This window comes from Enoplosus armatus, chromosome 15 (assembly GCF_043641665.1).
Source record: "Enoplosus armatus isolate fEnoArm2 chromosome 15, fEnoArm2.hap1, whole genome shotgun sequence".
In the NCBI taxonomy this organism is placed as follows: Eukaryota; Metazoa; Chordata; class Actinopteri; order Centrarchiformes; family Enoplosidae; genus Enoplosus; species Enoplosus armatus.
The window spans coordinates 15076256-15136603 of NC_092194.1; the positions used below are offsets into that span (position 1 = coordinate 15076256).

At 41.8% G+C, this 60348-nt stretch overlaps 5 protein-coding genes across 6 annotated transcripts; 2 read left to right on the plus strand and 3 right to left on the minus strand.

Moving 5' to 3' along the window:
* Positions 1–2104: 2104 nt before the first annotated feature.
* otomp (otolith matrix protein) lies at positions 2105–22741 on the minus strand. The gene is made up of 9 exons (XM_070920729.1): positions 22651–22741; positions 22312–22448; positions 21976–22078; positions 21554–21739; positions 20228–20402; positions 19460–19527; positions 18452–18636; positions 17907–18078; positions 2105–2247 (listed from the first exon to the last, which is right to left on the minus strand). Exons 1-9 carry the CDS (start codon positions 22739–22741, stop codon positions 2105–2107), a joined length of 1260 nt encoding a protein of 419 aa, XP_070776830.1.
* A 2648-nt stretch (positions 22742–25389) lies between these two features.
* On the plus strand, positions 25390–34150 carry acvr1l (activin A receptor, type 1 like). Its single transcript, XM_070919775.1, has 10 exons — positions 25390–25507; positions 26244–26327; positions 27676–27930; positions 28083–28294; positions 28941–29040; positions 30014–30160; positions 30721–30996; positions 31533–31730; positions 31879–32009; positions 32725–34150. The coding sequence occupies exons 2-10, from the start codon at positions 26255–26257 to the stop codon at positions 32854–32856; spliced, it is 1524 nt and encodes a 507-aa protein (XP_070775876.1). The 5' UTR covers positions 25390–25507; positions 26244–26254; the 3' UTR covers positions 32857–34150.
* A 421-nt stretch (positions 34151–34571) lies between these two features.
* On the minus strand, positions 34572–39583 carry d2hgdh (D-2-hydroxyglutarate dehydrogenase). Of its 2 annotated transcripts, none has more exons than XM_070920532.1 (10): positions 39451–39583; positions 37878–38254; positions 37728–37785; positions 37501–37640; positions 37198–37391; positions 36895–37063; positions 36518–36661; positions 36291–36433; positions 35673–35838; positions 34572–35476 (listed from the first exon to the last, which is right to left on the minus strand). In XM_070920532.1, exons 2-10 carry the CDS (start codon positions 38218–38220, stop codon positions 35214–35216), a joined length of 1620 nt encoding a protein of 539 aa, XP_070776633.1. In that variant the 5' UTR covers positions 38221–38254; positions 39451–39583; the 3' UTR covers positions 34572–35213. The 2 variants fall into 2 exon arrangements, with proteins under 2 accessions (XP_070776633.1, XP_070776634.1); XM_070920533.1 differs by having other exon boundaries at positions 35409–35476; positions 35677–35838.
* A 1023-nt stretch (positions 39584–40606) lies between these two features.
* LOC139297421 (RNA polymerase II elongation factor ELL-like) lies at positions 40607–50266 on the minus strand. Its single transcript, XM_070920076.1, has 12 exons — positions 50027–50266; positions 47312–47356; positions 47072–47193; positions 46258–46418; positions 44962–45260; positions 44705–44829; positions 43097–43565; positions 42917–43004; positions 42770–42833; positions 42373–42544; positions 41777–41821; positions 40607–41666 (listed from the first exon to the last, which is right to left on the minus strand). The coding sequence occupies exons 1-12, from the start codon at positions 50159–50161 to the stop codon at positions 41538–41540; spliced, it is 1854 nt and encodes a 617-aa protein (XP_070776177.1). The 5' UTR covers positions 50162–50266; the 3' UTR covers positions 40607–41537.
* Positions 50267–53075: 2809 nt separating this feature from the next.
* Positions 53076–57981, plus strand: LOC139297171 (ankyrin repeat domain-containing protein 34B). The gene is made up of 5 exons (XM_070919721.1): positions 53076–53099; positions 53628–53843; positions 54361–54543; positions 55155–55371; positions 57104–57981. Exons 1-5 carry the CDS (start codon positions 53076–53078, stop codon positions 57979–57981), a joined length of 1518 nt encoding a protein of 505 aa, XP_070775822.1.
* Positions 57982–60348: the final 2367 nt, after the last annotated feature.

Genomic DNA, 60348 nt, shown 5'->3' on the forward strand with positions numbered 1-60348 from the left:
AGATTTATAAAGCCCCAAGATAAGCACAGAGTTTTCGCTCATGTTGAAACATTTTCAACATGTCATGTCAATATGAAGCAAATTGGCGTCTAATTGTGTCTTCACATTGACTTTGTGTGCAATTGTGCCGCCTCTAAAATTCACTCCACGCTCTGTCTGAACACACAATTAGGTTTATAGTTAAACTCAGATTTAGTAATGGATCATTCCAGTTTATTACAACTTGGGTGTCATTTTCAGAGCTGCGTCTATCATTTCTATTTGCTATGATAACATTAAACAAAATAATATGTCAGATCGGGGAAACATCGCTGGGTAACCAAACCAACAGTTTAGCCACATTGTTTGGAGGTGAAACCAAAACTGAGTTTGCACAAATTGTCTGTAATTATACCTCATTGCACAGGAAAACTGTGTGCGTCCAAACTATGGAAAGAACAGCACGTCAAAGGCAGGAAGTCAGTCTGTACATTGTAGTGGATGTTAACAACGGACAGTTTGAGTAATTTTACCGTTTGCATTCATTTTCTTTTCCAAATGCGATAAACTAACCTAACCTGGAGGTTTGTTTGTACCCCAGCAGTTACCATTGTAATTACATTATTATTATTATTACCGATAGGAAGGAAAACAAGTTGTGATAAACCAGAATTATCCTTTCAGGTTAGGGTTAGGGAATGCAGCGTCCTCACAAGTATAGACGTACAGATATGTGTGTGTGTGTGTTTTTGCAGCAATGTGTTTTTGTTTCAGTGTACCTGTGTACAGTATGTGCCATGTACTGGTGTATTATCCTCCAGTGTGTGTGTGTGTGTGTGTGTGCAGGAATGTGCCTTGTTTGTCAATGTGTGTGTGTGTGTGTGTGTGTGTGTGTGTGTGTGTGTGAGCCTTGCTGGTGTGCATGTGTGCAGTGTATAGGTTTGTATGTGTGTGCACCCATGAATCTGTCTGTCTGTGTAGCTGTGCTTGCACTATACGACAGAGTGTGAATCATCAGAAGCAGCAGAGCCATAAAGCCCAGAGCTGTTAGGCAGGATGGCTCCTGGAATGATCACAGGGAGGCTGTACTTCTATTTCCCAGGCAGCCATCACTGTGGGAGGCTGAGGAGCTGCTGTCGCTTGTGTTTGCAGGGACCCGAGGGTTAGCCAGTATATACTGTAGTCACGCCTGACAGCACAGCCAATGGCCATAACGTCAGCGACAATGATTGAACACATGAAATATGTGCTCTTTGTCCGTGGTATTGGACAGGGTGGAGGTTAGCAGTAGGGTCAGGGTAAGGGTTAAGGCAAGAGAAAATTGCCTGTTTGGAAAGAAAGCCTGCCTCTGCCTCCATCTTTTATGCGTCAGTGTTGAGAGCTTGCCTCAGTGACAAACAAGATATTTGTCAGATTTGATTTCCTCTCTGCTGCAGAACTTCTGCTGGTTACTCCAACAGAACACTGTAATATGGAGATATTAATAATGCATATGCGCCCACTGCCAGGGCGGATCTATATAATTGCACCAGACAAAACATTCTTCTGATACTCACTAACGCAGCATAATTTTGAATAATAAGATACACTCATTTGGTGTAGTTGGGATCAAAACACCCAGATGGCTTTGCTGGGAACAGATACGCTGGGTACTGGTGAGGTAAAGAAACTTTTCCTTCGTGTTAACCCACAAATTTATTAATTTTTAATATTGTGCATGCTGATTAATGCAAAGAAAGCCTAGATAGAAAATAAAAACACAAAGTAGATGGATTTAGCTCATTTGGATGGATCAAAGGGGAGAAAAAAAGACAAATTAGACATCACATTCTGTATTTTGCCCTTCAGCTCTTTTCTGTGTTTATGCTTCTCCTTTTCACCCATTCTTCAGTTTTACTCTCCATATCTAATCATTCAACAGTGCCAATGTTTACATTGCACCAATGGCACCCACAGCTGCTATTAGAATATTGTTTTGCATGTTTCCACCATTTATATTAGTTATATGACATTTGGTGACAAGTGTGGGTTTTTGTCATTTACCTTCTGCTTCAGCTGGAGAGACTAAATGGAAGCTCGGCGGAATAGTGAATGAGAAATAACAACATTATTATTGTTAAGTGTTTCATAAGTAGTTTTGCAGGAAAGCACATCCATCTGAGCTCCGGGGGAGGGTGGGTGGAGGCGGGAGGGGCTGCAGGAATCCTGGTATGAGGGGGCTGCACGGTGGTTTGGTGGTTGTTACTGCCTTTATCTGACTGTCGATGACTGGAGATAGCGGGGCAGGACACAGAAGCTCAATAGTGCCATCAACAGGTGCAGGGGGGCAGTGCTGCTCACCAACCGGCTCTAAACATTCATCCGGGCGATATTCAGTGAGCTCTTTTGGGGTGTAATGGTGAAGATTTATCAGAAATATGATCAGGTCATAAAGTGAAATATGCCATCGTCTCTACAGGGTCTGGTGAAGGATATATGAGGCTCGGGGATTAAGGGGAAGATGAGGCTGGCTGGAGTCCAACCTATTCTCTGCCAAGGTTAGACTATCCTCTGGCCTTTAAAACCCTGTCAGCTATGCTCCCTCTCTCTCTCACACATCCACACACACACACATATATATATATACACGCACACATATTTTGGCCTTATCATGCCCAGAAGCGAGGTCAAGGTTAGAGTACACTTCAAAATCACCAACCGACTTCTTCCCCCCTTCACCTTACACATTATCTTTTTACCTGCATCTTACTCTCTCTCTCTCACACACACACACACACACACTTACACTCATACATACTGGACACACAGCGAACCAAATGCACCACACAGCTTATGGAGTTTTTCCTCCATAAATAAGCGAGGTCCATCCATCACAGGGCCTCAACGGGCCTTTAGTGCCCTCTGGCTAGTTCAGCCCAGCAGCAGCAGCACTCTGCGGGAGGGACAAAGAAGGTCATCCCAAACCTCCACAAGGAGAGGGGTAATAATAATCATCATCCCTTTGAGTGTATGTGTGTGTGTGTGTGTGTGTGTGTGTGTGTGTGTGTGTGTGTGTGTGGATTCCTTGCTGGAGACGGCGTAAACAAATCAAACGGCCTACAGTGCGTTTAAGGCCGTTCTTTTTCCTCTTCCTCACATCTTCGTATAGATTTTCCGTCTGTCCAAGGCTTCTGTGTGTGTTGCATGTTACAGGCCAGTCAATGCAGGCAAGGAGATGGAGCTCATGTAGCGCTGCAGGGAACAGATACAGGTTCACCCCTCTGATAGCGCCACCAGGGAGACGGAGGAAATGTAGGAGAGTGAAAACAAAAGTGTGCACGTGTGGTATGGAGATACAGAGAGAGTTTGTGTGTTTTGTCTTGGTGAGTCTGTCTGAAAATTCATTTTAATAACAAAATGGAGATGCAAATTATATCTCAATTCATCTGTGATATGGTGTGTGTTTAAATCTGAACCAAGACACTGTACTCAGAGCAACATTTAGGAGAGGTGCATCTCTAAAGAATTCAAGGCTAATATGACAAAGCAAAGGCACAACACTACACTAAATGTATTCAAAGTACAAACACTTACATCTCCGTACAGTGTTATCAGATATTATCTGATGAAGGTCACAACATCGAAACATCATGCATTTTTACTTTGATTAAATTCAATCTCGAGAGAGTGTTGCACCTGCAAGTGAGCAGATCTGAAATGTTTGTTATAATACCTTGCTGCTCAGAAAAACTGTGGTAACTAGACAATCGTCGCTCGTGGTGATGAACCCACAAAACCCAGAGCTGAGGGGATTATCACAGACTCTGCAGAAAGACAAAGTCAGCGACGAGTGGTGCGTTTAGCAACTAAAGAGCCAGATACTGTATGTCCACAGTAGCAGATGACAATAAGCAATTGTTCACTAACAAGTTCGTCCTATCAGCTTAAAAGGTGACAATATGTCAGTGTCCTGTTCATTTAGCTGCCCAACTTTTAGCAGATCAGAAAACAGTCATAAGAATTATTATTTTAATAGCTATTGTATTGTAAAGGTTTTGGAGGACGCTGACAAATGATTAGAAAACTCTCATATAACAAATCTGTTCTTTGGGTTGGAGGACTTGGTGAACAGCTTGGGTTATATTTCTTAAATTTGCCTTCATTTTCTCTCCCAAATAAAACAGATGGCTTGTTTATCATCCACTTGTGTCCCTTACCCTGTTGAGCAATACTGCCTCGTCCCAGCAGTGAGGTTGTTTTGTAAAATGTTAATGTAACCGACAGCCAATGGCCAAAACAACAAAAATAAGACCTGCAATAAACACAATTTGGAAATTTCTGACTTTGGCACCACATGTGGTTATACCAGAAAGGACACTGTGGCACTGTAATGAACGCTGGTACCCACCTGAGGACGGTGAGATGAATGGGCTGAAAGCACCAATTTTCTCTGAAACACCTTTGCTTTCAGAATCATTTGAGAGATGCAATGGTCAAATACAAACTTCAACACACACATACACACACACACACACACACACACACACACACACACACACACACACGGCTTTAGGAAGCAAAAATGTGTAATTGTTCCCAGTTTTGCATAGTTTCCATGCATTCACTGCAAAACAAATGGTTCACTCTCTGACACAAGTAGGTTGCACCTCGGAGCATCACGACGCCACCGCTGTGTTAAAACTGACAGAAATGGTTCACCCTCATCACGCCTCTTTTGTCTCTGCAGACTAATTAGGGAGTAATCGCTGTCAATTAAGTCAGGGAATTTATGCAACATGACACATTCCAACAGCGCTCAAGGGTCTCATGTATCCTCGTCTTGATCAGAAACTTAATGTAGTGTCCTGCTTATTTATAGGGGGCTCTTAACCTTTAAAACTGCAGGGAATGAGTCCAGGATCGGCAGGAGACCTCTGGGATTTATGTTCCCCAGTAAAATAAGATTAGTCTCAACCTCTCTGAAGCACTCTCCCCTTTAATTCAATACGATGTTGTAATTTGTTCAGCTGATAGAGAAGATTTAGGAGAAACTAATGTCTGATACCACCATTTAAATGAGAATTTATATTGATCATCGTACCATGGACACGGTGTGTTTCATTTCAATATGGACTTGTGTGAATGACTTTATTAAAAATCACACAGGTAGATGTATTCTGACTGTTTAACTGTTGTTCAAGGACACAGTAGCCTACTGTTCTTGCGATATAACATTTCTATTAAATTTACCCTTTTAAAATGTTAAACAGGCTGTGTGCCAAGACTTGTGAGGTTCCACTTTTGTTAATTTCGAAACAGAGGGTGTTCTTTTCTTTTTCATTTGGCAAAGCTGACATAATGTTCTTAAATACATATCCAGCCCTTCTACCTCCCGTGAACACCTGTTTGTAAAAATGTGTCCTTCCAACCGCTGGGAACCTCTTATTAGCGAGTAGCACTTAACAGATGTTTGGAAAAGCTGCTTGCGGCTCTCGCTGTTGCGTTATGACTACTAACAACCTAAATGTGATGAGTCTGTGTGATGTTTTTCTAAATTGAAATTTGTGGGAACACTTATTACATAATATATTATAACTGCTATTGCTGTAGGTTCTCTCTCTCTTTCTTTTCCTAGTTAATGAAAAGAACTTGCACATTTTGATTCTTTAGCTTTTAAACCTCCCAAGGAGAGTTTTTCATTCCTGTTTGTTGGTTGATTTATTGTCTCAAAACCGAGGCATAGCTACCACTGAGGACGCTGAGGTTATTGTCTTTTTTTATTTTATCTTTTCGTGAGAATTTGAGGTTTTAGCAACCTAGGGGATTCAGTTTACATTCTATTCATGGCTAAAAATGTACATATGGTGGGTATTTTATAGACTGATTCCAGTATTTCTAGAATGAGTACTTAACAATAAATCAATTTCCTGACTAGAATTTTACAGTAGGCAGTATGGACCTCAAATAGAGCCTTTTTTGGTTTGGTGTCTGGCTATAACCCTGCTTAATGGTATGGCCATTGTGCAAGGAACAAGTGAATGATGTTTGATACGAATCCTGGATTTTTTAAATGGTCTCTTAACATTGCAGGAGAGAGAAAAAAAATGTTCTAACATTTTTGCCATTTTCTCATGAATAGAATCCCACGTGTATTTTGATGCAGATCCAGATCCATATGGAGAATATTTATTTTATCAAGATGTAAAGGATTGTGCAGCCTCAGCAACGGTATGTCCTCTTTGAATGCTTTCTAGTTTTATTTCCCTTTTAACTGTTATCTTTTTTCACTAATTAATGATTGTAATTCCATTACATTTCACCATTTCACACCTCATGACTTCACAGTAGCACATGTTGCATGAATGCGTGCCTCCAACAACACATCGTGAACACATGCTGTGATGGAAAGCATGCAGCACGTGACGTGGGTTTTTCCAAACCAGACTTTTACTTGCTTTGAAGATGACTCATCCTTTAATCCTTGTGTATTTTCACTTCACTGCAGACAATGTATAATCTGACCAATATACTATAGAATTCCTCTTAATGTGCCATATGTTACTTCTTTTTATATTCCTTCCATAGCCCCACAATGAAAATGACACATTCTTTTGTTGGGTTATACATTCTGCTGAAGGGATTTATGGGGTGTAACAAAAAATAGATTTAACGCTGGTGCAAGCATTATTGTGGACTACTAAAAGAAACATACTTGTAATGAAATAAGACTAGAAAGGCTAATGGAGTTTAAGGATCTATGAAAAACAAAAAAGAAATATTATTCTGAAGGCTATTTTTTGTCTGTTGTTTAAAATCTATAATGGTGCTAGTGTTTTAATTTTACTGTTCAAATTAGCTATTATTTGGTTGTGAGAGTCAATTCAACTGTACGTTACATTTTTTTGTGTCTTTAAAGAGTACCTTTGGGTTAATAAAGAGCCAAAAGTCGTTTATGTTCACATTTTCCTTCAGTGAGCTGAGCTGCTGGATATATGCACAGGAAGCACTAAAACGGCACTTTATAATGGTTCAAGGATACTCAGCCTTGAAGAACCTAATATATGCCTAGCTGCCAGTGCAGAGAGGACGGCGGGTCGAAGCACTCAAGGAGAGAAGAGCACAGTGTGAACATACAGAGTGTATTTACAGTGGAATAGATGGCAGATGAGATGAGGTCTGGTTTTAATAGAGCAGAGACCTGCTCTCACTGCCAGCTGCCTTCAGAGGCCTCAGAGGAGAGGTGCCAAGGAGAGGTGAGGAGCAGAGAGAGAGAGGGAGAGTGTGTGTGTGACTAAAGAGTGTTTTTTACAGGCATGTGGGGACATTTGGACCTTCAAGAATAGAAAACTTGGATGAATAGTCACCTGTGAGGACTGTGTTCAAGACCTCATTAGTAAAAAGCTGATTTTAAGGCCAAAAAGGTAAGTGGTTGGGGTGATAGCTGTGTGTGTGTGTGTGTGTGTGTGTGTGTGTGTGTGTGCAAACGTTGTGTCCTAGAAATTACATTTATATATTGCTTATACATTATGAAAGAAATGTAATGTTTTCTATCACCGCAGTCAGGGGTCAATCTCTTTTCTATATTCATCCTTGCAAGCACAAGAGCTGGGTGCTGAAATCCCTGACAATACATGGAAGGCAGTTCTTCAGGCTAGCTGTGTCCCCCCATTTATCCAGTCTTTATGCTATTCTAAGTTAGCCGGCTGCTAAGGTGGCTTCATATTTACCGTAGAGGAATCAATCTTCTCATCTAACTCTCGGCAATGAAGTGAATACGCATATTTGCCATAATAACTATTCCCTTTGACCACCTCCCTGAGATTTGCGTGCTGTACATTAATGTGGTGTTTCCTACGCTACAAAAAAATGCTGCGGGGGGAAAATAATCAAGGACAAAAAGCTTCCTTTCAAAAGCTAATAGGGAAAATAAATTAGCAGTATATAGATGCAATTTCTTGCACAGGATGACTGCTTGCTCCATTTGTAATCCTACCAAACATACAGCTGACATGCTTTTTGCACACATCTGAAAAAAACATCTGCAAACATCGTCTATATGGGACAGACCAATGACTTAATAATCACACATGTTCATGAATATCTCACACGGAAAGCACGTGAGATACTCATGACCATCGTAAGATGGCTTCTCTGTTTCTGTTGCACACACACACACACACACACACACACACACACACACTCAGCAGGATACTCTTCCTCTGAAGCTCTCTCTGGTCAAACTGGTCCCTTACAGCTGTGTGATGATGACAAGAAACCACCCCCACCCCTCTATCATCTCACACACACACACACACGGTCGTTCACGGTTACACCCTGTACCTCCTAACTCTCTCTCTCACTCTCCAACACCGGTCTGACAGCTGTGGAGCAGCTTGCCAGCGATGTCACGCAGATAGAAAGCTTTTAACACAGAGAGGTGTGTAATATTCATAAGGAGTGCTCCACTTACTGTGTAATAGACGTTGGCGAGTGTGAGTGTGAGCAACACTGATCTGGTCCTTTGGTGATGTGGTATAATATAATATTAATGCCAGTTGTGTGAGATAGCTTCTACCCTGTTGTTCGTTCTGCCCCATTTCTCACATGCAACACACTCCCATGTTGCAGCAGAGACGTTCGACGGGAGCTTGTTTAGCGTCATATCCCGCAGCAGGGTGCTGCAATGCTATAAGGGAGAGCAGAAGTTTTTTGGGTGCACTTCTTTTGGGCTTTCTTCCTGCTGAGCGACATTCTTGTTCTTGCATACACACACACACACACACACACACACACACACACACACACACACACACACACACACACACACTTTCCACTGTGTAGATGTAGGGCAGTGGTAGATTGGCTTGGCAGGAAAACAAAGACCACTATCGCTTTTGCAAACCAATATGGCAGTGATTATCTAAGGGCACAGACGCACTAAAGGTTTGTCTTCTTTGCTTCAGACTGTAGTCTAAAAGTTCACTTTGTTGCATTTTTTTTTGCGATTGGTCCCTTTATGCTCACACTGCCCAATTACAAGTGAACCATGGCTTGTAAACTGGGAGTCACAAATAATTCAGCTGTATTGAGCAGTTTTGCTAATCTGCCATCCTGCAAGGTTGTAGATTTAGGCGATGCAAGGGAGTCCAAACAAGTCCAAGTTCTTGAAACTTAAGCAAAGCATGAAGGACTTTTTGCTATAATTTACCTTTTCTGGTGCTCAGATCAACGAAGAGCACATGAAGGAATAGCTGAATATGCACATTAATATGTCCTTGATTCATTTTGTTATGCTAGACCTTCGTGGCATGAGTAAATGCTGACTGTCACATGTACAGTGTCCTTGTGTGTGACCTTTTGGTGATTTGTCTCCCCCAAAACAAGCTGCACCTTGTTCTTGTTCACTTGAAAGACGACCGACACCTGCATTTTCAGGTGTCTCGTTGTTGCTGTAATTTGGAGCCACCTGAGTTTGGATCTCATTATTCTCAACTGCTCCAATGAACCACATTAAAGCAGTAAACACTGAATCCAAACATGCTTGTGAATGCAGCGTAAATTTGTTTTCCGCCTGTCACCGTCTTTCATCGCCTCCACCCTCTCTTTCTCATTTTTTTCCACGTTCCCCTTCCTTCTTTGCTTCCCTTCTTCTGTCACTTCCTCCTCCACCATTTCCATCGCTCTCCACTTCCTTCCCGACCTCTTTTCCTTCCTTCCCTGCCATGTCTCTGTAACTAATGGTCCTTAAACGCAACTCCAGCTGTCGTGGTGTTGGGACTAAATCACAACAATCATGAGTTATTATCAGCGGCGTGCTGACTGATTGTGTTAATGTCCACACTGATCGTATTAATGCCGGAGTTGATTGGAACACATCCATCATAATAATCCTGGCAATGAAGAGGTAATAACCGGCATTATCCTGATAATGAAAAAGACTGCTAGGCTGAAGATTAAAACTAAACAGTGATAACAAGGGACTTCATCTTTGGGAATTACTGAAAGCAGAAGGAGAAATCGCTGCTCTTCTCCTCCCTCCCTCACGGTTTCTTCTTTCTGATGATGTCCTTGCCTTATCTCCTTTACCTCCCAGTTCATCCCATTTACTAATCGCCAACTAAACGCCTCATTTTGCTCCATACATAATTTCTTTATATCTTCTTCCTTAACCCCATCACTTAATTATTCGCCATCCTGTCCTTTTCTTCTTCCTCATCTTCTCTTACTTCATCTTTTCCCCCTTTTTCCTGCATATTCTTCTCATCCTTTTTCTCCTCTTTTAGCAGACAATCCACCCTCTTTTTCTCCCTGTTTTGTCCTTGTCTTTTATTTTTCGCTTTCCTCTTTAACCCTCCTAATTCCTCCTCTCCATTCCCTCTATTTCTGTTCCCTTCTTATTTAACACCCCAACTGCTTATCCTCCCTATTCCCGACTGTTTGTCCTTTCCCCCATCTGCTCATTCTTCATCCTATTTGTAGAAATCCTCCCTGCTCTTTCCTCATTTTGTCTGTGTATTCTCTGACAATCCACCTGTTTTTTTCCCCATTTTCCTCTTCCCTTGTTTGACAGCCCACCTGCTTTACCTCCTTATCCTTCCTGGCTCTCCTTTTTATTTATTTTTTTTCTCACTCTATATCCCCCACCTCTGTAGCAGCAAGGAGCCCTGTCCGTTTATGAGAAAGAGAGACGGGTGGGGAGGTGTGGGAGGGAGTTTGAAGAGTTTTAATGAGCCAGTGCTCACACTTATGACAGGACGGGTAACTGATGGAAAATTAATCTATTTGAGAGAGAGTGTGTGTGTGTGAATGTGGATTTACATATGGGAATTTGTGTGTGTGTGTTGTTATCCTGTGAGAATTGACTGGCTCACCAAGCAGAGACATTTTTAACTTGTGCGATCAATATGAGTGGTTGCGTGTATATGTAGTGTGTGTGTGTTGTGTTGTGTGTTTGTGTGTGTTATACTGATGAATGGCCCAGCTCTTAATGTTCTCAACCACTCTGTGGACTAACTAGACTATTTAATCACCCTCTCTCATCCCCCTCCTCCTCCTCCTCCTCCTCCTCCTCCTCCTCCTCCTCCTCTCTGTTTCTGCCTCTCTGCCAAAGCTGAGTGTACTGCTGAGGTTAGGCAACACTTATTGTACAATACATTACCCCTGTGTGTGTGTGTGTGTGTGTGTGTGTGTGTGGGAGAAAGAGAGTGTGTGAGCATCAGCACTGCATCAGTCAGTGTCCAGCCTGCTGGCTCGCACACCTGTCTGCTCGTTATGGAGCACAGGAACAGATAGAGGTGGCACACAGAGCATAAATCTAACACACACACACATAGTGCACACAAACACACAACCTTGTTATACTTGTGTTCGCTCACTCTCTAACTTCCCTTAACCCCCCCGCCCGTCACCACTAATTGCCTCACTGCCGCCATTACCTTAACTTTCACGTTTAACCGTGACACTTAAAATAACCCTTTTCCTAATGAGGTTCAGAAAAGGCAGCACACAAATTACTCTTTTACCGAGACCTTATAAGACAGTGGACATAGATAGCTCACACACACACACACACACACACACACACACACACACACACACACACACCTTGAGGACTGGACCTGCAATCTACCTGTAACTGGAGGTGGGTGTGGGCACGCAAGACGTTTTGTGGCATGTGTGGTGTGACTTTGTGTGTGAATGGGTGTCTGTGCAGGTGTGTGTTTGAGTGTGTGAGTGTGCCTACAGCAGTAATGAGCACTGGGCCATGGGATGCCCAAAGGCAAGGTTCCCTAACAGGGTCAGGCTCAAGGACGTCTGGCACTGATCCACGCGCCCACCTACAGTACACACACATAAAACATATTGGACCAGCAGACTGCAAGCTGATCCAGCACCATTAAACAATGTGAGGAAACACATGCTTTTTGTACATTACACCCACCCATCGTGTTTTCTCTCATTCTGTCTGTATTCTCTCTCTCTTTTGTGCGCACACACACACACACACACACACACACACACACACACACACAGTGAAACACCCTCTATTCGTCCCCAAACGAACGAGAGATTCACGCTTCACTAGCAAAGACTCTCAGAGTGTAGGTTATTAATGAGAGCATGTCCTAACAACATTACAGAGCTACTGCCCCATGGAGGAGAGAGGGAGGAGAGGAGAAAAGTAACAGGAGAAGAGGAGAGAAGAAGAAATACGAAAAGGGAAGAGTGGAAAGAGAAGGGAGAAAGAGGGGGAAATGAGATGTGGAAGAGAGACGGGGAAGAAGGGGACAGGAGGAAAAAGAGGTAAAAGAAATGAGAGGGGAGGGGAGGAGGAAAAAGAAAATGAGAATAATTGAGAAAATAGGAGGTGGAGACAAGGAGAGGACAGGAGAGGAGAAAGAGACTGGACAGAAGAGAAGAAAACATAAGTAAAGGAGAGGAGAAAAAGAGAAGATGAGGGGAGGAGAAGGTGCCAGGAAAGAGGAGAGGAGGAGAGTAGAGAGGTGGAGGAGAGGAAAATAAATGAGAGGAGAGGAGGACATGAGTAGAGGAAAAGGAGACAGGGAGAAGAGGAGGGAAGAAGGAAAAAATAAAAGAGGAGAATTGAGTGGAAAAAGGAGGAAAAGGGGATGGGGGTGGAGAATACCAAGAAAGGTGACTGAAAAGAAGACAGGAGAGAGATGGAAGAGAGGAGAAAAAAGAAGAGAGGACAGGAGGTGGAGACAAAGAAACAACAGATGTAGAGGAGAGGGGAAGAAATACAAAAACCTAAGCTCAAAAAATAAAAGAGGAGAGAGAAAAGGAGACGAAAATAAATAAGGGGAGAGCAGGAAATGAGAGATGAGAGTGGGAAGGAAAAGGAGAGGAGAGGAGAAAGGTGGATTAAAGAGGATAAAGGAGAAGGGAGAGAATAAAATAAGAGAAGAAAGGTGAGTTGAGGACAGCAGAAATGAGAGAGAGGAGAGGGGGAGATTGGGGGGGGGTTAGGTGAGGGGGAGAAGAAATTAGAAAATAGGAGGAGAGGAGGATGCAGAAACACATCACAAGAGTTGGGATGAGAAGAGAGGAGCCTCAGTAAGTGTGCAGTTTGGATCCCCCCGTGGCATTACAACAGTTATATTGGAAAAGTCATGATAGATGGGCTGCGCACCGCTGGGGAGACAGTGCCATCTAGTGATTGGTGCCTAAAACGCTCACATCCACTGAAAACCACTGAGCCCTGCACCCTCATGTCACACCCACTCTCACCTACACAAACTACTATGCCTTAACATCCTCCTCTCCGCTGCTTCACACTTAAACAATCTGCTGCTCGCGGTCATTTTTCACCCAGCTCGTGTGTCATTATGGAGGCAACATGCGCCGTCACACAAACTGAGCGCAAAAACATATTTAGAATTGATGGCCAGTCTTGTGAGCCTTGCTGTGTGTGTGTGTGTGTGTGTTTGTGTTGCTTGGTTTTTATTGTGCAAGTGATCGGGGGAGCGTTATGGGAGCAGAGCGATAAGCCTGGTGTCACTGGCGTCTAATCATGCTCCATGTTCCTTATCGGCTCCGGGCTCAGGAGATGGAATGAACTGTGGAGAGGGAGAAGAGGAGGAGGAGGAGGAGGAGATGGGGAAAGGGGAAAACGGTGGGAACTAGAGATGGAGGGAGAAGGGGAGAGCAGGAGGGCTGGGTTTGGTGGAGAGAAAAGGGAGAAGAGAGATGAGGAGGAGGAGGAAAAGTGAAGGATGAGAGAGGTGAGGGGGGAGTAAAGGACATGAGAGAGGAAGGGGTGGAGATTTAAGGGTCTGCTGCACTAAAAGCATATAAAGAACCAGTGCCAAGCCCCGTGTCCCGACTCAGCTCACCTCCCACACAGAGAGAACCCACCTTTTGTAAGAAGATCCACTTCAATGCAACTTCCCACTGAGTGCGTGCATGTGTGGCTATGTAGCCTATGTGTGTGTTGGGGTTATCAGGAGTGCTAAGGATGGGTGGTAATTGAATAATGACAGTAACGCCTCTGATGGATTACCTGTCACTCTCCCCTCTTCTCTCCCTCCATCACTGTCATCCCTCTCTTCTCTGCCGCTCTCGCCTCACAACCTTCGGTCAAATTGTCTCCTGTCCGTGCCGTCACCCGTGCCGGCTGAGATAAAGACAACCACAAAATACACGAAATGACACGCCTGCACAGATTCACACACACACACACACACGTCCACACCGTAAACATGCATCCTTACCTCACACACTTTTAGAGGCATATTGGCATTCACAAGGAGTGGAAGAAGCATTCAGAGCCTTTACTTGAAGGTACTGTGTGGAGTTTTTTCTTACGATTGCTTTTTACTAGTCAAGAGAGAGGCAAGGCAGGGGCGGCCAACCTAAGCTAAGCTAAGGTTAGCCAGCTAGCTGTAACCTAGCTTCGCGTCCAAATAAATATCAGTTGGCATTCTCCTCCCCTTATGATATATGCATGTTACTGTTTTGCAAGGGCACCATCATCGCTGCACCCTGGGCTTAGCACCACCCAAGACGAATGTGATTGGTTTAAAGAAATGCAAGCAAGTGTTTTTCTCCCCTATACCAGAATGATAATGTGTTCAGCCAGACCTTTCTCCAGCGCTTAAACGAAGTGTGCAGACAGGTCTGGCTGTGTAAGACTAGACTACTACTGATGCATTAAGAAGTAAGCAAAATTGTATTCAGCGGTGAAACAAGTATTTGGATCCTTTGTTTAAGTAAAAGAAGCAATACTAGACTATAAAAATGCTCCATTAAAAGAAAAGCATGAAAGAAATTTACTAGTATCAAAGTAAAGTAAGTAAGTTAAAGTATTATGCAGAGTGGTAAAAGAATGGAAGGAAATATCTTAATACTTCCTCCACCACCGCTCACTCCTCTGTATTACATTTGTATTTATATGTATTTTTATTTGACCGATTCAAGTTTTGGATATTTGTTTATCACTGTCGATTTGGGGGAGGTCTACTGAATAACTCGATGGTTTCTCGATCTCTCTTTCTTCATATTTTTCCACTTCTGTTATCTGTTTTTATGCAGTTTTGTAGAAGTGCAAAAATAAAATATTTTTTTTCCACCTCTGACATTGACACACTTTCCTCACTTTCACACCCACACCTCAAGGTTGGCTTTCTTGATGCCTTGTTAGTTGTTTTTATTTGTGCATTACAGCAAATGCTGCAATGCAGTTCAATCTACAGTATCTGCTAGCTGCTAATTGGTACTCCTCCATCATTGACACAGAAACGATTAATCTTGTAAATCAGGTGAAGCAGAGCCAGCAGGGGCGTTGGGTCCATGCTGAGTCGAGGTCTGTCTCTACATGGGGACCACCCATGATGACAGTGTGTTCCTGATTCACCTGTCTACCTGGGAAGTGCTTCTCTCCACCTGAGTGAGCACCTGAGTCTGTATGCAGGTCTTTGTGTGTGTGAGCTCCCTTTTTTTCCCAACTTTTTTTTATTTCTTCTTCTCTTCTTCCTAATTCCTCCCCTCGCTCCTTCCTTCCTCTCCCAAACGACTAAGAGGGAGCAAACGGCCTATTTCTGAGTGAATGTGTGAGCGAGAGGCAAAAAAAGCGAGAGGAGGGAGTATGAGATGGAGCAAGAGAGATGATATCAAGCATAATTCATTTCCACACAGATGTCATATAGCAGTTTCAGGATAATTAGAAGTCAGCTGGAAAGAACTTGAGAGGATTATTTTCTTTATCATCATTCATTTAATTGGTTGAAAAAAAAAAGAAGGTTTGCAGCACTACACATTCAGGAGGAGTATTTACATCAGGCCTCTTTGAAGACTGTCAGACAACTGCATAAACGAACAGCACCAATGTTACAAACCAGAGTAGAATTAGTACAACAGATATGCCTTCACCCTTCACAAATGAGGTGCAAAATATCGCTTCTCTCAAGAATTGTGGCGTCTTTCATCTTGCACAATCACACTTTGCCATCAAGAGCCAAAACAAAACACATACGGTCGGCTACAGGAGATGAAACGTGACAGTACTCTATTTCAAAAAGAAGGCATTTCTTTCAAAGCAAGAAAACCTGCTGTTTCCTCAGCAAATTACTGTAAATACATTCCTGTATTAGTATCTGTTGTATTAGTTCTAACTCGTTGGATGCCTTCCAGCATGAGGAGGTCAAAAACCATGAGGTCTGACGAGGAGAACTTCATCCGGTTTATCAGTTTATTGCCGAGAAGATAGAGACGACGACTAAAGCCCAGAATTACAGTCTGTTACACATTTCACAGTACATGAGTCTGTAGGTCAAGTAAGGTTTTAAACTGGCTGGTGATTTAATTGTGATTCTTCCTTTACAGTGCCTTAAACATGTCAGAGAAAAATAAATGATCTCGTGGATTTTTTGACGATCACATCATTTCTTCAAAGCACATTAACTCAGTAATACTCTTCGTCATGACAATTCTTTGATAATATTACTCACTAATATTACTTGACTAATTTCTGCTTGTAACACCAGCCTCCAGCATTCCCCTGTTAATAGCTTTTACTTTCTATCATTATCAACGTTTCGCTATTGGCAGCAATCTTAAAGTGTAAATGATAAATTGTAGAAAAACACAGCAGGGGTCCGTTACGTGTTGAGGCAGGACAGATACAGCAGGTTTCGGAGAGCACATTTTGGGAGTTTTGGGTGATTCAAATGCTGTCACAGATGAGAAAATGATCAAAGCTTTTCAAAAAAATAAAGACTCACTCAGGGGTCACTGGAGGCAACCCAAGCCCTAATCCAGTTTCTCCTAACTGTATAGTGTAACAGTACACTGTGAGCTGGCATAGTCCGGTCCACCATACCAGACGTGGGAAAGCAGTGATCCAAAGTCGTGAGCTATACAAGGCATGGGAAAGCAGCAATCCTACCAACTGACACATAGGCACATAAACGTACAGAAACACACACACACACACACACTTTCTCTCACTCACACACAAACAGTATGATATGCCAGACTTCCAATTAGGGCAATAATGGCTGTGGGAAAAAGCGTACACTCTCACACACACACACACACACACACACTCACACACACACATACACATACAGTAACTGAGACTTCTAAGCTCAAAGTTAATAGCACCCAGTTGTTCAGTGCCAGAGACAGACCCTGTGGGAGGAGGGAGGGCATGGGTGGTACTGAAGCTTTAGACTAATGCACCAACAAGGACATAATTTCCCAACAAACATACAGGGTAGGAACATATAACAGGATTTTCTTCTTTTTTGTGTGTATAAATCAATGCTGGGAGGAGACGATTCATGTTGACGGGATAATTCCACTAAAATCTTTATCAAAATCCTCTTTTTGAAATGCTTTAAGAAGAGACATAATCTGTCAATAACATACGAACTACAACACTCATTAACCTGCACTTCTGTTCTATTTTATTGTTTTTTTATTTCTATCCTATTCTCCTATTTCATACCCTTTCTCCCCAATATCCTTTTTTAAACCTAAGCTCAATTTCAGGGAGTTTTTCTTAGCTGATTACCCCCTCTTAGCGATGTCCTACCCTGCCAGCCGGCATACTAGACGAAGCATTGGGTTGGAGGAGGACGAGGACGTAATAGAGAATGAGTGGAGAAAGGCAGGGAGAAAACAAACACAAAGCAGAGAGGATGAGAGATGGCGAGACGGAGTGGCAGAGGGACACAGATGGCAGGGAGGGAAGGCAGAACGGAAGGACGGGGACGGAGGGATGGGGTGGAAGTTGATGCGCTGGATGTCTTCCTCCTGTTCCATCAGCAGAAGCCTGTTGGAGGGAAATCGCATTAATGAGAACAGCTGCAGTGGACACACACACACACACACACACAAACACACAAAGGCGAACACACTCCTCCAGCCACTTCATCAGCAGACCCACATAAATACACTTTTACACACAGGCACACCATCAGCCTTACCCTCACACTCGAAGGCTTGCAGCTTGGTGGTGTAAGTGGGGCCCAGCCAAGAGGTGTAGCTACCCAGAACCCTCTGCAGGTGGTGGGTGGCATCGCTGAAGAGCAGATCGGATTCTCCATAGCCTGCTGAGCTGAACAGGCTGAAGCCCTCGGTGGCGTTGCCAAACACATTCTGCAGGAGAGAGAAAGCGTGTGACAGGACTTAATGCATGAGGGCATGCATGGATGTGCGTTGGCGTGCTCTGCGTACATGTGTGTTTCTTTGTGTGTGTGTGTGTGTGTGTGTGTGTGTGTGTGTGCGTGTGTGTGTGCGTGAGTGTGTGTAGCCAGGGGATCAGCACAGGATGTATCAGTCATCCTGGCGTCTCCCACACACGCACATTCACTGAGGAAGGATGACAGTTCAGCAGAAACCTGCTGATCGATAACACAGACTCCACAGAGATATGAGACAGACATAAACACACATATCTGGAGAATAACACACACAAACACACACACACACACACACACACACAGCAGATGCAATTTCTGTCCAAACCCACCTGTAAACGCTCCAGGTACTTCCAGACGCGACACTTGTTCTCCACGCGCACCACCACAGCGTTAGCGGGGACGGCTGCCAGGTGGCATCGCTCATGCTCATCCAGACCCGCCTCAGTTCCATCTGGGCACAGCAGCTTCAGGTCCTCCAGCTCCAGATCCAGGGCCCAGGACTCCTGGTTCTTACCTGGGCAGGAGAGCAGTGGAGGTGAGTCAGATTTTAATTCAAGCCCATTTAGAACACCCACTCAAAGAAGCACTATGTGACTTCTCAAAGAAATACATTTTAATTTTGAGAGGTTTGGTTGGCCACCTAAGAATTTTAAAAGCAAACAAAACGCCTGTTTAGCCAAACAAATACTTAGAGGAGGAAGACAGACCACCTTGAAGCTACTCCCACCCTCCCTAGACGACAGCACAGACCCTCTGTGTTTTCTTGACCCCCGTTAATTGGTCAGACTCCGGACATTTCTGAACCATATGAGAAAGCATGCTTCGTTAAACAGCTACAGTGTTTGTGGAGCTGGCGTCAAACTGCTGCTTCTCAGCTGTACCAGCAGAGTCAGTGTAGCGTGACTGCGATAATGATCACCATTAATTTTGGATGTTGCCCAAAGCGGAGGAGAGCAGATGCAGCAAACAGCGAATTAGGGCATTTCTGAACCACTGTCCGTCCCTCCCTTTCTGTATGATTTCTGTTTCTATCCCTTTCTCACTTGTGTTCTCTTTTAATCTCATAATCTGTCTGTCTCTTTGTCTATCTCTGTCTCACAAACACACACATATCACATATCATATAATTTCAGTGTAATCTGTTCATTGTGTTCTGGATTTCACACACTGTAACACACTCAAATGAGAAACACTGTGAAACACTGACATCCTGTGTCTTGACATGGACTAGCACTCTCTGCTGGCCCCGAGTAACCTCATCATAAATCATTTAAATTATGAAATTACATCATTATATAACCAGTGGTGCAGTCTATAAAATGCACAATAACACTAACCATCCAAATTGTCAAACACCGTTGTGTGTTTGACAAAGGCCACGTCGCCGAGGTTCTCTGCCACACACCTGAAAGAAAAGCATAAAACACATGAATAATCAGACACATTTGATCTATGAATAGATCAAAACATGAACAAAAGGGAAATGAGCACACTTGGGAATGTGTTATCGTAGCAGCATGACTCTGGAGACCATAATTAAACTCCCTTTGACGCCTATTGTTTGTCAAGAATTAAAAGCCGCTCCTGTAGCCCTTTTATTCACAACTCAAACACACTTACTACTATGCCAAAGGCCATTTTACTGAGCGCTACTGCAGTGTAACACACATTAATATGTATGTGAATGAAATCATGTCGTTGTCTACAATTATAACACACAGGCAATGAGTGAAACTGACATTAAAAAGGAACTGCAGCGCACAGGAATTCATCCAAGATGTTTGTTCTCTGTTATTTTGATCTGTGTGCAGTTTGTTTTAATGAATTGAGTTTTTCTCTATTCTCCATTTTATACCTTAAAAAAAGACTAACTGGGGTCTCTCTCGTTCATCACTGTATGATTACTATCATCACTGTATCATTACTATCATTACAGTATTAGCTTCTTTTCAGAGCAGCTCTAATTACTCACTATTTTTCCTTTATGGAGACACAAGGCTGAAACAGTTATAAAATCAGACACAGAGGCAGAGGTCAAGACAGCTACTCCACCTCTGGGTGCCATTAACGTATTATTTCCCATGTTATTAGTGTCAGTGTTGTACCTCAGCGCCCCTGCCTCCCCGTAGTGCCTCTCTCTGTGGTTGTTGACACAGATGTGTCTGTCGTTCTCGTCTCCTATACAGGCCTCGCACAGGTTCTTGGGGTTGTTGCCTCTGGGGTCGTGCTGGGGGTCCTTAATGCCCGGCACACAGCTGTAGCCAAAGAAGTTGCCAACAGCTGGTGAAAAACACAAAGAATGAGTTAGAGGATAGAATAGAAAAGGCTAAAGGCGGATAATTAACTTTTAATTAAAAAGTCGTCCAATTAGCCAACTTCTCTTGCACTCCCCTAGAATTATACTAAATGAAGTCTATTCAAGAGAAGTGTGGTGTCAAAAAAAGCATCAAACTATGGTTAACCCTTCGAACTGTAACCCTTTGAATCTATTAATCAGTTAGCAATTAATTAATCAGGAACTATTTTGATGATCGATCAAAAATTACATGTTTTAGTTTGAGCTTCTAACTTGTGTTGATTTGCTGCTTTCTTTTGTTCCATGTGATAGTAAAGTAAGTATCTTTATCTCTTTTGATTGTTCGTTGGAAAAAAAAGCTATTTGAAGACATCGCCTTGGCTTTAGGAAACTGTAATGACCATTTTCCACTTTTTTCTAACATTTTATACCAAACAATTAATCGATTAATTGAAAGAAATACTATCCTGTCTGTGGCACTCAGTAGTGAAGATGGAAAAGTCTTAAAATGGGTCACAAATACAGTATATTGTTTCTTTTTTTTAAAAGGCTGAATCATTTCCTAAAGTAAGTAAATATTAGTAGTAAATATTCCTGTATTCATCTGCAGCTGACGATTTTCAGATTTGGTGCTCTGGTGAGTATTACAGTATCAAGACGGTGTGTTTGAGATCGACTTAAAAATAAACTACAGTGTCCATGTCTATCATGCCATAGTTTGTGCACAACAATGGAGCTCTTTGGCAAAGAGAATGAAGATATATCAGACTTTGGATACGAAGACATAGTCAATAAGACAAATAGGATACATATCGCCATCTTCTCCATCTTGCTCCCTTCTCTCTCTCTTGAAGTAATTACGACCTTCTAATGTGTCCTTCTGTTACACCGTACACTCACTCACTCACACACTCACACACACACACACACACACACCTACCAGTCTCACATATACAGTGACAGATGCACTGTTGTGTTCTCTAACTGACTCTTCTCCTCTTACCTCCATCCTTTCACTCTTCATTCCACATCACTGCTTCCCTCCTCTGAACGTCTCATATAGCTTCCACACAGCGACACACACATACACATATAAACCTTTACTGCCCCCCCACCTCGTCCCACTCTGTCTCACCTTTGGGGAAGTTGCACTGCTCCCCCACGCTGATCTGGGAGGTGTTGACCAAGTAGCCAATAGGAACGGTCCACCCCACTGTGGTGCGTATGCCGGGATGGCAGGAGCTGCGCTCATGCATCTCCAGCAGGGACAGGTCTGAGGAGGAGCGGCGTGCCATCGCCACCACGTAGTAGCTAATACCATCTGGGCGGGGAAAAACATGAAAGATACAATACACAAAGAATGATGCGACACAAAGAATGATGCGACACTGTATATGTGCCTCTCTGAGCATACTTTAAGTCTTGCTGCAAGATATGTTGAATTTGACATATCTATATATAATATAGCCATATCTTCTGTGACTTATATTAGTTAAGCTGCTGAGACGTCAGGACCTTTCTGTCTTATCTGCTGCAAGACTCAAACCTGTGACTTACCCACTCCGTTATGGGACTCTCCTGCAGCCAGATCTAGGCCGTAGCAGAGGCCAGCAGCATAGATGTCATCTGCAGACATGGAGGCTGCATCTGCTGTCCCATTCTGACAAAAACACATTTACTTTGTCAGGATGCTTGGTTATTCCAAATTGTCTGAAATGGCAACAATACTGAAGATGCACAAAACAAGCTTGTATTGTTTGTTGTATGCAGCGGAAAATATTTCAAAAATTTCTCTCTTTCTACGGAATTTGAGCAATTAATGAAGGTGAAAATAGTCATATAATGTAAAGCAGACTGGACAACCAACTTTCCCATCCTTGTTACTTCATGTACCTTGATTTTTTCCATACAATCTCTGGTGTTCAGGCCACGGACACATAGCAAAGTTCCTCTAATATTCCGAGCTGTGGCGTTCCCGGCCAAATCCAGGCACTTCTGCTCTTCAGCGTCAGACAATACACACCAGGAGACTGAACAGAACAGAGGGGAAGAGTTGCAAATAAAAAAAAGAGAAGAAAATTTAATGCAAATTCTTCTGCAAATGTTTCACAAGTACACCCTAAACATTTTAAACATCACTTTAAACATGCATCTAAGTAAGAGTTAGTGACAAGTCTATTCAACATGTTTTGATCTACAAATAGTCTTAAACTGACATTCTCTTGGACGTACCTGTAGTTTTCTGATTGGAGACACAGCTGACAGACAGAAGAGGCAGAAGGAGGAGGAAAGCTGCAGGCAGTCTTCTCTCTAGACGCTCCATGTCGGCTCTGGTAGGAAACCTGCTTGGGACAAGCTCTCTAATACAGCAGAGATGAGGAGCAGATGGGTTTCGTTGGGAAAGAAAAGTAACTCGGCCACCCCCACCCTCTCTTATAACCTGGTCCTGAGTCAGAAAGAGAAAGAGGAGGAGAGAGGGTTAAAGGTGGGAGAACGAGGCAGGTAGGCTGGATGTAGAAAGAAGAAAACATTACATTATTCCTCTATCCCTGCCTCTTAAGTCCAAGTCCTCAGTGGATAATCCTTCCTCCATCTCATGATAGCAGTATAGCATTTCCCCCTCCAATTATCCTCTGAGACTTATCCCCAGTGGAGAGGATAGTGGTAGACACACGTAGACTCGGTGCAGTTCAGGTCACCTGGCACAGAGTGTCGACCCGGGGTCTTTAATTAAAAAAGCTGCGGACAATGTGTCTCTGTGCTGGAGCTGTGTTCATGGAGAATAGATACTGGCTGGGTCTTGCTCCGACTCACTGGAGACTAAAGTCCCAGGTAAGCAAGAACAAACAGCACTGGCTATTGTTCGCAGCCACGGGACCCAGTGGAGGGAAAACATATCGGCTACTTGATACAATTCTCCTTTTCCTCTCTCTTTGCACACACACTCACACACACTTAGTGATTTTTTTTTTCTGAACAGCCACTGAGCCAACCAAGAATTAGATAAATCTAAACAGGTAGAGTTTGTTGAACAGACAAACAAATCCACCTTCTAATCCACCTTTTAGTTGCAGTGTTATGCAGTGTCAGATCTGCATGATTGCTCAGGAGATGAAGGATCATCTTACTTTTCATGCAGCTTTCTAGAGAGGGAGAGCTCTTTTTTGTGTGTGTGTGTGTGTTGGGGGGGGGGGGTTGGTGTATCTGATCCTCAGCATGCATGGGTGAATGGACAAGGAAGCACAGAGGGACTTTTTAAACCAAGCAGTCACATAGTATTCAAAACTTTACTTTACTATGGAAACTGTTTAGCTGAGGCGGTAAGCCACCCCCAAATCTCAACACATCTCGTCTCGTAATCAATTTGCTTTAGTGGATGATGATTTAGCAGCTAAAAGTAACTGTTTCATTTCACAAACGTGCATTCATTTGTTTCAGGAATGGTGGCCTGCCTCTGCTATTAAATACTGCAGGAAACAGGCGGTGGCTCTCGGGGAGACATAATATTTATTGACATTTTTTACCAAGAATTGTTCCTGGATGCTGTTCCTGTCTGTCTTGTTTCCAAATCTCTGTGGAGCTCTTTATGTGACATTAGACTGGACTGTCAGATAAATGTAAGATTGTTTCAGAGTTAAAATAAGAGGATACTCAATGACCTGACGTTCCCTGAAGCTGTTATAGTTGTCTGAGTCATACAGTTTGTATTCCTCTAAGTCTATATTTAGGCTACTGAGTGAGATACATGTAAAGTAATTAATGATATCTTTTTCCTGGTAGTGGTATTCAAATCCTAGTTGTACAACAATCAAAATATATCTGTATATAAATATGCAAAATATGTAATTTGTAAAACTTAGACACTTGTAAGATAATGCCCCATATTCAAATATTTATGTAAGTATAAAAGTATTATGTATATAGAGAATAATCTCTTTTAGAGAGTTAAGTTATTGATGCATTCATCTCTAACAAGTATTTAAATATTGTAATAGTCAAGTGTGAATATTGTTTTACATTATTTAGGTAGGAGTGATGAATATGAACTTTGGGGCTTTTTTCCCCTCCCTGCACGTTCATTTTCATTAATTTTTTCATATTCATGTCATTTGTTTGAGTTTTAACTTGTGCAAATAAGAAAGTCAAACTCAAGGATGTAAGTGCACACAGCAATGGTGTAACTAAGTACATTAACTCAAATACTGTACTTATGTACAATTTTGAGGTACTTGTACTTTACTTGAACGCTTTAATTTTATGTTTTTTATTTCATATGTCTACTTCACTACATATCATTGAAATATTGTGCTTTTTACTCCACTACACTTATTTTTCAGCTATATTTAGTGTTTATTTTGTAGATTGATATTTTACATATAAAACATGATCAGTTTATAAAATATGATGCAGTTTTGTAGATTAAGCTGCTGATACATTAAAATGCTGCTTACATGTTCATACATCAATTGTCACAATAAGAGGCTATATACTAAAGGGTCCATTCTGCATGAATACTTTTACTTTTGATACTTTAAGTATATCAATTATGTTGATATGTCTGTACTTTAATGAATTGTTGAATGCAGAACAGAGTGTTTTTACCTTTTCTAAGTATCTGAATATTTCTTCCACAAGTGGGCATATACATAGTTTAATAAAGAATAGTACAATATTTACCAATAAAAAGTAAAGTAAAGTATGTATTGTATTTATTTGTAGTGAGTAAATACTTTTCTTGGCTCAATGTACCTCAGGGGAAAAGGCTTTAGGGAAAACACACCACTTCCCAATTAATTATCATGTAAAGGTTATTTATGTTATTCCCACTGGATTAATTTAGCATTGATGTTATGGTTATTTTAGCCTACAACCTGTTGGAGGACTCATCTGCCCCACAATGCATCTGGATGATAATGTTTTGGTGACGTCATGTGTGGCTGGAAGGGAAGACAGCCAGTAGGTGGGCTGGGCAGTAGTCCTGCGTTCGGCTTCTTACATCGCAAATCACGCTAATACGATTATTTAAACCTAATATAGGTGTACACAAACATCACAGGATGAGTTAGAGGCTGTGTTCCGCGTGTGCCAGGTAGGTGTGTGTGTTTTTTCTATCGCTCTGTTTTGACAGTCCCCCCCGGGGCTGCCTGGCTACGCTTTGTGCTGTAAAGCTAGCTTAGCTTGCAGGGCTAACAGCATCAGCATCGGGCAGCCGCCTGTCTGACTGGCGCCTCCGAGGCGCCTGTGGACGGCCAATAAAACCGCTTGTTAATGGCCTGTTAGCCACAGCAAACAAACAGGCCTACAGTCTGTGAGGGTCATGAAGACGTTACTAATAACTTTGCTAGTTCATATACTTTATGTCATATGCAGCTGCTGTGACATTGGAATTGAGGGTGTTAGCTTGCTAGCAGTATTTGTATTATTAGTTGTTGTCAATGCTACGTTAACTGTTAGCCCGCAAAGGAGCACCAACTGTAGAGCAAATGTTACCTAAAGCCATTAGTAGTAATTCGCATGTTAATCATCAACTTAAGAACTAACCACCTTACGTCAAGGTAAAACATTTAAGTTTTTAAACTAATAGTGTAATTAAAGTATTTGAAATGACCGCAGTTTGTTCCATAATCAGTAACGCGTATTAAATAAAATGTTGATTAAGACGAACAGATGACTCTTTGCATTCAGCCATTAGAAGTTGTTGCCTCCTTTCTGTCTGACGCCTTGGCAGGGAGCATCAGTATACAGGGAGGGGGTAAATGTAATTATCCTCTTTGCAAGAGTGTACTCATCTGAACTCTCTGGCCCTTCTTCCCTCCTTCTGTCAGTGCGCTGAAACATGGATCGTTGCGGTGTCCACGTCCTTCTGCTGCTCTTGCTGCAGACTGTGCAGACATCAGCTGAGGGCTCAGGTACTGTGCTCTGTTGTCTTTTCACTTTAAGTTTTGCTGTTGTGTGTTCTTGCTGTGCACTCTAATGATCATGATCATCATATATGGCTGGGAGCGGTTCACTTTCCATCTCCATGGTAGAAATTCATAGAGCTCAGAGGGACGACTTGAAGCTAAGCTGAGGTTTGAGGTGCATTCAGACCTTGTGGATTTGTTTTTACCATGTAGGTTTTACTGTGGATATAGGTGTCATAATTGCCATGTCACACTGCAAAGCTCTGCACATGCAAGATCTGAAAAACACAACAGTTTCCTAAAATGTAATACATTTTACACAAATTTACACTAAGACCAACAGCAGTCGCTTCATCCAACATTTGTGCGTTATGATTGTTACAGCTAATTAGATGTCCAGAAAGCAAAATGGCTACTGTTTACACAATTGCAACTTAATTGGTGTCTGCTTACACAGCAAAATCCTCTCTCTGTCTCTCTCTCTCAAAAACAATTTGCTATGCAAAAAGAGATAAACGTAAATGTTTTCCACTGTTTCTCTGGCTAAACCCACCTCATCCTGGGCCTGTTACAAATACCAGGTTTACTGAGTTGTCTGAAAAACTCTTTAATGTAAAACCTGGATCTAGAGTTGGGTGACAGGACAAATACAGTACATATGTTATCGTCCACAGACAAAATCTATTGCTGATGCAGTTGGTAGATTTAAAAAAAAAAATAGAATAAATATATCTGTGATGTCAAACGTGACGCATATAACTAACCTCCATTCTGGCTTTTCAAGAGACATGGTGTGCTCTAGTTGAAGATTTTGAAATCAAGCAGTTTGGAAAAGCCCAGTCCAGCCACAAACTCCATTTTTCAGCAGATATTTGGTCCTTATAATTCACAGTGGGGGAAAGAAGCTTTATGATAAATTGTTCCAACAGTGATGAATCTCGACTACACAAAACCACTGAAAGAAAAATGCAGTTTAACAATGAGAAAGCGTTGGAGTCATACTCTTGGTACATTGGCTAATGAATAAAATTTAAAATAGGGGAAACTGCAGGATTTGTTATTTGCAGGATTTGTTATTTGATCATGCTTGTCACTATTTATGGCTATTACAAACTTGATTTGGAGGCACAGTAAAAATCCTACCCTTCTGGTGTCAACTGCTAGAGGGTGAGCAGAGTGCCCATTGCTGCTTGTGTCTTTTAGTGCACAGTTCTGGTTTGCCAGCGTGCTAGCAGCTTGCTAGTTTGAGTGAGAGAGTTGGTGAGACTTTCTGTTGGCTTGCTGCCTTAAATAAATCAACAGTGTGTATGAAACAGCATGAGTGTATGGTGAACTCATATCATCTCTTCCACAGACGGACAGTTGGTGTGTCTGTTTGACAACCCTAAATGCCTCCAGGCCACCCAGTGCCACGGTACGCGGTGCTTCTCCTCTGTCAAAGTCAGCAGCAGAGGGGTGGTGTTTGAGCGCGGCTGCCTGGAGGGCTCGGACAAAATCCTTTTGCACTGCTCCACAGCTCCGTCCTACCACCAGGCCATTTTCTGCTGCTCCCAGGACATGTGCAACGGCAACACCACCACAAGTTCGCTGATGGCTATGCTTCCAAAAGGTAGAGATTAGATATAACATGCTTAATTTTAGCAAAGCAGTGAATTGTAAAATAGAATAATTGTGTTCTCTATTAAATAATCCGACATGTCACTATCCAATTTTTCCCTTTTCTCCACTGTGTACCTGTTTCTTCTCTACTCTTGCTCACAGCCCCAGAAGGTGAGCCAGTTCGGTATCGTGTGGAGACCTTAGCTCTCTTCGTACTAGGTCCGGTGGTGGTCCTGGCTCTGCTGTCTGTAGTGTCAGTTTTGGCCTGCAGGAGGCTCCACCACGGCCGCCTGCAGAGGCTGCAGGAGTTTGACACCGAGCAGGGAGCCATAGACGGCCTCATCACCTCCAACGTGGGAGACAGCACTTTAGCGGTAAGAATAAGTTCTTGTTGGAACAATGAAAAGGGATTCCATCTCACATGTTCTGCACACGTGCATCAACCTTCAGTTATATGTTTTTTTTATTGTACCTACAAGTCGCGATGAAGGATCCGATTATTTGATTGATCAAAAATTTTTGGTCTTAAATGGTGCTGAGTTAAATATTGCTTTTTGTGTTTGAAATTCACGTTTGGAAAGTCTAATATGGTTTTATGGTGCACTGGTCCTCTATGAAGAAATGAGATTCATTCAAATGTGATAAAACAAATGATGCTTCCTATTTTTTTCAGTGAATAAAATCTGTCTTATTATTCTATTTTAATTGGTATTCACAAGGTGCATAAAACCATCTAATTAGTGAAACTTGCAGGCCCCCTGATTTCACCCCAAGATTATAATGACCTGGTCACAATTGTTTCCTGCTGTCTTTGCCTTAATTAAGTCCCAAATTTCTGTAGTGCAGGAAAAGATTTTGATATAAATGAAAAGAGTAACGACTCCAAACTACTACTTTTTAGAAATAGACAATGAGTTGGATCTTTGTCAATCCTGATTTCAAGTAACCTTGCGCCTACATGTGACGTGTGTATACGTGTGCACCATACACAGCTAACCTGATATCTGTGTCTGTCTTTAGGACCTGTTGGACCACTCGTGTACATCAGGCAGCGGTTCAGGTCTCCCCTTCCTCGTCCAGAGAACTGTGGCCAGGCAGATCAGTCTGATGGAGTGTGTAGGTAGGTATAACACACCACGGTCCACAAGCCATCTGCAGGTTGACTAATTTAATCAGAGCCTCGCAGAGGCTAAACAAAATGATTCAAACAAAAGTCTGCAAGCAGCCTACAGTACAGATTAGCTCACTTGTACAGAAAGCAAATTGTCATTGTCAATTGTGTTTCCAGGGAGTTTTTCCTCGCCACTGTCGCCAAAGTGCTTGCTCATGGTGGGAACTGTTGGGTCTCTGTATTAACATTATAAAGAGTCGGTCTAGACCTGCTCTATTTGTAAAGTGTCATGAGATGACTTTTGTTGTGATTTGGTGCTATATAAATAAAATTGAATTGAATTGAAAATCATTAGTTTCATGATGATCAGGAGAATGGAAAGCTTATTCAGACATGTGTCTGTTTAACAGCAGTAAGCACACTGTGTCAATAAGTCTCAGTTTCAGTTTGCTTTGATATCAGTGTTTTGGCTGACTGTACATATTTATTCTAGGAGGTAACCCGTACTAAGATAATGATCTGACAGTAATGTTGTGTGAGGGCCACCGTGAGTTCATGTGATTTTTGACTTATTTCAAAGTCACGTTATCAAAAAGTCATGTGTTTCTTTGTCTTGTCATTCTTTGTGTTGTTTAAAGTTGCGACACTTGTCTTAGGTTGTTAATGTAAGGTTTACTCGTTGTCATGGAAACTCTGACAAATTTCAATTTGAGTGCTCCAATGAAAGTATGTAGGTCACATGCCTTGGGATCCTGTTTTGTACAACAGTACCATACAGTACAGTTTGTACCAGATTGGAATTGGAAAAATGTGGCTTTGTGCTGTTGATGTGGAAACATCAGATCAGACTCTGAGCTCCTTCAGCTGCAGCATGAATGTAGCCATAAAATAATACGGAAATACCCTAAAAGCTTTTCAAATGTCAAAATGCAGACAGTGGTCATGTCTCTCAATTTCTCCTCCTCTCGTCTCTCTTTTCCAGGCAAGGGACGGTATGGGGAGGTGTGGAGGGGCCAGTGGCAGGGGGAGAACGTGGCTGTAAAAATCTTCTCCTCAAGAGATGAGAAGTCCTGGTTCAGAGAGACGGAGATCTATAACACAGTGCTGCTAAGACATGAAAACATACTGGGTGAGTCTGTTACACACAAAAATGTTGGTGTGATCTTGCAGAACAGTTGGTGCAAAGGGGGAAAAGGTTTGTGAGATAAAACATATTTCTCATTCTCAAAGATCCACTTAATTCATTCCTGTCAGAGATGATGATTTTCACATTGTTACCAAGAACATAGTTGTGATATATCTTGTCTTAATGCTTTTTATGCCTTATGAAAAGCAGCTAAAATTGCTTTTTTTGTAGAAAAACAACCTGGTTAGAATCTCTTTAATCTCTAAATGTTTCTTTGCAAGCGAAATGCATGTGGCAGGGTTGTTTTCCACTTAGCTTGTCTTTTTTAAATGTTCTTGTGTCTTAACACCTAAATGTTTGAAAGCAGTTACACATAGAGGTGAATGCAATAAAAAAGCAACACCTGTTCAATATACTATAATGCAATCCAGTAAAATAGGCCGGTAATACATGCGATCCATGCAAGAGAAACTAAACTAACAGCAGTATAAATTTGATCTTAAACGTTTTATTCCCCTCGGTGTTGTTGTTCTGTCTGCCGCCTCCCCCGTCTCTCCTCCCAGGCTTCATGGCGTCTGATATGACATCTCGCAACTCCAGCACCCAGCTGTGGCTCATCACCCATTACCATGAGAACGGTTCGCTTTATGACTACTTGCAGCGAGTTGCCGTGGAGACGTCAGAGGGCCTGGCGATGGCGGCATCGATAGCGTGCGGCCTGGTGCACCTGCACACAGAGATCTTCGGCACCGAGGGGAAACCAGCCATCGCACACCGGGACCTGAAGAGCAAAAACATCCTGGTCACAAAGGAGCTGCGCTGCTGCATCGCAGACCTGGGTCAGTCAGTTATCTATTATTTTACTTTCATCTACTTGTACTATTATGCTATTAATCTTTGGGTTTTCAGACTGTTAATTTCCTTAGTGCAGCGCTTCATGCTGCAGACAAACCAATCCACTCCTTCTATCTGCTACTTGTTTTAGTAGCACTAACAATATATTTACGTTTTAAGAAGGTTTATTTTTATGGCATTACTGATCTGTAGTAAACAGACATTTTACAAAGTTGAAAATAAATTTTCATGATTAGATCACAGAAAGAGTGTGTGTCTTGCGGAGTCTGAATTGTAGGCAGACATTATTTTGTATTTTGATTCTCTCAAAATACATCATGTTTATCAAACAAATATCATTTTTTGATTTTTTGTAATGTTTGGAAACCAGCATTGTGTGCATTGAGTTGCAGTCTTTTCTTCTTGTATTGGTCCATTGTGTCTGTCCATCTTTTACCTGATGTGCATTCATGTTCCAGACTTTTTCTTTGTCTGAGCAGATCTTTCCCTCTATAATTCTGTATGTAACTGTGTGTTACAGGGCTGGCTGTGACCCACTCCCAGGCAGACAACCTGCTGGATGTGGGCAACAATCCGAAGGTTGGCACCAAGCGTTACATGGCACCCGAAGTGCTGGACGAGACCATTCAGACAGACTGCTTTGATGCCTATAAGAGAGTGGACATCTGGGCCTTTGGGCTGGTGCTGTGGGAGATAGCAAGGCGCACATACAGCAACGGTGAGTGTCGTGCATTTAGTGCATTTTTAGTACGACATATAAACAACAACCCTATTGACTTCAGGCCCTGCTGTTAAGAGGGAGACCTAATTTACCACTAGTTAATCCTTTTACTCCAGTTATATAACTTCTCAATTTGACTGTCCAGGTATCGTTGAGGAGTACAAGCCTCCATTCTATGATCAGGTGCCAAATGATCCCAGCTTTGAAGACATGAGGAAGGTGGTGTGTGTGGAGCAGCAGAGGCCTTTCATTCCTAATCGTTGGTTCTCTGATCCTGTGAGTATCATTCTTTTACTGCACTTTATTTAATCCTTTTAAAGAAATGATCATTCATGTTCCTCTGGGATGTCAAAATGTTTGGGCAGCTACAGAAAAGTGGCCACTTGGGTTTCAAAAAAACATCCTTAAAACCTAGTAAGTGATCATCAGGATTTCCGTGTTACATGAAAATCAAAAACATTTCCTCTATGGAAAAAATGTTTGTATGTTAATAATTCCTATTTTCTTGTGAAATACTGGATGTCTTTCGCATTTCAGGACTTTAAAATGATCTAAACAACACAATTTCGGAGGGGCATTGCTTCGTTTTAATGGGACACAAGCCAAAAGTTGGGAACCACTGCAACCACCAGATACAGTGTGTCTTCTAAAATGTCAAGCAAGATGTTGATCTCTCTACCTTCTCACGCTATAAGTTGTTCTGGAGGACAGTTAAAACAGACACACCTCACTCATTCAAGTATTTAGATGGTTGGAGATACAAACTCTAAACATCTATTTTGTACTTTGGTGAGCTTGTTATGATGTCAGCTTTGTGGATATTTACAGCTGCAACAAAGCAAGAGAGATTGGTACCAGATAACCGTACCCCGCTAGTACCCAGAATGCCCTTATACATCTAAAAGCCCTTGCAGTCACATTGATCGCAGAGTTTCCTCTCACTGTGGGCGTTTCACTGCATGACTCTCCTTTTATTTGCCGCCTCTCTCAGACTCTCTCTGCTCTGGTGAAACTGATGAAGGAGTGTTGGTACCAGAACCCCTCTGCCCGGCTGACAGCACTGCGCATCAAGAAAACCCTGGACAAGATTCACAGCTCTCTGGAGAAGGGCAAGGAGTCGTGAGAGGGAGAGGAGCCTCCGAGGCAGCTGCCTGATGTCAGGGGTCGGCTTAGAGAAGAGCCCAGCGTTTGTTAAAGGAGGAAGGGCGATAAGAGAGGCGGACAGAGGACCGGAGGAAAGAGTTGTTCAAGTGTCATCCAGCTTCATCCTTCTCTTGCTCTCACTTTCACTGTGGTTGCCTTCCACCGACATCCCTCTCTCTGACTTGAAGCCCACACAGATGTTTGGACCTGTCCTGTCTGAATAAGCCAGCCTTTGCTACTGGATGCAAACCGGCTACCAATGTGTTTGCACTGACCTGAACTGTAGACTGTTACTGTGTGAAGAACATGGATGGCATAGTGTAGCACCCCATCCCAATGCTTTAACGCCCATTTATGACTGCTCACACACACATACTGAGTGTCTCTTACAATTCAGTCGTGGCATTCTGCTCAGAGACAATCAGAAGTGTTTCACTCATTTAGCTTTATTAGAACATGCCAACGATCGCGCGCACACACACACTACAAAACACAAGTATGTTCACTTACAAAAGGAAAAGAGCCAATAGAATTACAAATCTTTAAAAACATTTTAAGTATGATATTTATGTATTAAATCTCCACTGCTACCACACTACTGAGGATATGTAAGACTGATGTACAACGGTGCGTGAAACTGACTGTATACATATATAGGCATTTACTCTACTGGACTTTCTGTACCCATATTGTCATTACTGGAGCTAGTAAGAAATGATTTGTTGAAAAATGGAGGAGAAAGGTAGGAAATTGTTCCCACTGGGCTTTATTGTTGTATGGAAAAAGAACTGGATAAACTCTACATGTTTATCCGGGTGGTTTCTGGAGTAGACGCAAGTACCTGCTGATAGTCGTTGCTTTGTATCTTATAATAAGAATGCGAGTATGAAATGAACTGATCCTCTGACTGGCATACTTTAAAACTCACTGTGGCTGGAAAAAAGTCTTCTGTGCAGGCAGAAAGGAATCTAGGAAGACTTGTTTGTGGTAGAGCGGACATGTTTAAGGATATTGGAGGTAAAGATGTTTTCTGTAGTGAGGTGGGCTTCCATTTACTCCTCATCTCCCGTCATGCCACACTGTACAAGTTGCCTGAATAACAAGGAAAACACTCCATCTTCATTTGGAAACTGTTTTATTCAAGATTCATTTTGAACAGATAAAGTTGCCTCGGTGGGCGGTTACAAATTTGTTCACAGATGCTGGGTTTGTTTCAGGAAAAAAAATGTTGCTTTGTCTTTTTTTACATGTAATAAAACATTAACTGCACTCTTGCCTAATGATTAGCCAGCCTGTGTTATGATTTTAGGAAATGTGTACACTCAAGTTGCCAGTTTATTAGGTACACCTAGCTAACCCTAATGCAGCCTAGTAAAACAGCCCTGCAATAGATCCTCCCTTCATGAAGGTTATAATGTTCAGCTTTGTGTTGATTCAACTGTATGATCATTTTGGAGAGTGCAGTTTGTGGTGCTTTTGTGTTGAACTAACAGGTGTTTCCATTGTTTTGTTCACCCCACTTATATCAACGAGGGTAGGCTAAATAAAAGAAACACCTCTCTGTATAATGCAGCATACTTCAACAGCACCACAAACTAAAACTAAACATTATAACCTTCATGAAGGAGGATTTATTGCAGGACTGTTGTATTAGGCTGCATTGGCTTTTGCTAGGTGTACCTAATAAACTGGCAACTGAGTGCATTTCTATAATACAATTTTAGATTATAGGTTCACAATTTTAGTGTTGTAGTGAGGTGGACGTATTAACACCATTTTAAAATGCACAAATCTTTATACTGAATATCCAGACACTACTGTACTCACTCATTTTCTGTCTGCCCCCTAGTGGCTACTAGTAGGCACACTAATGCCTACATCACGATCATTCACTCACTTCCTCTCAGCAATCCTGAAAAACATGTTCTGTTACATATTATATTAAGGGTCCATCTTAAAACGTGTTGCATACACATCTAAAACGTGTTACATACTGTGTGGAATAAGGACTGGATCAGACTACAGCTACTATGACTGTGAGAGGTAGTTGATAATGTTTAGCGGTAACTTCACCTGCTATGGTAAGTCAGCTTGTTGAAGAGGATATCATTCTGAAAGTACTGCTTTGTGCAGATGACAATGAAAGTACTTTTGGATACATATTGAACAAACCAACATCACTTGGCATTTGCAGCTTGACTGGCACCAAATGTGTTACCAAGGTATCACAGGAAAGGGCATCAGCCGCCATAAAAACCATGTGGCAGTAAGGCTGTATCTTAAAATGGAGCTCCTGCATGAGATCTGCATGCATTAGCACCTACCCCACAGCAGTTATCATTTCAGGTTATCTGGTAAAGTTTTGTACGGGTTGAGAATGCCCTTGGGGTCCAGCATAGCCTTGATATCACCCATCAGAGCCACAGCCTGGCTGGGTTTACTGTAGTAGATGTAGTTCCTCTTCTTCAGGCCCAGTCCGTGCTCTGCGCTGATGCTGCCGTGACAGCTGGCCGTCCACTCGTAGACAAAGGGCTCGATGGCAGCGAGGAGAGCCGGGTCTTTGGCAGGAGAGGTGATGTTCAAGTGGAGGTTTCCATCTCCTAAAAGTACAGATGGAAAGAGATGGGGGTACAATTTGCAATGAGACGTGTGTGTGTAAACCAACTTGGTATTTTGGATACAAAAGTATTTCATTGTGGAGATTGAGCTGTTTAGGTATAGTAGTCAAAGAGTTACCAAGTTATTTCCTCCCTGATAGACAGACTCTTTTCATGTCTTTCCATCTTCTGGTCTTACCTACATGTCCGTATCCCACCACGCTCTTGGCCCGGTCCCCTAGGTGCTCCCTCATGTCGGTCACCAGCTGGTAGATCCGCTCCACCGGAAGCGAGATGTCATATTTGTAAGTGAAGCCATCATGAGTCAGCGCCTCTGTGACGCGTTCACGCATCGACCACAGAGCCTGAAAAAGGTGTTGATTAAAAGAACCCTAGTATGAAACTGATTACAAAATATTTTTAAAATTAAAAAACTTTAAGGATTAAGGCTGGTGATATTATATATTATTGTTATTCCAATTTCCCTTCCCTGTCTGTGGCACTCAGCCCAAAGCATATTTGTTCCTACTGAGGAATTTAATCTTTAAAAACAGGTCACAGATATGTACTTTCAAGGCTAAATAATTTCCCAAAACATCTTGACATTGTAGTTTTTAGCAAACATTTTTCAAACAGACTTGACTCAAAATAAATTGCAGTGGCAGTGTTCATCGTAATAAAGGAACATGTCACCCAATGCAAGGCTCCATTTTTGTCCAAGAACTGAGGAATAAGCTATATCGCGATTTGGTCTTTTCATGGGATTTGTCAATCATTAGAAAAATGTAGAATATCTTTAAAAGCTGAGAAACTATACCTTTATTTTCGAGTCTTCAGTCGCCACAGTCCCATCAGTGACCAATGATGACGTCATTGCCTCCTCTAAGAAATTGTGGAGTTTCTCCCCATCATGTGTTGGGTCGGATCCAGATGTTTCTATGACGACGTAGAACGGACAATCTGCAAGATGGAGGGAAGAGTTTGGTATGTGTGAGTGTGTTTACTTGTTTTATAAACTAAGTGTGAGCATGCGCGTGTGCCTACCAGAGATGGGATTGCGTAGTTTGAGGTGCGTATTCAGCAGCCTCATACATTCACTGTCCAGAAACTCGTAGGCTGACAGGATTTCTCCCAGCATGCCTCTGCAGAGCTGAAACGTCTTCAGCAGCTGCTCAAAGGTCTCGCAGCCTAACAGGAATTTAAGAGAATAAAATCATGTATCGGCTAATCTACGAACACAAACTCATCTTGATCAGAATCAGAATCAGAAATATATATTATGATATTAATAAACTGAACTGTGACACGATTTTCTTAACTTTCTACACACTTGCTTAGCAACACTAGCCAATAATAGTGTCAACATTACAGTAAAAACAGCTTGAGTGGTTGTAAAGGGAGAAGCAATGAGAAAATCCTACCCAGAAAAACCACATTAACAGATTTGGGTTTGCGCGGACAAAGGATGGACACCGCGGTGATCACCCCCAGTGTGCCCTCTGACCCTATGAAGAGCTGTTTGAGGTCATATCCTGTGTTATCTTTCCGCAATGTGGCCAAGCAGTCCAGCACTCGCCCATCTGCCAACACCTGCGCACGCCACATAAATATACACGCAAACATTAGATCGGTGCTTTCACCCCTTATCAGAATCATCTCACTTTTCCTCCGTGATTTTAATAAGATAAGAATATCAAAGCTCCTCATGTATTTACTCCACCTACCACTTCCAGACCCAGCACAGTCCCGTGTAAGGAGCCGTATCGCAGCAATCTGAGTCCACCTGCATTAGTTGCCACGTTTCCCCCAATGTGGCAACTGCCTTTTGCCCCGAGATCGAGTGGCATGATGTAGTCTCTCTCCTCCAGGTAAAGGGACAAGTTCTCCAAGACACAACCGGCCTGACAGGTCAGAATACCTGACAGATAGAGAAAAGAATCTATACAAATATGCTTTAAGTACATAACACTTTCTTTTGAAAATGCAGAGGCTCATTTCGGGTGAAACTTCAGTATTTCAAGACTTACCAGAGATACTATCAAAGGTAAGGATGTTGTTCATGAGGGCAGTGGAGAGGATGATTTCATCATAAACTGGCACACTGCCTCCAACGAGCCCAGTGTTACCTCCCTGAGGGTTCACTGCCAGATTACGACTGTTACAATACCTACAGGAGGGGAAATACAACAACTTTAACTACCTTGTAAACTCCTCACTTGTGTATTTGTCCTTCCAGCCACTATTTGTTCTTTACTTGAGAATTTGAGAAACTTCCTCTGTTGTTTGAGGCTTCAGCAAAACTTCACTGGAACCTGCAGAAGATGTGTGAACAGAAGAATGAACGATGGAAGACATTACTATCAGTGAATGTGTGGAATGAGCTAAATTCATTTCTAGCCATCACCTCTCACTGACTTGAGCCAATCCACATTACTCGACTCCAGCAGGTCCGGGTCTATGATGGTTCTGCCTGACAGGATCTTCCTGAAGAAAGCCAAATCTTCCGGAGTTATACTGGAGAAAGGCAGCCTGTCTGGAGCTGCAGCAGGAGACGGCCTGGGCCCGTCTGCCCCAGTGTGCAGCTTTCGACAGCAGACTCCTAGCGGCCAGGAGGTGGTGAGAAGAAATGGACTGTGGAGGTCCGTAGGTGAAAGTCTGGCTGTGGCTGTAGGTGAGAAGGCGCTATGGGGGCTCAGATGTCTGAGAGTAGTCCTCAGTCTAAGCGTTCTTTGGAAAATCCCCACCATGACTGGAGATGGTATATAGAGGCGGCAAAACAGGCTGCAGAAAAGAAGTGGGAGGAATCATCTCTATTTCCACAAGATAGAAGCTGGTAAGCCTCTCAGATCAACCGATATTCTAATTCTTATTTACCTGGTATGTACAGTTGGAACTAGGTACGTGGAACAGCTGGGTAAATCACAACTTAACTACATGTCTCTACTCATCTGTCAGCTTTGTAGCTAACGTTTGTTAGTTAGCAAGCCACTGCTGTAACGTAGAATATGAGTCTATGCGTATTCATAAGTCAAAAGTTCTGAAGGTTTACAGAGAGAAACTTAACGGCAATATATACAGCAAGGGTGTCACAAATTTGTATAGAAAATGGGTTCAGGGTTTCAGTGGCTCATCTGTACTTTCTTGGATCATGTGACTTGAAATAATCTTTACTTTTGGTGTCCAAATTTCCAATTTGAGCAACCAGATTTGAATTTTTAAATCAGAAAATAAGCAATAGAACTTGTATATTGTTTTTTCCCTTTTTATATCAGACACCTACATTTTCTTTGAGAAGCCTAAAAAATCTATTCTAAATCAAGTTTTAAAAATGCACAACATAAAATGAAATAAAATTGGAAATTCATGGAATTCAAACACATAAGTTCAAAAAGTTATTTTATGAAGCAAAATATTTCAATGCTATAAAGTCAGTGGTATAGATTTATAATAGAAATATTCAGTAGTGACTAAATTTTCAGTTGCTTATATTATACTTTTATTCTTTGCTTCCATAGCTTTTATTCTTACAGATGTGGACTCAAATATTCTCTTCATCTAAGTACATACATTCAGAAAATGAAAAATATATATATAAAAAATGTCTGATATATTTACCTGAATGTGGGATATTACCTTTGAGGCATTTCAGTATAGTCAATGTCAATCCACTTTCTTGTGAAATACATGATTCATGCAGTAATGTCTCATCTTACTTGTATGTTTTCTGAATGTAGCACTGTCTTGTTATTGCAATTAAGAAGGAAAAATAAGTTGACACACCGATTCCCTGAGTACGAGGCATTTAGCTTTCATGCTAACTATGCATGCTTTTCGTACAACATCTAAAGCTATAAACGGTTAATTTCGTGAGCGATACTGTCTTACACCTGATAAAGCTGTTATTTCAGTTAGTTAGCTTAGCTCGATTAGCACACTGTTTGACAAGAAGTTAGCGAGCATTGTCTTCATTTACTCACCGTATACGTTCATTTAACAGCCCGCATCTTTCTGTCCATGTGTCTTTGTTCGTGTCATATCTCAGAGCGAAATCTGTCACACAGTTCAAGGGCAGTTAAGTTACTTAAACATGTCGCACATTCACTGTTTACAACTAGCTGCTGAGGTTGACACGGGTGAAAGGTCAGGGAGATGACGACGGACCAATCAGAAGCCTTCTCTCAGATTGAACCAATAGGTGTGAGCCTTTCTTTGTGACTGTGCAGCCAATGATGACTGTGGAAGACAAAAGTCACTTAGAATCAAGAGATTTAAAGAGGAAATAGTTAAATATTCATTTTTTTCCTTCACCACAAAATAATCTGTCTTTCCCACGTGACGCCTGGACTGAAAACCAACTAATTTTTCCCCAGGAAGTTTGCATGGAATAGGTATAATTTAATTACGACATTTTATTGTATTCATTAAATTGATCAAAATGTCTGGCATGACTGTAATAAAATGTAAATGACTACTTTTATTTACTAACATACACGTTTTTCAGATAAATGCACTGTTTGGGAATTTCGAGATTTAGGTGTAGATCACCACAAACAGTCAACACACTGAAATTGTCCACTGAGTATTAATGAGATAAACATTCACAGACATGCTTGTAGCCTTTTTTGGTACACATATCTTAAAAACAAACAAACAACAAAAGAGACATCTACAATGTGATATACACCCTGTGCAGCAGCATGTACATGTACAAGCTTTGTTATCCTTGAATTAGCTGTATGTCTGTGTATCTTCCTGTACATTTGTTCTTGGCACTGGTTATACTGTTTCCTCGTGTGCTCGAACATCTTTGGCCAGAGAAGTAAAATACTGATATGAAGATCATCAAAGGCAAAGCTCAGCTCACCAAAGAGTAAATGAAAGCTACAATTTTAAGCACTTCAAAATCAAAAAGATGTCTAAAAAATGTGCAATAAAAACATGCGTTTGTTGTCTGCTATAGGTGCTTGAATGGAATCAATTAATATGTATTCCAGTAAATTGAAACATACATGTTTCAGTTCATTCTTTACTTATATTTTCTATTTTTAGGGTATTTCTAGGTGCACTGCATGAGTTTTCTGACTGGCCTTATAAACGTAAAAGCATTATAAATAAGGAAAAGATCATACAAAATGAATACAAATGAATTTATTTGAAACTGACAAAACTTCAGATTTATTAATCATGCATTCTGGAAAGCAGACAGCATGCAACATCTTTTTATTTCTTAATTCTTCACAGTCCTGGCCTGTGAAAATATTAACTTTCTGTACGCAGCTCATACTGTAAATTCCCTGAATACAACTTCAAGTTAGCATTATGTTCAACGTAACGGTCTCTTCTTCTAGGAAAGCCACATGAAGGACAATACCAGTGGAATACTATGAATCCAGTCCAGAATTAGGAACCATTTCAGGCACTGGCAATACTTTCAGGAGTCATACCGAGCAGGTCAGGCCTGAACTAACACGGTCTCAATTCACCAAACCCAAAGATCAGATGTCTTCTCAGGATGTGCACATCTGCATCCCAGTTGCCATCAGAACCCTCACCTGCCACTCATACGAGCTGTCTGGGTATGTACAGCGTGCAGTTATCTCATGCTCCCAGCGTTAACACTGACATGGCGAACAGAACACGTAGGCAAATACCTAAATTGATTTAATGCACAAAAACAAAACGTATGACGGAGATGGGAATCTACAAATGTTTTTAGGCTCAGCACCTCATGTCTACATGTATCCATTTGCATTTTTTAAGAGTGAGAGTTCAGTTTTAGCTTTAAGAGCTTTTGTAAACTATTGTTACTCCTTGTGTCCTTGGCGGTATCATGTCACTGTAGTAGCAGCAGAAACATTTCCATCTTCTAAGAAAAGATCTCATATTATAGGGCTGCTTTTCCCAGCATTACTGCTGCTCCTCACAAAGGACTCCCAACCTCAGTGACATTTCCAGCAGGTCTCGTGAGACTACATTTAGCCATGAAGACCATAGATTCCAGCTCAGCAGCTTGAACCTCCCCCTGCCTCAGGGTGATTATTGTACTCTGTAACAGTCCGGCTTTTCAGTTGAGACGTGAATGATCCACACTGAGTTGTTGTTGGTCGTACTCTGATATGAGCCTCTTGATGTGGGCCAGTTTGTTGTGTAGATATTCACAGCGAATCTTGTCCTGGCTGTAGTTTGGGTTGGACTAAAGGGACAAAAAAACCAAAAAGACTTTATCTTACAGCAACAGAGAGGAGTTGTCCCATGCAGAAATCTGTGAATAAATATTGACAAGTTTTTTTAAAAAGTTGTTACCTTTTTAATTTTGCGATACTCTTGAAGAATCTTATTATGTACTGTCTGCAAGGGAGAAATACAGAAATAATAATTAACTAATACACGTAGATGTCTGTGCAATTTCAAGGTTGTTTGCTAAATGTAGGTACTACTATGAAAATGTGCTCATTCTTATGCAACATTTCCAATATTATGAATGTGAAAAAACAAATAAAAAGCTAAACTTAAATCCTCCATAGAAATATTTCCAACCACTTTAACTTTGCTTTTAACACTGCTGACTGTCCACATGCTCACTACTGTGTACAACATGAAAATAGAATGAGTTTCGACTGAGTATCAGCAGAAGATGTCCTGCTGGCTCTGATCCCTAGAGTCGATTTAAGTTTAATAGTGGACAATTTTTCTTTACAATTTGACAATATGTATGTTAGAGTCTGAAAGGTTCCCTGTGGCGTTTTTGGCCTTTTGTAGTTTTTCTATGACCGGGTGCTAATTTTAAGGGTGACGCCATACACAACCCTTTCAATGGTCTCACACAGTAACATACCAATACTCTAGAAGAAATACAAGCGTGTTGCTCTAAACTAAAGCTGGATATCTTTGTATTTCACCTTGTATTTATTTGATTCGTGGTGTAGCTGTTTGAGCTGCGTGTCCAGCTCCATGAACTGCCGCGTCACGCCATCGATGCGAGCGTGTAAATCTCTGTACTCGTTGTACTCCCTGTTAAAGTCCTGCTTGTAGCTCTGTCTCTGGTCGTGACTGCGAATCCCTGTATACGTCCTGTGCAGAAAACATAAAAGGGACACTGATCAGATCTGTGAAGTACTCACCTACAGAATCTGGTGTTAATAGCCTGCAGAGTTTTTGTATTGCAAAAAGTAATGAGTTCAAGGACAGACACACATACCAATGTTTTCTTTTTTAATCTAAAATACCGTACTTCGCTGTGTTACATAAAAAAGTTGGACAGATCTTGTTGTATTTTGTGTGTTTATGTTTACTTACGATAGATAATCTACTGTGTTGTCCGCTTGAAGAACATTAGAGTCAAACAAAATTTCACTTGGCTCTGAAAGAAAGAACAAATGATGATCAAACAATTCAAAAATGCTGAAAAATTGACGCTTAAAGTCAACAGCTAACAGCACTCACCTGTGCAGTCCAGAGAGACTTTATCGTTTGGATCCTCTGAACAGCGATCTTTCCTCCTTTCTTTCCTGTCTCTCCACCTATCCTTCTCCTTGACAAACAAAACAAAAACAAATCTCAATTACCAATGCATCACATGAAATGGAAAAACCATAAACTAAATAAAAAAAGTGGTTTTCTCACCTGATCTTTGTGTTTGTGTTTGCTCTTCTTCCTTTTGATTGTGTGTCTGCTCCGGTCAGGCACTATCAGAGGGGACGGATCAGGTGGAGGGTGGTCTACTGGGCCTTCGGGCTCCTCCTGAGCACAGAGGCTCGGTTCAAGCCTCTCGGCCACTTTCGCTTCCTGCTGACAGACTGCTGACAAGGAGTCGAAAAGCCTTTGTGGATCAAGCAAGTTCCTTTGCCCGTCAGTCGCTTCGGTGACGTCTTTATGAGCTGCTTGTTTGGACGGCCTCACTCTTGACTTGCCACTGGCTGTTTTGCTAGACAAGTGGGATATCCTGGGCTTCTTACTAGCCAGGGGGTCAGTGTATTCCTCGGGCAGGGAAGGTTTCGGACGGTGTGCTGGGGAGGAGTTGGGGGTTTCTCGCAGTGGACTGACCTGGGCCTCTGGGACGGTAAGGAGGTTCTGTTGTGGCTGAAACAGTCGCCTGTACAGAAATAAGAAGAGAAATAAACTGTCAGTTCTACAAAATCTACATTCTGTTTGGCGTATATAGTTTTTTAAAGTGTGCTGAGGGTATGCCATTTGTAACTGACTGCTGTTTAGTAAAAACACGGTCACATGGTGTCATTCATGTGAATCATCTGAGACCAGGGCGCCCATGTAATGTACAATTTCAGAGCCAGACTAGTTTTAGAGCTACAGTTCCAGTCTAATCTACACCACCTATCATCAACATCAGCGGCAGTGTGGCCCTGCAGATATACACAGGCTGATGTGGGCAACATACAGGCAAGAAAAGTGACCTGCTTTAGTGTCACATTTAACAGGTGGTACAAGTGTTAAATGTAAAACCACAAAAAGAATCCACAAAGGGAACAGCAGCAATAAAAACAGCAGCGTCACTCATTGCCTGCAGCTGGCGAGTGTTTAAATTGCAGTACCTTTCTTTGCACGTAGGTGGCAACTTCGACGCGTTTACATCTACAAGTCTAAACTGCTACTGTTGCAGGTTGGCTTGTGCAAAGCTGTTCCTCACAATCAATTTACATGCACAAAACACATGCAGGCATTGGCAAAACCTCCAGTATGGCTGCTGTCACAAAGAAAGTCTTTGGCATGCACATGCGTACGTGTGAAAAGCCGATTAGAGATCCGGTTACACATGGACGAGAAATCGGCTTTCTCCAGGAGAAATCTGGCAATCAGGAAGTCTAGCTGAGGAATCCTTGAATCCTCCACCCCAATTATGTCAACCAGGTTTCTTGTTTACATGTTTGAGAAATCAGATTACAACTGTAACCCGGTTGCTCACTGTAAGAGCACGTAAACAAACTGACTGACTGATCAGCTCGTCTTTGTGAAGATTTAACAGCCTGATAAATGTGAAATGAGTCTGTTTCAAAGTGAGTTACCATTAAAAGACCACCACATAAAAGAGAGAATGAGTGGGACAAACCAAGAAAAGACCAATCCTTTGCTTTTTAATCGAAAAAATTATTTGCCTAATCTTCACAGCCCAGAAGGAACTCAGGTTAGTTCCTGAACATACTTTCTGAGGGCTGCATATTTCCTGCAACTATTTGGTCAAAAAAAGCGTACTTTATTTCATTTCATTCGTGTTACCTGACAAGGATTCGTTTAAGAAGCTGCTGGTCTCCTGAGGTGTAGCCTGGCCAGTCCTTCTTCAACTCCTTATACAGACTGTCCTTTAGAACAAATGTGTTGTCTCTACTATTGAGATGGCCAACCTGCATACAAATACGCACACAAAGATAAAGAAGGTGAGAAAAGACTATTTATCTTAACTTGTGTGTAGAGTGTATAATGTGTAATGTAAAGTGAGACCTGTATTCATGTGGCTAAAGACGAGAATGAATTACCTCCATCAGAACAGAGTCCAAAATGTCTTTGTCTCCTGCAGTCAGTCTGTCTTTCTGCAGCCTCAGGATCAGCTCAGGCCTCTTGTATGGCCTCAAAGCCAGCAGGTGCGTTACCCTCTCCCTGAGTGGCCTCTCCTGCACATCATCCACGCCCATCCTGTTTGAAGCACAGGCACCCTTCTTCGCCTTGGACACGGCAACCCCCCTCTTGATGTTGCTGAGGAGAGACGGGGACGAGTGTCGGGGTTTGGTCAGGCTGGCCAGCGCGGGGGCCGGGGCTCGCACCGTTACCTTCTTCCCTGGGAGGGAGCAGGAAATGTTGCATCAAAAGCAGCACTTGCCATATAAAGCAAAAACATCTTCAAAAGGAATCTTGTGGAGGTTCACAGGAGCCTGGCGGAGGTTTGCATCATCAAAGGTAAGTTACCCTTGTGCTGTAGTTTTTGTTTTTTTATTCTCAAAATGTTGCATTTAAAAGAAAGTCACTAGGTTGTACTGGGAACTTCCTAGTAATGAATGTGTGAAACCACCCTTTTAAAAAGAATGCTGACACCACAGGTAGAGGACTTAGTGGATCATCATGTTCGTCCTGTGGCAAAATTGTGGATGAAAAGAGAGAAGACCTCGTTTCACCTCTTGAGAAACCCACATTTGGGTTGCAAAGATGCACACACGTCTCAGTGAGCAAAAGCTGCTATCTAATTTAGGAAATAACCACACAGTTGCACAAGCCTGTAGTGAGAGAGGAAGTGTTTTTTTAGTACAGGCTTCCTCTGAACTGACAGAAATCATCAAAACTAGTGTGTATGTGTACGTGCAAGTGTGCATTCACTGAAACAAGATGACGGTGGCTAAAATATCTGTTTAGAGGGAAGTGGTTTGGTGGTTAGAAGTAGAAAGACAGCGGTGACAAAAAACCCAAAATCACTGGTTTTATCGTGTATGAATATTTTGGTGGGCATGTTCTGCAAATATCTCAGTATCCTTTAAAAACACTACATTATATACAGTAACAATATATACAATACTGTGTGTGTGTGTGTGTACTGTATAGAAAGTTTACAGTAGAAAACCGACAAAGGGACAAAAACCTGCAGGAGAAAACAAGACTGGCTGTCACTGGTTACCAGACATGTTGCTATAGCAACCAATGCAATATGGCTGACTGTTGTTGTTTTTTTTTTATTATCAGCACAGTACAAATTTGTCTTCAGGCCAGTCTTATTCCTTAGCTGGAGTTATCTCTTGTATAACACTCTGTGCACATGACACGTGAATGTTTCCTGTGCTTCCTACCCTGGTAGCGCCCCCCGTGTTTGATGACAATGGCCCCTCGGCTGCGTGTCTCCTCCTCAGCTTGGGCCATGCTCTGACGAGCTTTATCGTACGAGTCATCTGTAGCGTTCACTGTCATCTTCTTCTGAATCACCCCGAGACATGACAGCTCCTCGGCAGCACTGGGAGGGGGAGGAGGAGGAGGAGGAGGGAGGACAGCGAGTAAAGACAGCGATCTGACAGAGCTTTCAGGACTCCTTCTACACGTTTTGCATTTCAAATGCTTAACTAACGCTTGTGTTTCGGTGGTGTTCAGTTGGACATTTGCTTGTATCAGTTGGACTACTTTACTACCAAATGCACCACACACACACGCACACACACACACACACACACACACACACACACACACACTATTTTCCCCATGTGTTTCTAAAGATTGCTTTTGTATTTGTGTCAGGGACTCAAACAGCAGATTTAATGAATAATTCCTAAACTTTTCACAACTCTTGGCATTTCAAATTCACTTCTCTACATTTCCAGGCCTCCAAGACCTGTACCATCAGGAACCCTGGGTTTTCTCTGGCATTTAAAAAGAGGCTGACAGAGAGACGTTACCAGCAGGGTGACTTTCACACAGCAGTAGGGGAGCGGAGACATTTTAAAATATTGAAACTTGTTCAGAAGCTCAGTTAGTTTTGAATGCAACATAAAATCTCCCCTACTTTTATGGTAACATTGCTTTGCTGCTTTTTGCACCTTTCCATCCGATCAGCTGAGGCAAACTCTTCCTTGAAATCTAACTATCGCAGTTTTAATCTAACTTTTGTTTTACCGAGTGCTGAGCTGTTGGACGCAGTCAAAGCTTCCATGCGGATTGTCACGGGCGACGTTAGTCACCCCAAAGGTGAATATCCTCAATTCATCTCTTTTCTCTGAGCACGGGACACTGATTCTCTGTGGCATGAAGGAGAGGGAGATACAGACACGACAAACAATTAGATTTAACATCTTTCAAATCTTAAAGCATGACTTGAAATTATTGAATTAGTATACGTCAACCAGGTCTTCTTACCCCTTGGTTCCCATTAAAACAGATGGTGGGATGAGAAGACCAACCCTGGAGAAAAAAAACAAATCATTTGATTTGATTGTGTCTTGGAGCCTCTGATAAGAACGCACATACAGGTGCGCGCACACACAGACACACAGACACACAGACACACAGACACACAGACACACACACACACACACACACACACACACACACACACACACACACACACACACACACACACAGACACACACACACAGACACACACACACACACCGATCTGATAAGAGACCAGCACAGACGTACGTAAAACATACAGCACAGAGGATGTTTTGTAGTCTGCACTGTTTGTACGAGTTCTCGGCCTTCCTTCTTTGTGGTTTCATTGCCGCCTTTAGTCAGCCCATTTACCTTTCTGTTTGTAGGCTGTTGTTCTTCATGTCTGTGCATAGCGTATGTAGTTTGTTGGCCACAGCCCACAGCTCAAGTATCCCATCATGCACTCTCAATTGCAGCATGTGGGGATTCATATTGGTTTGAGGTTTGTCCCAAGAAGTCCATTTATATTAGCTGGTTGTTTACTGGTTATTGTGACAACTAGCGATGCACCGACTGCACTTTTTCTCTCCCGATACGGATTCTGACACCTCAACTCAGGTTCTCAGCTGATACGGAGTATCAGTCCAATACCAGAGCCATTTATTTCCCAAAATTTAAACCTCACTGCGTAGAACTTATTGGAATAATTTTAAATTGAGATTGCTGTGGCCCTACAAAGTGAGTGACTGCACTGCAAAAAGCGTTAACTTAAAGGCAAACTCACACATTAAAAGTCTGTTTACAGGTCTTGAGGAGTACATGCAATAAAAGTTGTATAAAGCATTTTTGTGGCTCCAGAGGGAGCTGCCTTAAATCTGATATATAAGCTCTTGGTTTGAAAGTTTGAAAATGAAAAAAATCTGTTGATGTGGAATTAAAAAGAAGTGACCTTACCAGACCCCTGTAGCTTACTCCTCATCTCTGCTTGAGGCTAGCAGCTCGAGGCTACATTAGCTGCTACTAGCATCGGAATACATGACTGTCTGCATTCGAGTTGCATTGTGGGTAACGTAGGTGCCAAGTTTTGACAAGGAAGAAGAATGCATGGAGTAAAAAAGGACGATATCTCTGGTTCTGCTTCATCAATTTTTGATCCTTCTTTTTTTGAACTGTCCATTGTGAGTGCGACCGTGTTGTAGGACTGCAAAGCTAAATTGGTGGAGTACTCAAAGTGACCAAAAAAAAAAAATGTATCTACTGTGGATTTCTCACATCATGACCAATACGATCTCCCCTTAATAACCTCTGTATCGGCACAGATGTTGTTGCATCCCGAATTATAAATACTACAGATCTACCTCACACCAATTTGCAGTCCTACTTGTGTTTATTTCCCCCCTAAACACAGATATGTTGATGTAGGTCTTTAACCAAATCATATTCTCTCTTTTGTCAAATTTAGGGAGTACTCCACAATCTTTCCTGGTCGCACTCACAACATACCCCCTGGGATCTATGTACACTTGTGCATGACAACCCTTTAAATAAATTCAATTTGATTTTAAAGAGGGCACTGGCTGAGGTCATTACAACCTGCTGCTCAAATACAGAAGCTTGTCACATGAGAATACAACGAACATGGTGAAATAACAGCCTGCCACCTCTCACAGGGGTGAATTAGCCTGTAAGAAAGTGCAGAAATGACAGTTCAGCGTGACACTGACGGAAACTATGCGATGACTAGAATCTAATTGACCTTTTCATGGCGAGGATTTGTGAGTCCACCTGTTGATGAGGAGTGCAGTGATCTGTGATCAGGCCAAGTGAGTTATGAATAGCCACACTTAAAGCTAAATAAAGAAACTAGATATGTGCACGGCAACAGTATTGTGTGCATGTCGGACGCAGCTCTGTGTTCGGTGTTTTCCCCTCCTTCCTGTCTATCATGACGGTATCACACTAAAAGTAAAAAAGGTGTGACAGGAACAGTGTGGGTTTGCCCTTTCATCAGAAAATGGTTGTAATTTTTTTCACTGAGGAGTTTCCTAACCATGTTACCAGGAATGACTGAATTGAGGAAGTGTGCATGACTGTTTTCTGCTCAGACTTCCTGCAGTGTCTGATTCATCTGTGATTAACTGGGTCAAATGTATGATTTTTGAATCTGTCCATCTGCCTGTGCTTTCCATCTGTCTCCCTGAAGCTACACTGTACATAAAAAACCCTCCAAACTCCATTCATATTTCACCAAAAATGATAAGTTCTCCATCTCTCAAAGGCAATCCAAAATACCCTCCTAGTACTACCAGCCTCTGTCCCCCCCACAGTGTTTCCTTTCCTTTCTCCTGGACTCCGACACTGATTAACATTCATAATACTTGCCAGCAGCTTGTAACGACTTGGCCAGCAGCTTGTTACAAGCATCATCACACAGGGAAGCGTTTCCGCATTGCATTATGCAACATGTATTTCTATTTCATAGCCAACAAAAAAGAGGGAGGCTTGTAGGAGACAACAACCGGGGAAGATATTGGTGAAGTTCGGCTGAAATACAAACCGCAAACCCGCCTTCGTCGCCTTTTTTGAACAAGTCGTTTTTAAGTAAGGGTCCCCTTTGACGAAGTGGCACAACAAAAGCAGCTGTTACTGTACATTAGCGGTAATTATTCGAGGAGAAAATGTTAATAAACAACCCACCTTGCCGTTTTGAAAGGAGCCAATGGCTCTTGCCGCGCTGTCAGTGAGTTTGACATGAAAAACAGAGATGTTACCGCCGCGGTTCAGTTTACCGCTGGACAGTCCGTAACACTGGTTCTCCTTCAGCGCCGACATCCCGCCGTAAGTCCCCGCCTGCCGGGCTTATTCCGGATCGAACAATTCCCACAGAAATAAACAAACATTGGCGAGAGGGAGAAAAGGCTAAACGGTTCCGTGAGGCTGCTCCTCCGCCGCGCGCTATTCTGGAGTAGATCGCATTACGTCATGACGGCTGAACTCAGAGGAGATTTTATTGGCCAGGAGACGTATATAAACCATTACGTAGGGCTTACGTAACCACATGTACTTTTCTGCCCCCCCCCCCCCCCCCGTATGTTGATTTTCTTTCTTTCACACGAAGGTAATTTCTCTCGTGTGAGTGTCACTGTGTTGTAGGTTTCTGAAGTAATACAACTTTTATATTATATATATAAGTAGGTTTATTCTGACTGAGTCATATTTTTATCCAGGGCCGTAGCCGGGATTTAGAAATACTGTGGTGGGCATGAGCACCCACAATCCATCCCTCAAACACAAAAAGGTCTCTAAATATTTTAAATTATTTAAATGTCAAGAATGAAACGACTTATGCAGTGGTGGAAGAAGTACCCAGATATTTTACTTAAGTATTGTTTGTACATATCACTTAAATGTTGCAATTTGTAAAGGTGGGGCTAATTTTACCTACTTTATATACTGCTGGTTATTTTAATCTATAATATTACATAAAAATGTATTTGTTAATTATATTTTGTATTAAATATCTGAATCTGCAAAGTAACTAGTAACTACAGCTTTAAAATAAACATTGTGGAGTAAAAAGTGCAATATTTTCTCTCTAGTGTATGACGTATAAAGTAGCATAAAATGGAAATATTCAAGTAAACTCAATATTGATTGGCTTACTGTCTACAGGGTCAAAGCTATAAGCACAGGGATGTTCAGTTTTTATGCACCACATATCTGGAACAAACTCCCAAAAGACATGAGGTCTGCTCCAACTCTCAGTTCTTTTAAATGCATTGGAACTGCACTGTTTCTATTACTCCATTAATGCTGTTGTATTCAATTTTAGCTTATCATTGTATCATTATATTATTTCTACTATTTTAAAATCCTATTCACAAGTCTTTTTTATATTGCTTTGTGTTTCACTTACATCCACAATTATAATTTAATATTGACAAAAATCTATGCAGCCTTAATGATCACTGTGGTGTATTAAACAACATGAGCAAGTTTCAAAAGTCTACTATTTCATCTTTATACCACTGTGGAAAAATAGATTTGGCAGATGTGATTTGTAGTTAAGGAGCTAAAATTGGCAAACTTTAATGGTCACTGTAAATCGGTATTTTGCTAAATCATGCTCCCTTTATTGTGCCAGATTCTAATCTGCGTTTACTGTGCGCCTAATCACTTTCGTTACACTGCTTTTTTAATTTGGTTAATTTGAAGTGGGGTTTGGAAAGCCCCGTTGGTAACCTCTGAGACCGGTCTCTCTGCTCAGGTGTATTAGCCTCAACACAGCTTCATCTTCTGCTTTAGGTTCTTGGTTTGGAGACAGTCAAATGTAATGTGGTTCTGAAAAGTCAGTGCCTGTTTGTGGATGTTAATTTTTTATGAATTCTCAATGAATTCTGAATATTGTAGGTGTTGTTATTTGGCCTTAGAGGATATTGCCACAGAATTTGGCTTGAGAGGCTCAGTTGAGTGTTTTTCTCACCCAGTGTTGCTGTGATCATTGAGTAGAGTATCTCTAGGTCTGTACATCTCATATTGATGTTATGAAGTGTGACCTCTGGGTTAAATATTGTTAGAAAGTCAGTAATAATAACTAACAGAGAGCTACTTTACTGTTTATCCAACTAGAAGTAAAAGTGCTGGTGTAAAACCTTTAAGTAAAATAATAAATTTTTTCGATGTTATTGATTTAGTTAACATTGTCGGTTATGTTCTTTTCCATTCAAGAACACTTTTAATTTGAACATTTACAAAATAACAATAACAAGTGAGACACTATATATTGCGAATGACTCTGATCAGAGTGGACACAGATAGATGTAGTGAAGTTCACCACATCACACACTTTGAAAAGCACAAGTACTCTGAATGGCTGCAGAATTACAGCGTAGGCTTCACAAGGGATTTGTCATTGTTTCACGTCCATTCACGACATGTTAGCACGTCAAGTATGTCGGAAAAAGTAGATCAATATGCAATCGTGCTGCTCATGCTCGCTGCTAATTTTATTAGCTCCAACTAATTGCTGTTTGACTTAATTGCACATCTGGCGTTTGAGGGCTGCTGAAGTGTTTTGCTGGTCTCAGATGGGCTCGGAGCCAGTCTCTCTCCCTCTCTGCCATTTTGAAATCATTCAAGTCTGATTTTACTATTTAACAGAACGGTTGTTCAGCGCTTTGCAGAGAACAAAAGACATAAAAACAGACAAACGCAAAAGACATTTTTAGATAGTGAGCTGCTGTGTGTTCATGTGTGTGTCTGTGCATTTGAAATTCAGTGTGTGTGTGTGTGCGTGTGCGTGTGTATGTGTGTGTCTCGTCTGTCTCCCTCTGACAGTGTTTGAACGCAGGTGGTGGTCACAAGGCAGATGAGAACTGTTCAAAGCTGCCTCGTATCAAAGGGCCTCTGGGTCTTTGTAGTGCGGGGTCTGCAACAGGTGACATTTGGGGCTCAAAACGGTTTATAACTTTGAACGCTCGCTTCAACCCAGCGGGTATGGAGGGGACAGATCAGGACAGAGGAGTTACAGAGGGAGACAGAGACAGAGGTAGAGAGTAGATGAAAGTTAGTATCCTCTCACTTTATGTTCTGCAGTTTGCTGCAGGCCAGCAACATGAGGACGCTTCATCCAAAATCCAAGGTAAACCTATGAAAGGACAAGATTAAATACTGGAATAAAAGTGCTCATCTGTATGAACTCAAGATGGCTGCCTTCCTCTTGTGTGTAGAAGCGGAATAAGTAAATATGCACTGCAGAGGGAACATCAAGGTGAGTTTAATGTTTAGCATGTGTGCTGTGGTTGTGTATCCATCCATACATTACCCTGTGGATACCATATGTCATGTCCATTTTTTACGCTTTTGTAATAACATTAGCAGCCTTTAATTTTAGGATTTCATTTAAAATAACTTGACTCACAATACATGACATCTGTGTGCAGTTTGTCTCATTTTTTGATGTAAATAAACATTTTATGGAAGAAAACAGACAGATAACGACTACTTGAACTTATATATATATATATACATATCATGTATTTTGATTGGTAGAAGTTTTTGCTCTCGAGGGAAAAGTCAACTTTGTGAGCAGAAATCACAAAAGTGAAACTGCATATTGAAAATTATGAATATAAACACTGAAAACAGAATATTATGAGGAGAGTAGCATTATTATTATTGTCCTTTAGGCTAGATAGCAGGTAAAAGATGTGCATTAAAGGTGTTTTGCTGTTGAAAATTGAAATATTGTAACATGTTTTTAAGTGAAAATATAGTCTGACTTTCCTTTACACTCCAGGTCATAGGGGACCCCTTGTCAGACTGCAGCCCCCTCATCAGCGCGGCATCCTTGGGTAAGTTTCGCCTGGTCCGCCTGCTGGTGGAAGGCGGGGCTCAGGTCAACGGGCGTAACCCGAGAGGAGAGACCGCTCTCCTGGCTGCCTGTAAGGCCCTGAGAGGGGAACCTGCTGGGCCTGAGACGGTGAAACTCCTCACGTACCTGCTCCAGAACAAGGTCAGTTTGTAGTGAGTAATATTTTCCATTTCAACTCAGGACACATGGGCTTAAATGCAATCTACAGCGTGCAAGTTTTCACAGACTGAAGTTCAACCATGTATTGATTTAGATGAATTTCTAATGCATAATAAATGTGGATCTGCAGTAAGAGAGGTATACGGTACTTTTAATGCATAGCAAACTGCTTCCTGATTTCCAGCTCTGCTTGTGTCCAAAGCTACCAAAGTGTTTCTGAACATTTAAGCGCTGTAGAACACAACACAGTGTACTCTAAGGCAAGATAATTATTGATTACATGGAGGACTGTGCATCTCATAAAGTGTATTCTCACAGAGCCAGAACACAAAAGCAACAATGCCAGATCAGATCTCATTAAGTTGTGAGATGAACGTGTGGTCATAAACAAATTACATGTAATTTTAACAAGGAAAAGTATGAGTCTAAACACACAACTGACTGACACATCATCCACACTGGGCCCTTGCTAAGGCTTGTATCAACTGTCCTCAATCAGGCAGATCCAAACGCACAGGACCGGGCTGGACGCACCGCTCTGATGTACGCCTGCATGGAGCGGGCAGGAGCCCAGGTGGCGTCCACCCTGGTGGCTGCGGGAGCCGAACCCAGCATGGAGGACTACTCCGGAGCCTCGGCACTGGTGTACGCCGTCAATGCACAGCACCAGCCGACACTGAAGGTCAGTTAGGAGTGGAAGAGAATGATCCAAGAAAGTCCAAATCAATACATTTGATGGATGGATGAGAAAGAGTGGAGGTGGTATCAGGTTATCAGGCTCTATCTAGCAGTGGTGGAAGAGATCCTTTAGTAGTACAAATACCACAATGTAAAAATACTCCACTACAAGTTAAAGTCCTACATTCAAATTTTATTATATAAAAGCATTATAAGGATCTTCATCAATGCATTAAGTTGTGGCGTGTAGAGAGATAATTTCTTTCTAATTTGTATACCTTTGGGTACTTTAATCTGTAGCAATGCATCATAGTTTATAAGTTGATCATAGGTTTTGTATGTATAATCGTCATTTGAAAAAAGTAATTTTAACTGTCAAATAAATGTAGTAGAGTAAAAGGTACAATATTTCCCTCTGAAATGTAAAAAGTATACAGTAGCATATAGTAGATGTTTCGAAAGCTTTTCCTCGATACAGATATGGAGGAAACACTGAATATTTTTAAATGATCATCATGAAAACCTGAAAATCATGAAAAACTTCAGTGTCAGGCACCAGCAAAACCCCAAATTGGTCAAATCCAATCAATACCTCACCAGCACTGTGTACTTCAGGTGTTGATGGATGCCTGCCGGGCCAGGGGTCGTGACATCATCATCATCGCCACAGAGATAGGTGTGAATGGAGGCCCGGTGACCAGGCGTTACCTGAACGTTCCTCCGTCTCCTGACACCTCGCCGGTGTCCTGCATGTCCCCGTCCGACATTGTCCTTAAGACGGGCTCACCCAACTCACCTGAGGGAGAGAACATCTTCAACTTCAGAGGAACGAGTGAGTGATGCTGATTGTTATGCAGATTAAGGAACATTAAGTCATATTATCTTTACCACACAACTAACTGTGTAGTTTGGACAAAAGACATACATGTTTTCAGTGGTTGATTACTAATTTTAAGCAAGTTTAAAGGTTACTAATTTCTTAAATAGCTATCAAGAAGGTGAGAAAACATTTAAAAACAAATTAAAACATGCAAAACTACAGATACAGATGAGAAGTCCTTTAAGTGCTCAGACAAATCTACAGTTACATTAAACTGGGTAACCCCATCCAGCCGAGAAAGATTGTATGATGTGATCAAAATCTCCAGAACAGCTGCTAAGAGGACCCTGTGGTGATGTCGTTTAGTCAACTACTGTCTCCAAAGCCAGGATTGCCTTTTAATTTCAGCAGAATGGTCCTTTAATAGCACAATAACTGCGGTAACCAAGGGACATTTGTGAGCAATCCTTACTCACTTCCATATGCAATCTCAATGTTTAATATTACGCGCGTTGCCTTTTCCACCTTGATGTTGAGATCAGTAACATCTCTAGAAGTCTCAGATTCTGTGGCGTGTAGTGTTTCACAGAGGCAAGTCTAAACAGATGAGAACAAATTCCTGGCGGTTGAAATCATTAGCTGAGTGCTCATTCCGGGTGTGTGTTTATACGTGTTTTTAGCCATGCTGGCAGGATTGCCGTGAAATTTTCTACAGACATCCATGGTCGCCAGAAAATGAATCCTCATTACTTTTCCTTTAGCGCTACAGTTTTTTGGCTTAGAGATGAACATTTGTAGCTTTGTGTAAGATGTTGTAATGTTGTAATAACTTCAGTGATCCCTTAACTTTTCATCTAGCGCCATCATCAGGCTGAAATTACATTTTGTCCATTACTTTGGTTTATGACCAAATACCTGATGCTAACCTGCCAAACATCAGCATGTTAGCATTGTCACTGTTAGAATCGCAGACATATACGTATATATGTCTATGATTAGAACGTTAGCATGCTAACATTAGCATTTAGCTCAAAGTAACCTTGAACAAATCTGCTAGCATGGCAGTAGACTCTTAAGTTGTGTCCTAATTCCATATTACTACTATTACTACAACTAATACTCTTTATGGTACTGTGTTTTTTGCAGTTACAAGAAATGAACATGCTTTACTGTTTTATACAAACAGGAAATGATGCAATATGTGCCAATTAAACTTAACAAAAACACAGATTTTAGTTTTATTTTTTGTTTTGCGAGGAGGTTCTTATAGCTGTTTCACCATCATCCACAATTAGTTAGATTTTTAGAGTCGTGAGCAGCTCCTCCATTTCCTTTGTGCATTGCATTGTGGGAGAATAGTGTGCACCAACAGCACTCTCAAAAATCAGGGACTCTTATAGTAATAATGACTGTTTTAAGAATACTTTTTTTAGGCAGTTTTCCAGTGTGAACACACTAAATACTCAAAATCTGCTTTGTACTAGTGTGTAGAATCGTGTCAATTTTGTTTAAACAGCCCAAAATCACGAATCTGCCTCAAAGAGCTTTACTATCTGTACGGCATACAACAGCTTCTATCCTTAGACACTCGACTGGATGAGAAAAAAACTCTTTAACAGGGGAAGAAAATGGAAGAAACCTCAGGAAGAGCAACAGAGAAGGACAGACATGCAAAATGCAATATTTGACACAGTCCAAATGTGTGATTTTCGCTCATTGTCTGTGTCTCATTCACTTCCATCAGGCAAGAGAGGAAGCAGCAGCAGCAGCAGCAGCAGCAGCAGACATCCCTCCTGTGAGCTGAGTCCGTTGAGCCAGCGTAGCACTCCACCGCCCAGACAGAGGATGTCATCCGAGCCGTGGCTGGCCATTCACAACCTGGCCTGTCTGAACCGGGCTTACGAGGAGGGCATGAGGGAGAGGAGCCTGCGGCAGGAGGGAGACCGGGGGGCGGATTCAAGGAGGGAGAGAGGAGGGTGGGAAGAGGCGGAAGGAGAGGACGAAGAGACAGATTTTCATCAGTCCAGGATGGGAGAGGGGACGGAGAGCGTTGTACGAAGGAGGGATAACAGATATGGAGCAGAGAATTATAACAGCTGCCATGAGGATTTCCCTCTGAGGGTTTCTCAGTCAGTCGTCTCCCTCAAAGAGAGGAGCTCGTCTCAGGCAACCCCGAGAAGACTGGTCCCTAAGAGGTGTTTGACGCCTGGAGCTTCAACGTCAGACAGTATTACCCAAAAAAGTGACCAGCTTCCTGCCTGTCTGTCTCCTCACTCCCAACTCCGCAGGAACACACTCCCCTCTGTCACAGTGGTTCCTCCTCTGCTTCACCTCCCTCCCTTAGTCAACCAATCAGACTCCCACCTCCAGGTTCCTACCCAGACATCACCTTCCAAAAGCAGGAGCATGGTGTTTCTGCCTCACCCACCCGTCTCCTCTCCACCCTCCTCTTCATCCAGAGCGCCTGTGAGACCGGCAGTACTCCCTCCGCTGCCGCTCGCCTCCTCTGTCACCTCCCTGGTTGCTCCTCCTGCCTCCTGCTGCAGTGAGAGGAGCAGGAGGTCACAGCGTCGCCACTCGGTCCAGCTTGAACAGATCAGAGGAGGAGGGGGAACCATTTAGGCCTGAATACGGGGCTGGAGTTGGGATAACATTACAAACCACACATTGTCATCCATCCCAATATCGCTGCGATACCAGTTGCTTGTTTTGTAACAGAAGTGAAATATGAACCAGCTAAATATAAAGAACAAAATGACATTAAAAATAAGAAAGAAAAAAAACGTTTTGCAGTGTTTGTGCCTCTCTATACTCATTCAATATTACTTAGACAAATTCTGAAGTTTTGATTGTAAACTCAAAAGCGTTCCCTTAAAGAAGAGAGTGGGACTTTAAACAGAGCTGAACTGATAAGTTCATTCAGTCGATCGACAGAGAATTAATCAGGTTTGTTCTTTGTCGTCTACGATAGCACATTTTATATCTTTCGACGCCGTTTTCACCAACTCCTGACTGGCACTTTATTTTGCTTTGTTCTGACGTTTATCAAAATGATTATTTCATTTGACAGGAAAATGACTGTTAGTTGCTTCCCTAATCAGGACTTTAATCGAAAGCACTCAACAGTAATATTCGTCACCGATATGATCCCCCCATAATTTTATGGTGGCAAACATAATAATAGCAAAACAACAACAAAAAAACCCCACACAGCAATTAAGGTTCATCTTTAAAACATAGGATGTGTTTTAACCCATGGCTGTCAAAACTGAGTTATTTCAATGGTTCTCAACTTTTTTGAATTGTGACCTTTTACAGCCAAGCTGTGCCTGCTGACCCTCCTCACAGCCTTCATATCCCAGTGAGCTGAATTCAATCAAATGATGACGTTTGAGGACTGTTTAAATAGCTTTTAGAAGTCTGAAATGGTAAAAATAGCAAAAATGCTTTTTATTTCTCCATACTTTGGTGGTTTAATCTGTATTCTCGGGATACTGAATAATGAACTCCAGGGATTCAGTACTCTAAAATCTATAGATTACATTTTGGACTTGTCTATGAAATCCATTTTATTATCCTCATCACAAAGAAAAAGAAAAACTGAACATTTTGTGTAAATCCAGTGAAAAAAGTGCATGTTCATGGCAAAAGGAGTGAAGTCATTTTATTTGTTTTTAATATGTATCTACAACAAGGGGGACACAGGCAAAAACGACTGACAACTTGATGAAAATTAAAACAAAACCAAAAAAAAAAAAAATTACATTTATTATCAATGCAGTTTTCCCACCTTTTTTTCCAATAAGCAACATTTTTTTGTCTAAAGAAACTTTACAATATAAAGAAACATACGAAGAAGGAACCTCTTATTTTACTACACGAGACATTTAGGATCTGAAACTACCCTAACATGAGATACAAAGCAACTCCCCAAGGACAGACTGCCTCATATTCAATACTGCTTTGTCATCAAGAGGAAAAATGAGGAACTGAACAGAAAAATCTTTTCTCCCCTCAAAAAAAGTCCTCTCTTAACCCTCCCTAACCCCTGAATGTTACAGTATTATACATCAGCACAATAGAAATACAGAAATGATCAACGTTGTGACGGCTTTACTTACAGGACAGAAAGATAGAGAGAAGTTCGACTGCATTTTATACAACAGTATTTCAAAGTACAGGGGAGGAAACGCCTGTTCCCGCTCTCTCTCTACCTCTTTTTAGCAATAAGAACAAATCTGTCCGTTATTTTTTTCCCCTCTTTCCCAAAACGTTTCTCCTGCCCCCGTTTTAAATAGATAAAAAAAAATCCTTCATAGTAAAGTCTGTACTCTGGTCCCTGGTGTGTTGGATTGAGAGACAGTGTCCTGTGTGCCCTGCTTTCGGTTGGAGTTGTGTCAAGAGGGTAGAAGCTGAAATGCAGTGTGTTGGAGGCAGACGTTTTATTATGAAAAGCTGGCCTCTTTCACTCTTGTTCTCGCAAATTCCTTGTCAAAAACTATGAAAAATATGCCTTTTTTGCCACCTCACCCAAAATTTTTCCAAGAACAGAGGCAGAGGAGGGAGGCTTCTGGACAAGAATCATGTTTAATTTTAAAGATTATTTTTTTCCCCCAAGGAAATGTGTGACAGTGAGTTAGCTAAAAGGCGTCCCTCATCCTCTCTGACGCTCTTGACGCTACAGCTCTGATGCACAGTAAAGTTTGTCTGTGATGAGAAGAAATAGCATAAGTCTATAGCAGCTCCAGTTTCTGTTTCTCATCATTCGTATCATTTCTGAGTAAAAGACACACCGTCTCTGAACAAATGCACACAGTTGCCCCGAATCAGCACGTTTCTGATCAACTGTTGTTGTGATTTGAAAATATCAAAACATGTCAATGATATCAAAATGCATTTTACAGTATTTACAAAAAAGTTAAACTCAAAAGATGGAGAGTTGTACAAAAGAAATCAGAGAGGGATGGTGTGTGACTGTGTGTCGATGCT

Bases quoted from the DNA above. Each gene is read 5' to 3' on its own strand.
- otomp (XM_070920729.1), bottom strand. From the start codon at position 22,741: ATGGAGCGTCTAGAGAGAAGACTGCCTGCAGCTTTCCTCCTCCTTCTG. The intron at 21,740-21,975 runs GTAAGTCACAGG...TTCCCCGCCCAG, and splicing joins AGAGTCCCATAACGGAGTGG to ATGGTATTAGCTACTACGTG. The intron at 18,637-19,459 runs GTTAGTGTTATT...TCTCCTGCCCAG, and splicing joins GGTGTTTGACAATTTGGATG to GTAAGAACCAGGAGTCCTGG.
- acvr1l (XM_070919775.1), top strand. From the start codon at position 26,255: ATGGATCGTTGCGGTGTCCACGTCCTTCTGCTGCTCTTGCTGCAGACT. The intron at 26,328-27,675 runs GTACTGTGCTCT...TCTCTTCCACAG, and splicing joins GACATCAGCTGAGGGCTCAG to ACGGACAGTTGGTGTGTCTG. The intron at 28,295-28,940 runs GTAAGAATAAGT...GTCTGTCTTTAG, and splicing joins TGGGAGACAGCACTTTAGCG to GACCTGTTGGACCACTCGTG.
- d2hgdh (XM_070920532.1), bottom strand. From the start codon at position 38,220: ATGGTGGGGATTTTCCAAAGAACGCTTAGACTGAGGACTACTCTCAGA. The intron at 37,641-37,727 runs GTAAAGAACAAA...CCCCTCCTGTAG, and splicing joins GAAGTTTCTCAAATTCTCAA to GTATTGTAACAGTCGTAATC. The intron at 35,477-35,672 runs GTAAGACCAGAA...CTGTACTTTTAG, and splicing joins GGTGGGATACGGACATGTAG to GAGATGGAAACCTCCACTTG.
- LOC139297421 (XM_070920076.1), bottom strand. From the start codon at position 50,161: ATGTCGGCGCTGAAGGAGAACCAGTGTTACGGACTGTCCAGCGGTAAA. The intron at 45,261-46,257 runs GTAGGAAGCACA...GCTCCCTCCCAG, and splicing joins ACACGGGGGGCGCTACCAGG to GGAAGAAGGTAACGGTGCGA. The intron at 42,834-42,916 runs GTGAGTGCTGTT...TCTTTCTTTCAG, and splicing joins AGTCTCTCTGGACTGCACAG to AGCCAAGTGAAATTTTGTTT.
- LOC139297171 (XM_070919721.1), top strand. From the start codon at position 53,076: ATGCACTGCAGAGGGAACATCAAG. The intron at 53,844-54,360 runs GTCAGTTTGTAG...GTCCTCAATCAG, and splicing joins CGTACCTGCTCCAGAACAAG to GCAGATCCAAACGCACAGGA. The intron at 54,544-55,154 runs GTCAGTTAGGAG...TGTGTACTTCAG, and splicing joins AGCACCAGCCGACACTGAAG to GTGTTGATGGATGCCTGCCG.